Source organism: Amaranthus tricolor, chromosome 7 (assembly GCF_026212465.1).
Source record: "Amaranthus tricolor cultivar Red isolate AtriRed21 chromosome 7, ASM2621246v1, whole genome shotgun sequence".
NCBI classification, from domain to species: domain Eukaryota; kingdom Viridiplantae; phylum Streptophyta; class Magnoliopsida; order Caryophyllales; family Amaranthaceae; genus Amaranthus; species Amaranthus tricolor.
The window spans coordinates 14784255-14856343 of record NC_080053.1 but is presented as its reverse complement, the minus strand read 5'-3'; the positions used below and the strand labels follow the sequence as shown (position 1 = coordinate 14856343).

The 72089-nt window shown below is 36.0% G+C and overlaps 3 protein-coding genes across 7 annotated transcripts; all 3 read left to right on the top strand.

The window, feature by feature from the left end:
- Nucleotides 1-44351: 44351 nt before the first annotated feature.
- LOC130817976 (auxilin-related protein 2-like) lies at nt 44352-59237 on the top strand. 5 transcript variants are annotated; one of them, XM_057683977.1, is made up of 8 exons: nt 44352-45304; nt 48180-49803; nt 49893-50025; nt 50147-50244; nt 52472-52537; nt 54405-54494; nt 57235-57411; nt 58403-59237. In XM_057683977.1, exons 1-8 carry the CDS (start codon nt 44667-44669, stop codon nt 58439-58441), a joined length of 2865 nt encoding a protein of 954 aa, XP_057539960.1. In that variant the 5' UTR covers nt 44352-44666; the 3' UTR covers nt 58442-59237. The 5 variants fall into 5 exon arrangements, with proteins under 5 accessions (XP_057539960.1, XP_057539961.1, XP_057539962.1 ...); XM_057683978.1 differs by having other exon boundaries at nt 44353-45304; nt 48318-49803; nt 58403-59236; XM_057683979.1 differs by having other exon boundaries at nt 44354-44805; nt 48242-49803; nt 58403-59234.
- A 4408-nt stretch (nt 59238-63645) lies between these two features.
- On the top strand, nt 63646-64669 carry LOC130818535 (uncharacterized). The gene is made up of 3 exons (XM_057684701.1): nt 63646-63750; nt 64149-64299; nt 64341-64669. Exons 1-3 carry the CDS (start codon nt 63646-63648, stop codon nt 64667-64669), a joined length of 585 nt encoding a protein of 194 aa, XP_057540684.1.
- A 3633-nt stretch (nt 64670-68302) lies between these two features.
- Nucleotides 68303-69323, top strand: LOC130818534 (uncharacterized). The gene is made up of 3 exons (XM_057684700.1): nt 68303-68698; nt 68777-68981; nt 69193-69323. The coding sequence occupies exons 1-3, from the start codon at nt 68303-68305 to the stop codon at nt 69321-69323; spliced, it is 732 nt and encodes a 243-aa protein (XP_057540683.1).
- Nucleotides 69324-72089: the final 2766 nt, after the last annotated feature.

Sequence of the window (72089 nt, the reverse complement as noted above, 5' to 3'; positions counted from 1 at the left end):
CGAGAAATGTTTTCCATAAAGCTGAAAAGGTCACTTTATGGACTAAAACAATCTGGAAGAATGTGGTATAACCGTCTTAGTGAATATCTCCTGAAAGAAGGATTCAAAAATGACCAAATCTGTCCTTGTGTATTTATTAAACGGACTCAATCAGGATTTTCTATAATTGCAGTTTATGTTGATGATTTAAATATCATTGGAACTCCCAAAGAGCTTGAACAAACTGTAAAATATTTGATGAAAAATTTGAAATGAAAGATCTTGGGAAAACAAAGTTTTGCCTTGGATTACAAATGGAGCACCTAAGGGGTGGAATCTTTGTGCACTAATCCAACTATACAGAAAAAGTCCTAAAAAGATTTCATATGGAAAAAGCTAATCCGCTGAGCTCTCCAATGATAGTGCGATCATTAAAGCCAAAAGATGATCCATTTCGACCTTGTGAAGAAGACGAGGAGATTCTTGGCCCTAAAGTGCCATATTTAAGCGCAATTGGAGCTCTGATGTATCTAGCTAATACAAGACCTGATATTGTTTTCGCTGTTAATTTATTAGCTAGATATAGTAATTCACCAACAAAGAGACATTGGAGCGGAATAAAACATTTGTTGCGCTACCTTCGAGGAACTAAAAATCTTGGACTATTTTATAGATCAAACCAAGATGCTACTCTTGTTGGATATGCAGATGTTGGATACTTATCAGATCCCCATAAGGCTAAATCACAAAATGTATATGTATTCACATATGGAGGTACCGCAATATCTTGGAGATCCACGAAACAAACACTGACAGCTACATCATCAAACCACGCAGAATTGATCACCCTTTATGAAACAAGTAGAGAATGTGTTTGGTTAAGGTCAGTAATTGGTCACATTCAAGAAGAATGTGGGATAAACTCGATAATAAATTCTCCAACTATAATTTTTGAAGATAATACCGGTTGCATTGAACAAGTTAGTGAAGGCTTCATAAAAGGAGATAAAACCAAACACATAACATCAAAACTCTTCTTTGCACATGACCTCCAGAAGTACAAAATAGTAAAAGTCAAACAAATTCAATCAAGTGAAAATCTTGCAGATCTATTCACAAAGTCCCTTCCATCAAAGAGATTCGAGCAACTTGTATATAAAATTGGAATGTGTCATCTACGAGATATCTGTTGAACTCAGGGGGAGAATCATATATACTGCACTCTTTTTCCCTTCGTTCAGGTTTTTATCCCATTGGGTTTTTCCTGACAAGGTTTTTAACGGGGCAGTATTAAATAGAAATATTGTAATAATATATATTTTTTTACATAATTAGAATGCATTCAAGGGGGAGTGTTGTAATATAGTGTGAAAGGTAATTAATGAATATAGTGTGAAAGGTAATTAATGAATATAGTGTGAAAGATAATTAATGAATTTACCCTAATGTGAATGCATTCAATGTAATTGTGGATGAACTTGCCTATAAATATGGAAGTTTACCATTGTAAAAACTACACCAATGAGTAAAACATCTCTATCTTCTAACTTTTACTCATTCTACTTCCTCCTTATATCTCTAAGTTTTAACACCTTTGAAATACTTTGTACTCCTATCACTCCTTCCCATTAATTTTGATTCTTTTCCTCTTCACAATGCAATATTACTACATTTATGATTATATTATAGCAATGTACTTTTTATTCACACAAACATTTAGTATTATAGATACTACCATTTAGCATTATTATTATGAGGTACAACATTAAATGATTATGCCACTATAAATATATATTCATTACATGATACTAATAGATACCACTTAAAGTATTGCTCAAATCACAACTAAAAATTAAAATGCTATTTGTTGATGCAAAAATCACTTTACTATTGAGATTAAAGAATCAAATTGTTTGTTTGAAATTAAGGCTAAATTCATATATACATGGAAAGCAATGAAAGATATGGGTAAGGGACAAGGTAAATGAACTAAGTTACACATGATCATGATGGATGATGAGGTAAAGTATTTTATTATTTAACAAAATGAATTATGTAATTTATCAACAAATTAACAAGGTTTACTCTTACTAATTAATGCTACAATATTGTGTTTGTTTCGATATAGAAACGAGGAAGTGCAAGAGACACATAGAGTACCTGAAAATGAAGTGTTATAGAGGTCAATAGTCAACGATCTCGAAGTATGACGTAATCCTTCCGTAGTTGTAATTGTAATTCCTTCACCACTCCGACGCTCAAGTCAGTTGCGGAGACAGAAATCAATGAATGATAATATGATGAATACAATATTAACGATTGTTTAGTGGTATGGAGATGGTAGTAGTACGTAAATGATTGAGTTGGGTGTGTATAACTGCAGAGTAATGGTAGGTGAATAAAAAATCTTAGCCTTCAAATGCATTCAATAGAAGGTATTCATAGGAGCTGATGGAGGGATCATATAGGGATAACTTTTAGTGGGGGATTATGGGTAACATGGAGTATAATTAAGGAAAATGGTGTGTAACACGTGTAGTGGGTGGTCGTTGTAGGTTTCAGAAGGTTACTTTCTTGGTGGTCAAACAAGGTAAATGAAAAGTCGTAAAGACCTTTGATCGTGAGTGAAGGTCATCAAAGGGTCAAGGTCAACGAAATTGTAAGTCAACAGGGTATAAAAGTAATTTTATGATAAATAAATAAATAAATAAATATTAACATAATATTTATCCCCACGCATGAAGAATGATGTAAAAAGAGAGCCCCAACGAAGTGATTCATCTTCCTTTATGCAAAAATAATACTATTCATATTAGAATAAACCAAGAAGCATCGGTCTTGGAAGAGTTTACTCGAATGCCCATGGAAATCAACATACCCACAATTTGGGGGATATTCTGATGAAATGTTAAATTGAGCTCGATAGCTTCGAATCGAGTATTCACACGTAGTATTTGAAATTGTAACGAAAAAGTTATGACATCCCAAAATGATTATGTGAGCAACTGAGACAACCATTTCTTTGCTAGCACTATGACATGCGCAACGAATTAACAAAATGTCACTTCCAGGTTTAGAACCCCCCTACCAGATGCACAATGAGAAGAGTACTCTGACCAACTGAGACAACAATTTCCCTGTTAGCACTCTGACATGCGCAGACTCTTATTTAATGACACGGAAGACTATAACTTAGACAATTTTTGACATTTGTTAACGCCATAGTTGAGTCCGACTTTGTTATTACCCACAGTATAAAAAACTTGGCATAATTTTCTTTCACTTGAGGGTCCTTATATTGGGGTCCGACTTAGTCTATTATTTGGCACCATTATTAACTCAAAGCCTGACTAATATAAATACCAAGATTTTTATTAAAGATCTTCCAGTGAATGATTTGCAAACCTCAAGGTTTGAATATCATTCAACATCTTTTGATTTAAACCATCATCTAATTCGAGCAACTCGAGCATGGAGACCAGTTATTTTTGTTCGGATCAACGGGATTTTAGTATATTGTTGTCATAAGTTTCATCGTGACTCAGCTGTTTGAAGGATAATATTCAACAGGTTTGATACTTAGAAAAATTTATAAATGGGACTCCTACTTTTAGAGTCCGACTTTAATTTGACGGAATAAATTCCTCATATTTCGGCAGGTCCGAACTGTTATGATGAATTGACGGGTTCGAATTTTACAATAACTCGGCTGAATTGTAATAGACTCGGCTGAATACCATAACAAAAGTCCCCATATTTATGGATCCTGATTCACAGTACCTTGGCGACCCGAGCTGCGTGATAATTCGGCTTATCCGTGTTCAGTAATATAGCTTGCCAATGTTCGAATCTATGAATATCACTGAAATTATCAATGAAAACTCTCCTTATGGGGTCTGATTTATACCAACTCAGCGGACTTAATATTACCTTACATAACTCTGTAATAATTCGGCAGATCCGGTGCGACTATGATGCATGATTGGGTTGAATGAAGTAGTTGGAGTTGATACCTACATATTAGAGTGTCTCCCTCACCTTGTGTAACAGACTCAATTTCGTAATCCCAATTATTATCCAATTAGTTATCACTAATCTCGAATTAAAATTTCTTAATTACCCAATTACAAAAATCAAACCGCCAAAATTCCTAAAACCTTATTATCATTTTCAAATAGCCCAAAAAGCTTAGTTATTATTTATATTAAGAGGTATCTTGGATACCTCCCCTTCAAATATAGTTTATTATATTGAATTTAACAATTACAAGTATAATAAACCTGTCCTTATCTTGAGAACAATCCTCTCAAGATCACAAATACTAGAGTAAAGTAAGAATACTCTCAAGTTTCTAACAATACAATAGCCTACTTTCGATAAGTGTGTTTTTGGTGAATGTGTTCTATGATGAATCCTATTTATAGATAAAGTATTTATCACTCTTAGAATTCCCTCATAAATCAAATAACAATTAAACATCACAATTAACATACCAATTAAACATCAATAATAAGTATGAACATTAAGCATAGCAATAAATAGAAATAAACAACCCTTCAATGCATAAGAAACCCACAAAATTGTCCAAAAGGGAATCTAAGGCATTTGCTCGAACGAGCATCCACTTAGCTGGAACGAGTAGACCACAAAACAACCTTTTGACCTACTGCACATACTACTTAAACGAGCAACTCTGACATGGGCATTCTTTTTTGCTCTTCTACGTTGCTTTGAGCGATCACCTTGCTTTCCATGCCTTGACTCGTTCAAGGCATGGTTCCTCACATCAATGGAATCTCAAATGCTCCATGCTATACATCTCATATATCATTCCAAACCTTAATCCACTCGCACTCAACCCATCTTCACCATCTTCCTTCAATGTACATGATAAAGCATGTTCGATAATATGATTAAAGTAAACGTCATTGTCACAAATATTGACACTTGCTTTAAAAACTATCTTTCCCAAGATGGATTCCTTTAAGAAATAACATGTTGAAAGTTAAGGATGAGTCTTGTACTCAAGTGGAGTTGTGGAAGGAAAATAGGTTGATAAGAAATTCAATAGGTAATCAAAGTTGCAGGATTCGTGTGCTAGGTTGAACTTTGATAATTATACAACTACTTTTGTGCATTAATATATATGACCTCTGATGTGTAATGTTTTTTCACCTTTCTTTCTTTAGTGAGCATACATACGATTATATTGTCTTTTTTGGATATTGAATAACACGTCCATAATAGTTCAAGTTGGTGTGTAAGATTTTAAGAGCTAAGACTCAACTTGGTAGATCGCTGCGTTTTATCACAATTGTTTCTTTAGATTTTTATGAACTTATGTGTTATAGATTTCAAAGCTTCTCGAGATGTAATAAGATTGTAGAACTTTGATTTTTTCTGTTAAATCGTTCTTTTGTTTTTAGTTGATTTTTTTCTATCAGTAGAATACAATCCATAGTAATTGAAACTTTAATATATTTTTAATTTTTCTTTTATTCCGTTTTGATTTTTAATGGTTTGTGATAACACCTGGATCATGCCATATGACATTTGTATTTGGGTTGATTTTATGTGGACTGTTACATAAAATATTGATTGAAGTGGGTGAATGGCAAAAATGAGTTTCTTGAACATATGTTTCCCAGTGAATATAGAGTGCATTTGGAAGATGCTTATCAAGCGTGGTGGAGGGGTGAATAAGAGATGTCGGTTTTGAATGAAGATGGTACATTAAGAGTCAAGGATACTTATAAATTGGCTATGTGATGCAATTTGGGATGGTTCAATAATGACTCACATGAGCAATATGGATGAAGAGCTAAACCAAGAGTCATACTCAAGCAATGTTACTGATTCAGCAACAAAAGAAGGAGATACAAGGCCAAAAACAACAGCACAGCAGAGTCCATCGATAACTAGCAGACAGATGACCTTGCAGCCCTTGTCTAGACCAACTGGGAGAGTTATAAAGACCATGGAAGATGGATTTGGAATCTTGTTACTTGGAACATCATATCTTGGTCCAAGGACATTACTTCACATCATTGAAACCCCATGGAAATCAAGGGTGAAGGTAGCCCAGTCAGCAGCTAGTTCATAGTTGGCCAATGACCAGCAGACCTTGGTGATCTGTGCCAAAGCAAGCTTGGACTCCTTGGGATACTCAAGGGGTGGGAATGGAATCTTCACACTTGGAACTACCTGCCATGAAACAAGGATCCCCTTATTAGCCATTGGAAGATCCCAAAATGAAAGGATAAATGTAGCCCAGTCAGCAGCTAGTTCACAACAGAACAGGGCTGATCTTATGACCAACTGACTTTGTGAGACATGGCTAGATCGTGTCTTCCAATAATTTGGGCCTCCAAGGGTAGAAATGGAATCTTTGCACTAGGAACTTACTACCTCGACTAATCATGGCCATCATCAACCATTAAAGAGCACAAGAAGATACGTAGAAGGTCACCTGTTCAGCAGCCTTTTGTCAGAATATCCAAATGTTCTGTTTAGCTTGTTTCTTTTGTTTTTAATGTGCACATGTTTTGCACGTGTCTTTTAATGACCGTTATAGTTAGTTGTACGTGTCCTTAGCATTGTCTTTGTATTTCCCCGTTCCTCAAGTCTATATATAGACGTCCCTAGCCTTGTAAAACACAAGTTTAAGTTTGAAAATTTCAGAAATCAGAATTCATTGGATTTTTGATCCTTTGTTTCTTCCTTGAATGTGTATGAACATTCAACGATCTTGAGTAGTGCAAGATCATCACCTTTTGCAACTGAGAGTAGTCCTTGGTTGTACTTAGGGAATTGTTGGCCTTGGAGGATTAAAACTCCTAGTCTTTCAATTCAAGATTCACCTTACAAACATTGTTCTGTTTGTGTGAATCATATAACTGTTTCGTGTGTGTTTTAGGCTTGTTTGGTTGTTACATTGCGTGGATTTGAAGGCTGGTTTGCATCTTCACATTATATTGAAGAATTCCAACCCAAACACGCATCAATTTGGTATCAGAGCTATTGGTTACGGTGGCCGGAAAATCAAGAAAAGCCTTGTTCATCCTGTTTGTGATTTTGCAATCTGTCTGGTGAGAATTTTATGCATATCTTTTTGTAGACGTAGAATTTCATCAAATCCTTTTATAGTAATCAAGGTTAGTGTCTTAACTTTGATTTCTTGAAAGAAAAATTGGATTTCACGTTGTGTGCAAAATTTGGCGCAAGTGTTTGCACAGACTGCAGAAACAGCATCTTGAAAATTCAAGATTCTGATATGTGGTTTATAAATGGTATTTCTGATCTTTTCTTCATCTCTTAACGTTTTGATCAGTTGGAATAAAGGTTTTCTATAACAACTCACTTTATATAACGTGCAAATTGATTTTTTGTTAGGGCTATGTATTGCATTGTAATCACAAAAGTCAAAATCCTTAGAAACTGATTTTCTGTGATCAAGTGATTTTGCTGTTCATAGTAGTTATTCCTTTTCTTTCTTATTTGCTGTCTTAAATAATCAGATAAAATAAGGATTTACATTAGTATTTCGTTTAATTCTAAGTGCAAGTGGATTTTTGCTGTTTTGTGCACAAAGAACAGATTCTTTAAAATCTGATTTCCTGTGATCAGAAGGTATTGTTGCATATCTTCCTACATTCTGTTCTTCTTGTACATTTGCATGTGTTTTTTTTCTTTATTAGAGCATCATGAACGAGGAGGATAAGAGATTGTTCATTCAGGAAGCATTAGCTGCCATAGACCATAAGTTTGCTGAATTTACCTTAATGAACCAAGATAGGACTCCTCAAAACAGAACACAAGAGGATATGAGTTTGAGGGTAGATGTAGCTGAGTTTAGTGGCCAATCCTTAAAACCTAAAGACTATATTAATTGGGAGACCAGCCTTGATAACTTCTTTGAGTTCAGGGACACACCCTTAGACAAGCAATTCAAAATGGCTAAAGTAAAACTCACAAAACTAGCTGCCACATGGTTGGAGAAAGCTCAAAGGCAGAGGTTGAGGGAAGGGAAAGAGAAGCTGAAATCTTGGGAAAAACTTAAGAAAAAGATGAGGAGGAAGTATGTGCCTAGCAATTACACACAGAAAATCTCTATGCAATGGAACACACTCACCCAAGATAGTGAACATGCACTGTTGTTAGAGCAATATTCCAAGAAAAGAGCTACACAAATTAATGAACCATCTGTGCATAGTAGCAATCAGCAGCACTTGAACACTAGTTCCTCCACCAAGACCAGTAGCATTGAGTCTAAGAATAAGAGTGTCACACCAATCAAAGATGTTGTTTGTTTTAAGTGTCATGGTCATGGTCACTTCAAGAATAATTGCCCTAACAATACAGCTTTCACCCTAGCTGAGTGGGATGAAATTAGGAGCAAGGAGAGGCCTAAGACCATCCTTGTTAGCATCAATGGAAGGGAGGAAGAGAGGGGAACCATTACTAATGATGATGACCCTAATGGCACCAACATTCAGAGGGATTCAGGGGTTGTTACACCTTATGTTTCTGATTTAGAATCAGAAGGAGAACTTACATACTGTAACAGGCTCAAATTTCTTAATCTTAATCTTCCGATTAATTATTCCGAAATTTCTTTTCGAATTCCTAATCCTTTGGTTATCTAATTCAAATCACCTTTAATTCCTAAACCTTATTCCGATTTTTGTAATTTCTTCCAAATATTAAACTTAAAAAAATATATATATTCTTAAATTTCTTTATAAGCACTAAAATATTATTTTATTATTTTATACTACGAAAAGTAAAATTTTAATATTATATTTACGGCTTTATTAAAACATTACGTTTCAATTTCGTTTCCTTAAACTAACTTTACTACTTATCATTTTAACTTTACAACTTTGATTTAATTATTTTATACCTAAAAATTAACTATATTTTTCTTATTAACTTTAAGTATAGTTTTAACTCAAATTTTCTAAGTAAACTATCATATTTTCATAATCAAACCTTAATCATACTTTCCCATTAATATAAAACATTTCACTAGCATAAACTAGAACAAAAATTTGATGAATCAAAATCCTTTCTACATCAATCCATAATGTTCATCACTTACACAAGCTATCACCATTTCCTTACACAAGTTAACCTTCTTCTACACTCCAAACTCTTACACATCCACTTACACACTCCAACTCTTACACATTCACTTACACACTCTAAATCACTTACACAAGTTAACCTTCTTTTTCATACAATCTTATGAACTAAAAAGTTGCCCAAAACTCATTATAAATACCCCTCCTTAGCCATGAGATCACTTGCACCCCCATCATCAAATCTTTCTACCATTCTTTCTTATATCTTCACTTCATTAACATCTTACTAACTTTATACCCTTTTTTATTTGTTGAAGAATCAAATGAAGATGGAGCTTGATCTTGTCACTTCTTAAGCCAATAATCATCAACTTTTAAAAAGTCAAGAATTATCTTTTGGAGCTTGGATATCATTTTCTTTTGGGTAATTGAAGATCTACTTCTTTGAAGCTTGGAACCTTGAAGACTTTCTTTTGGAGCTTATTTCTTTAAAGTTCTTATTTTCCTATTATTATTCTCTTACTTGGTTTAGCACCACCTTCGAAGGAAAATGGTACACATTTTCGTAACTCTCCCGTTATGTGATATTTATTTATGGTTACTCGATAATATAAAAGCATGATCAACGTGATTTTATTTTAGTCAATTAAACTTTATATGGTAATATTAAAGTCATATCCAGTTTAGTGATATTTTCGTCAAAACAATAATACTTTTGGGACACTCGAAAAAAAGTCATATATATGGAAATTTTTGATTAATATGATAATATAAATATATATGAATTTTACTAGTTAAATAAACTTATGTGTTTAAAATGATTCCATATCATCTTGGTGTTTTGATAAATTTTTAATCGGTTTATTGGTAAAATAGTCAAACAAATTTGTTAAAATGCTTAGCATTGTTTTTCTTGAAAACTCATTTCATATAGATTTTGGACCCTTAATAATTTGTCGGATTATGTTATTTTTATAGTGATGATAGATCCATTTTACTATTTTACTGGTTATTTGATAAAATATGTTATTAAGTACTTAGAAATATTACCCTTGACTGTTATGATTATTTATGACACAATAATGACTTAGTTTAGCCTCAAGAATCTTAGTATAGCTACGAAAATTTGTTATTTAATTAATATTAATTTATTAGATACTAGTAATTTGTTTCTATTAAAAGGGTAGAATTGTCAAAATTTTGACTAGTGGAAGTTTGACTTATAAGAATGTAAACTATTTTGGTTTACAGTCTTGTTTGATATTGCATGAAATTGATTGTATGACTTTGATAGTAAGGTAACGTCGAACCATGGACCGGCATGTAAAATCCCGGCGTCCGTGTTAGCCGGCACGTAAAATGCGGTGTCAGACAGGGGGTCCGAGAAAAACCCATCCTGTGAAGTCTCGAGCATAACAGTATTGAGAGGAGTGACGACTCCCACCACAGTTAGGGTTTAGGACTACGGTCCTCACCTAACCAGATCCTTACATATATCAGTTGTCATTATTGTTGTGATCTTGTGATGTGCTATGATGGTAAAGCTATGAGGCTTAATTGAACTTGATTAAATAAGCATTAAGGTTACCAAGTATTTAGTAGCAGTAATGAACTTCTGCAAGTATTGAGAATGTAACTTAATGGCTTAGTAAAGGTCAATAATGAGTAATAACCTTCTATATTGTGCTTGATGATTATTTTGTAAGCATTATTTAACTATCGCATCATAAGCTTGTTGAGAAGATTGTACTCGGCTTTATCGCTGACCGATTTAATCGGCTGTCATCCATATTATGGATGACAGTATTTTGCAGGAAAATTTAGCTCAGGTTTCGATCCAGGCCGCAACTTTAATTATTCTATCGAGGACTTAGCTTCAATGATTTTACTTGATGACTATATTGTACTTATGTTTTTTTATCGTATTTAAGTAAACCTTATTTTATATTTTCTCAGTTGTAAGATATATTTTTTTTTTACTTATGTTTTGAACAATTTTAGTTTAAATGGTTTTTAGCAGTTCAGCGTTTTACACTTCCGCATTATTTATCTTAAGTATATGTAGGAATGCTAATGGATGATCGAATGCAACAAGAGGGGGGGTGAATTTTTGTGTAGTAGGTTTAAGATTTTTGCCTCTAATTTTTGCGGAATTGTATCAAGTAAAGAACAAAACTTAAACTCAAAAACGAAAAGAAAAATAATAAAGGAGACAAAGATTTTACGTGGAAACCTTCTTGGCCTAATAAGAAGGAAAAACCACGACCCCCGGGATTTCAAAATTCTCACTATGTTAAGGCAATCAATTAAAATTACACAAAACAATGTTTGCTTCACTTGAAGCTTCTCAATTCTCTAAATGCTTCACTCAAAGCTTCTCTACTTAGGCCTACTTCTCTTCTCTTCTCTTTCTCTCCTTCTCTTTCTCTTCTCTCGATTCTATTCTTTATTCCCTTAGACTTCCCATAAGTCTAATTACAACAAAACACTCAATTACCCTTTACAAGGCCAATTCTCATGAAGATTAAAATTAATTAGTTGCTCAAGAAAAATATAATGAATTAATTGGCATTCAAAAACAGAAAATATTTTTCTTTGAATGATCTCCCTTAAATGGACACTCTCTATTCATATCCGCTTAACCGTAGCTTCCCTCTTTTATAAAGGGAACAGCCGTCAGTGCACTCAGCCCACGTTCTCCATGAGATGCACTTACCCCACGACTTCCATAAACTTACTTGCTCCCAAAGAAAGTGGGAAGTTAGTTGAAAGTAGGAGTGGAACATAACTGCTGTACGGTTAATATTACATGGGTTAAAGGAAGATCCTAAAATGTAGGAGACTAATTCAAAGTAGAGAACAAGTCTCTTGGATGTCCGAGTTTATAGGAGATAAACAAGGAATTAGTCTTCTCCATGTTTTTAGGCGTATTAAAAATATTTTGCCAATTAATAAATAAATTTAATTAAGCAACTAATTAAATTTTAACCTTTTACATTAACTAAAACAAAAAACGTAATTTTCGTAACTTCCAGTCAATGTCTTCTTCAGACCTGTATCGTGGGGAACAACGCACTGTCTCCATCTACAACTTTCGTCAGGACTTCAACTCTAGGAACAGTAAACTGACTTCTAAAGCAATTGCCCAACTTCTTGGATATTTGAGACATGTACAACTTCCACGAATCAAGTCATAGGCTTTATCAACGATTCAAATTAAACCGGATATATACCTACAAAACAATCTCTAAAAATATGTTTGTTTATTTAAAAGTGAAGTCATCATCAAAACCTTAAGAGGCCAACAAATTCCCCCTTTTTGATGATGGCAAACTTTATAAACAAACTTAAGTAAAATAGAGTAAAACAAATTTCTTAGAGCATACTAGAGATTAAAGCAACTCTAAATAACTTAGCAAATCAACTCGTTACAATATAATTTACCAAGCATTCACAATAAAACAGTTTACTCCATAATATCAAATATTTTTCAAAACTTTCAAAATTAATTAACCTAAAACTTAAATAAAATAAACTAAGTTAAACTAAAATAAACTGACATAATAACTAACATAATTAAACTAACACACATTAACTAACAAAATTAAACTAACACACATTGACTAACAAAATTAAACTAACACACATTGACTAACAAAATTAAACTAACACACATTGTTAAATAATTTCAATCAGAAACATTTTGAGAACAGATGCACAAGAAAAATAAATATCCTCAAAAACTTAGCAACACAACAGATGATCACTAAAAATCACTAAACATAGCATACACATTATCAATCAATAAGAATCAATATAAATCAACCAAGATATGTAACTGTGTATTCACTTCTCCTCTTAAGTTTGTGCATAATCTTCCCCCTTTTGTCATCAATCAAAAAGAATTGGGAGTTATCAAAACTCAGCACAAACCAAATAGATTTGTTAGTGATGAAAACAAGAAACAATAATGAAAGCAAGCACCATAAAAGTAATCAAACCTGCAAATAGTCAATTGTCACAGACCATGAAAATAAAAACAAAGAAAGAAAAGTAGCAATTGTTCAAAGGTACATCAACAATGTACCGCAGATGGTACAAAAATAGAAAAAGAAATTGTTTGATAAGTGTCACAACCAACAAATCATTAAAATTATGAGGAGAGGGATCAAGGGTCGGTCTCTTCTTCATCAATGTACTCAGTCTGCACTTCCACTGTGTCCAGCTTGGCACCAAGACATTGTTCCATTTGGTTTAGCTGATCCACAATTGAAGCAAGCGAGACACGAGTTTCATCTTGAAAGGCAGTGAATTGAGACTGTAGATCAAGGAGCTTGGAGAGAATGGTATGTAAGGAAACTGCAGGAATAGAGTCAAAGTTAGTACAGCCAATATTAGGTGAAGTGTGTGATTGTGGTGGTGGTGTAAACTGTATTGGTGATGGAGGTGGTGATGGAATTTGATGTGGTGGTGAATTGGCTGGCTTGGGAGAGGAAGGTTCAATAGGTGTCGGCTCAGGTATGTTGTCAGATGGTGTTTCATCAACCACAGTAGCCTTGCGCTTTGAGGCCAACCTCCTACTCTTCCTTTGCATTGACTTAGCCTTTTTCCTCATAGCCAACACAATCTCTTCATCATTGGAATCACTGCAGAGATTGTGAGGAACATTTTCATCCAAGGCCTCCTTTTGCTTTTCCTTTTCCCCCTTACTTTCAGCTCCATCCTGTTCCTCTTTCTTAGATGTTTCAATATTTTCAGAGGGAACAGGATCTTGTTCCTTTTCTTCCTTATCCTCCTTGTCCTCCTTGTCCTCCTTTTCCTCTTCAACTTCTTCAGCCCCATCTTCTTCAGATTCAACTTCTACAACCTCCTCATGCATCAAAACTCCCTCATCATTCAAGTTCAAACGCAAATTTTGTAAACATTTAGCACCAATTTTCATGTTGGGACCCATTGGGAACTCCAACCCTTCCAATGGAACCTCAAATTTTCTAAATATCCAGGTTAGCAACCCTCCATAACCAATGAAACTTTTCTTTTCAATGCAGTCTGATAAATGAGAGATCATCAATGAAGGAAAATTTATTTTAATGTGTTTTTCCATGCAGTAAATTAAAGTGGCGTCACGCAAACTCACTTGACTACGTTTTGAGTTTCGTGGTAAAATGAATCTGCGAGCAACATTGTACAACAACTTATGCATAGGAAAAAGAACATTGTGACTAATTTTCCCTTTTTGATCAACTCCTAAAAATTTTAGAATTGTTCGTTCATTGATACCAGAAAATGAAATCTTCGACCCAATATAATATGTATCAAAACCAACATTGGGAACATTAAACCATTCCCCTAATAAAGCACTGTTAAATTCAATTTTAACAGTTTTAACAACACTAGAACACATTCCACCATCATTTGAGAAATTTAAAATAAATTCTCTCATTAGGTTTGGAAAAATTGAATTGCAACTGAAATTTGACATTAATGATTCCCATTCTTGAAAACTCAAAATGTCATGCAATCTTGGAAAGTTAGTAGAATCATACCAATATTTATCCAACCCGAATCCTACTGTCATCTCCTTTGAAACCTCTTCAGCACTGTTTGGATCAACATGCTTTGAGCGCTTAACTACTCTGGAAGATGAACCACCTGTTGAAATCTTTCTTTTGGTACTTGTGGGTTCAGTGGAGTGTTTTGGTGATTCTTGTGTTGTTTCAGTTGGTGTGGGTGGTGCATCCTGCAGTAATGGTGGTGGAAGAACTACTCTTAGTGGTTTTGGTTGGTCGGGTATACAGGATTTGGTAGTTTTCTTGCCTGATTTAGATGATTTGGGGGTTTTCATTTTTTGAATTTTTGAAGGTTTTGAGAGAAGGAAGAAGGACGGTTTCTTGAGTGAGAAATTGAGAGAAGGTTTGGGAAGGTAGAGTGTAATGACGTAAAGGAGGGGTTTTTAAATGATTGAAGTGACGGTTACTCCTCCAAGTCCCATCACTTTATTTCCCTTTGCATTGCTTGTGTGAAGAAAACCGTTCTCCCAAAAATTTTAGTTTAAGTTGGCCGAAAAGAAAAAAAATAAAAAATGACATATGAATAAATTATGAAATATGAGTATTAAAATAAAATAAGAAGAAAAAAAGGATAGGAAAATGATGAATTAAAAAAAATAAGGAAAATAATGAACATATTGCATTGGTCTGATCAAATTAACAACATGCAAATAAGAAAACATTCATAGTACAAACTTTATTACGTGTTTACCTGATCCATGCAATAATTGATTTTCAATCAAGATATTGAGATTGATTCCTGACCTTTTCATTCTCATGATGCTTCAATGGGAAATATATGCAACTAACTTTAGTGGAGCTTGATCATATCAAGTTCCAATCTCATCTTTTCATATTGTTCCCTAGGAAGTGGTTTGGTCAGAATATCTGCAACTTGTTCATTTGTGTTAACATGCCTTAATATAATATTTTTGTGTTCTACGTTATCCTTAAGAAAATGATGTCTAATATGTATATGTTTAGCACGAGAATGATGCACTGGATCTTTGGATATACATATGGCACTAGTATTATCACAATAAATAGGAATGCATTCAACTTTAATACCAAAATCTCTTAGTTGCTGTTTTATCCAAAGCATTTGGGAACAGCAAGCTGCTGCTGCTACGTATTCAGCTTCGGCAGTGGATAATGCAACAGTATTTTGCTTCTTGGAACTCCATGAAACTAAACATGAGCCAAGAAATTGTACCATACCTGATGTACTTTTTCTATTTACAAGATCACCTGCATAATCTGCATCACTAAAACCTTTTAAATCATAAACATCACTTTTAGGATAAAATAAGGACAAGTCGTCTGTTCCCTTCAAATATCTTAAAATTCGTTTGACTGCCGTGAGATGTGATTCTTTAGGATTTGATTGAAATCTAGCACATAAACCAACACTAAAGGAAATATCAGGTCTACTTGCAGTTAGCTATAATAAAGAACCTATCATGCCTCGATACATTGTTTGATCTACGTTAGTTCCTTTTAGGTCTTCATCTAATCTAACATTTGTAGCCATGGGTGTATGGTTGGTTTTAGCATTTGTTAGACCATATTTCTTTAGAAGTTCTTTTATATATTTTTGTTGATGAATGAAGATACCATTTTCGGTTTGTTTAATTTGTAACCCAAGGAAGAAATAAAGTTCTCCCATCATGCTCATTTCAAATTCTGTGCCCATTAGGTTAGCAAATTCTTTACATAATAAATCATTAGTGGCATCAAAAATAATATCATCAACATAAATTTGAACAACCAAAATATTAGAACCTTTATTCTTAAAGAACAAGGTTTTGTCGATTTTTCCTCTTACAAAGTTATTTTGAATCAAAAACTTTGAAAGTCTTTCACACCATTGCCTAGGAGCTTGCTTCAAGCCATATAGGGCTTTATCAAGCTTGTAGACATGATCAGGACAAGAGGTATTTTCAAAACCTGGGGGTTGTTCAACAAAAACTTCTTCATCAAGAAAGCCATTTAAAAATGCACATTTCACATCCATTTGATATAATTTAAAATTCATGAATGCAGCAAAAGAAATTAAAATTCTAATAGCCTCTAACCTTGCTACCGGAGCAAATGTCTCAGTATAATCAATACCTTCTTGTTGATTGTACCCTTTGACCACGAGTCTTGCTTTGTTTCTTACAATTATTCCATGCTCATCTAGCTTATTCCGAAATACCCATTTCAAACCAATTACTTTCTTGCCTTTTGGTTTGGGTTCTAAGTGCCACACTTTATTTCTTTCAAATTCATTTAATTCATCTTGCATGGCTACTATCCATTCGGAATCCTTTAGAGCTTCTTCGTGATTTTTGAGTTCAAGTGATGATAGGAACGCAAAGTGTGCACAAAAGTTTCTCAGTTGGGATCTGGTTTGTGTTCCTTTATTCATATCACTTATAATCAGATCAAGAGGATGATAACTTTGGTATTTCCAAGGTTTAGGCACAAATTCTCTGGAGGGAACAGTAGCATATTCTGTTTCAGCATCTGGATTTGCATTTTGTTCAGCTACTGGATCATCTTGGTCAGCTGCGGGAACAGCTGGATTGGGAACAGTCTGCTGGTCCTGTTGTTCTGGCAGTTCTTGGATTTGGTCAGTTTCTTCTGCCTCTTCTTGTGTAGACTGTTCACTTGCTGTTCCATGATCTTGCACTTTAATTCCTTCATCATCATCTTCCAAGTTTGCAAGACCTATTTTAATATTACTTGTTTCCTGTTCACTTGTTGAAAAGTTAGTTTCATCAAAAATCATGTGAACAGATTCCTCTACACACATTGTTCTCTTATTATAAACTCTGTAAGCTTTGCTATGTGATGAATAACCAAGGAATACTGCTTCATCACTTCTTTCATCAAACTTACCTATATTTCGTTTACCATTCACATGAACAAAACATTTGCATCCAAACACACGAAAATAGAAAATATTTGGTTTAACACCTTTGATTAATTCATAGGGTGTCTTAGAAGTGATTGGCCTTATTAGTACACGATTCAAAATATAGCATGCAGTATTGACGGCCTCGGCCCAAAAATTCCTAGGTAGACCACTAGCAATCAACATGGTCCTAGCCATTTCTTCTAAGGTCCTATTTTTCCTTTCTACCACTCCATTTTGTTGTGGTGTTCTACGTGCGGAAAAATTGTGATTTATGCCATGTTCATTGCAATAATTCATGAAGTTTGAATTTTCAAATTCTTTCCCATGATCAGACCTTATGTGAACGATTTGATTATTGGTAGATTTTTGTATTTTATTAGCAAAAGAAACAAACTCATCAAAAGCTTCATCTTTGCTTACCAAAAATAAGGTCCAAGTAAATCTACTAAAATCATCAACTATGACAAACACATATCTTTTGCCACTACGACTTTGAGTTCTCATAGGTCCACATAAATCCATATGAATTAATTCTAATGGTCTAGTGGTAGTCACAACGTTCTTTGATTTAAAGGATGACCGCACTTGTTTTCCTTTAGCACAAGGATCACAAACTTCATTTTTAAGGAATTTTATTGCAGGTAATCCTCTTACTAGGTCTTTTGATCTTAATGTGTTAATCAATGAATAACTAGCATGACCTAGACGTTTGTGCCAAAGAAGTGGGTCTTCTTCAATAACACTTAAACACGTTAGACTGTTTCTGGGAACAGTGTCCAGGTCCACCACATAGGTGTTCTCTTTTCTGATTCCCTCCAGCACAGGGTCTCCTGTACTGTTCCTAGAAATTATGCATCGTTCAGAAGTAAACTTAACAGAGTTACCTTTGTCGCAAAATTGAGAAATACTTAACAAATTGTGTTTTAAATTCTCGACTAAAAATACGTTATCGATGGCATGGGAACTAGACCTTCCAACCTTTCCTTTGGCAATTATCTCACCCTTCATGTTGTCACCGAAGGTTACTGTTCCCCCATCATAGGCTTCAAGTGAGAGAAATTTAGATTTGTCACCCGTCATATGCTTGGAACACCCACTGTCGAGATACCATGAGTTGTTCCCCCTCACTTGAACCTGCAAAGCAAACTAATGGTTAGGTACAGGAACCCATTCATCCTTGGGTTCCTTGTCGACAATACTTGAATCACATTTCTTAATCCATATTCGTTCGACATAATTTTTATTTGCTTTGATATGCTGTTCCTTCTTTATACATTGATGTTTCAGGTGTCCACTTTTACCACAGAAGGAACATATTTTGCTACTAGGGAGATCTACATAGACCTTTTTCTTTTTATCATTCTTCATATAGCCTAGTCCTTCTTTACTTTTGATTTTAGCATTTAGAATCCATTTGGGAATTTCATTGAATTTCCCTTTTCCTCTTAAGTTTATTTTATTTTTCAAATTTTCATTTTCAATTTCGTAGGATTCTAATTTTGATTTCAACTTTTGAAATTCAGTGTTAACCATGTGAGTAGATATATTGTTTGCATCTTTACTTAATCCTAACAATCTGTTTTGATTCATTTCGATACTAAGGAAAATAAATTCTTGTTTCAATTTCTCAATTGTCTCTTTCAAAACAACATTCTGATCTAGCAAATTAAAAAATTTGCTTTGTACATCTATTCTAAATGAATTTAGATAGGATACATGATCCTTGTTTGAGTTGAGGTCTTTCTCGATTTGGAGACACTTGGTATTCTGTTTTTCTAATTTCTCTTGTGTCTCCAAGAGCAACTTAATTAATTTATTCTTACTGAGTTTAGACAGTTGTTTAAGAGATGGACTAGAAGACATTACCTCTTTTTCTTTAGACTCTTCATGAGATGCCATAAGACACAGGTTTGCTATTTCTTCTTCCACTGGAGTTTCTGTCTCAGCCTCGCTCTCCGTATCTCCCCAAGCTGCAATCATTGCTTTTCTAAAATCAGTTTTGAAGTTTCCCTTCTTATATTGTCTTCCAAATTCTCTTGCTTTTCCCATGCCCTTCTCATTTTTCCATTGAGGGCAATCCTTGATGAAGTGTTCAGTGCTCCCGCATTTGTGGCATTTAAAATTTGTCTTCAAGTTAGTAGTTCCCTTTTCTTTATTATTTCTTTGATTTTCATATCTTCTGTTCCTGAAGAATTTTTTGAATTTACGTGCCAACAAAGCTGCTTCCTCTTCACCATCTTCTGATTCTTCACTATCATCTGCTGCCAGAGCCAATCCTTTGTTTCGGGAACTGTCAGCGGTTCCCAAATGCAATTCATGGGTCATTAGAGAACCAGCCAGCTCTTCCAAATTAAACTTGGTGAAATCTTTGGACTCCTGGATGGCAGTGACCTTTGCTCTCCAGCGTTCGTCTTGAGGAAGACTCCTAAGTACTTTCCTAACTTGTTCATCAACGGGAATGATTCTACCAAGAGAGAATAATTCATTCGTAATATTTGTGAACCTAGTGAACATCTCTTGAATGTTTTCCCTCGGTTCCATGACGAATCTTTCATATTTGGACATTAGCAAGTCAATCTTGGATCTCTTTACTTCACTAGTACCTTCATGAGTAACTTCTAGCAGGTCCCAAATCTGCTTGGCAGTTTTGCAACCCATAATACGATTGTGTTCATTGGGTCCAAGACCACAGTGAAGCAATTTGATAGCAAGAGCGTTCATCTCCATCTTTTGAAAATCTTCTTTTTCATATTCAGTGATTGGTTTTGGAACAGCTTCATTGTTGGAGTTGATGGTCGTCACCTCAAAGTCTCCAATTTTAATGACTCTCCAAACTTGATAGTTTTCGGCTTTTATGAAGATTTTCATTCTATTTTTCCAGTAAGTATAGAATTTCCCATCGAACATGGGTGGCCTTTGTGTGGAGTACCCCTCTTCCATACGCTCGTTCATCTTCAACATCTTTCCAGGGAACAGGATACTGCTCTCAGGGTTTCCTGATTAAATGAGGAACAGGGCTCTGATACCAATTGTAGGAATGCTAATGGATGATCGAATGCAACAAGAGGGGAGGTGAATTGTTGTGTAGTAGGTTTAAGATTTTTGCCTCTAATTTTTGCGGAATTGTATCAAGTAAAGAACAAAACTTAAACTCAAAAACGAAAAGAAAAATAATAAAGGAGACAAAGATTTTACGTGGAAACCTTCTTGGCCTAATAAGAAGGAAAAACCACGACCCCCGGGATTTCAAAATTCTCACTATGTTAAGGCAATCAATTACAATTACACAAAACAATGTTTGCTTCACTTGAAGCTTCTCAATTCTCTAAATGCTTCACTCAAAGCTTCTCTACTTAGGCCTACTTCTCTTCTCTTCTCTTTCTCTCCTTCTCTTTCTCTTCTCTCGATTCTATTCTTTATTCCCTTAGACTTCCCATAAGTCTAATTACAACAAAACACTCAATTACCCTTTACAAGGCCAATTCTCATGAAGATTAAAATTAATTAGTTGCTCAAGAAAAATATAATGAATTAATTGGCATTCAAAAACAGAAAATATTTTTCTTTGAATGATCTCCCTTAAATGGACACTCTCTATTCATATCCGCTTAACCGTAGCTTCCCTCTTTTATAAAGGGAACAGCCGTCAGTGCACTCAGCCCACGTTCTCCATGAGATGCACTTACCCCACGACTTCCATAAACTTACTTGCTCCCAAAGAAAGTGGGAAGTTAGTTGAAAGTAGGAGTGGAACATAACTGCTGTACGGTTAATATTACATGGGTTAAAGGAAGATCCTAAAATGTAGGAGACTAATTCAAAGTAGAGAACAAGTCTCTTGGATGTCCGAGTTTATAGGAGATAAACAAGGAATTAGTCTTCTCCATGTTTTTAGGCGTATTAAAAATATTTTGCCAATTAATAAATAAATTTAATTAAGCAACTAATTAAATTTTAACCTTTTACATTAACTAAAACAAAAAACGTAATTTTCGTAACTTCCAGTCAATGTCTTCTTCAGACCTGTATCGTGGGGAACAACGCACTGTCTCCATCTACAACTTTCGTCAGGACTTCAACTCTAGGAACAGTAAACTGACTTCTAAAGCAATTGCCCAACTTCTTGGATATTTGAGACATGTACAACTTCCACGAATCAAGTCATAGGCTTTATCAACGATTCAAATTAAACCGGATATATACCTACAAAACAATCTCTAAAAATATGTTTGTTTATTTAAAAATGAAGTCATCATCAAAACCTTAAGAGGCCAACAGTATAGTTATTAATGTTAATTATGTATCGAGAGTGCCGCTCCTGCTACACGTGGTATCAGAGCTAAAGTTACTCGAATCTTGGAATTTTAGTTCCATGTGAAAGGCTCGATAGATGACTAAAAAAAAATTAAAAAAAAAGAAAAAAGAAAAGAATTTCAAATGATTTTCAAAACAAGTCTTCCTAAAAATTCTATTTGTTTTCTATGTGCTTATGTGACTATGTGTAAAATTACGTGCCAGATTAATTAAGTTAATGTGAAAGTCAATCACATGTTTAAAAAATTTTTTTTTAGGTAAGAAATGGCGTAACTTCTAGGGCTGCACACGGTCCGGTCTGGTCTGGTTTGACAGAAAAATCAGACCAGACCAGAAATTCCGGTCTGGAAATTTTTCAGACCAGACCAGACCAGTCAAAAGACCAGACCAGACCGGTCTGGTCTGGTCTGGTCTACGATTTTTTTTCAGTTGCTATATCATGTTCAATACATGAGATTATTTCATTTAACATTCAATACTGCAAATTCGTCCAATACTGCAAATTCGTCCAATACTGCAAATTCGTTCAATACATTCTCAATTTAGAACCCTAATTCGTCCAATACTGCAAATTCCATTACTACAAATTTCAATTAACATGAAATTTAATACATGAGATTATTTCATTTAACATTCAATAAATCAATACTGCAAATTCGTCCAATACTGCAAATTCGTTCAATACATTCTCAATTTAGAACCCTAATTCGTCCAATACTGCAAATTCCAATTAACATGAAATTTAATACATGAGATTATTTCATTTAACATTCAACTGAAATCAACCAAAAGCTGTATATTTAAAACCCTAATTCGAATTGAAAACTGAAATCAACTGAAATCAACTGAAACAAAATTGAAAACTGTATATTTAGAACCCTAATTCGAATTTACTGATAAAAAGAACCCTAAAAAATCAAAAAATCAACCAATATACTTACATTACGAGATTCTACACTTGATTCCGTGGTGAATGGTGAGATTGGAGGAGGAGCGTCGAAGAACCACAGAAGCAGAGCGTCGTCGATGGGTTGAAGCTTGTAGAGTTGAAGGAAGCGAGGAAGAAGAAAAGTCGATGGCGTCTCAGACCTGGGCTGCTGGGCGCTGGGAAGGAAGCGAGGAAGAAGAAGATTCGATGGCGTGGCGTCTCAGACCTGGGCAGGATGCGAGGAAGAAGAAGAGAGGATGCTGGATTGCTGGGCCTGGGAAGCTTTTCTAATTTACGGGCGGCAGCAGGAATGCAGGATGGGTTGAACCGTTGAAGCTTATCTAATGTTTGCCCTAATCAGTAATCCCTAATATTAGAGTCTATTACGGTTTATTGGTCCGGTTTGGTCTACAAATTTAAAAACCGGGACCGGACCGTAAACCGTTTAAAAGAAAAAAAAAACCGGACCAGACCATTCAGACCGTAGACCAGAACAAATACTTAAATTACGGTTTGGTCCGGTTTGGTTTACGGTTTAGACCAAACCCTGTTCAGCCCTAGTAACTTCATCTGATCACGAAGCTAGAGTTCAAGAGCTAGAAGCACAACTAGCTCGGATGGAAAGGACAAATGAGCGACTGATCACCCTCATGGAGAATCAGGCTCAAGAGGCCAATGACGACGGGAAATACTTTAAGAATATGGCATATCATCGTCCGCCGCAATACGACGGAGAAGTTGATCCGGCTCGCTTCGAGAATTGGCTCGCAGAGATGGAGAATCTTTTAGAGGTCATTAATTGTCCAGCGCACCTAAAAGTAAAGCTGGCTTCCTTCTACCTATCTGGTCCAGCAGAGTTATGGTGGCGTTCTATCAAGGCCACTATGACTGATACCTTTTGGGATGATTTCCTTATAACTCTTCGTCAACAATTCTATCCGCCATCACTCCAACGGAAAAAGGAGAATGAGTTCTTACATCTTCGTCAGGGTCTTATGACCGTGATTGAGTACAGTTGTAAGTTCAATGAGCTGTCTCGATTTGCTTCTGACATTGTAAGCAAAGAAAGTGTTCGTGCATCCCGCTTCTTCGAGGGTCTTAATCTTAAGATCCAAAAGGGGATTGGGAAGAATTCTGACTTCCGAGATCTCTACGATCGAGCGCTTGAGTATGAGAGGATCCTTGACAAGGAGGACAACACCAACAAAAGAAAATGTGGTGGAGGCAACAACAACAGGAACAAGAAGCCAACCAATTGGGATCGCAAGCCGTTCCAACCAACAACTTCAACAAGAGTCACAGTTTGGAAGTGTCGCTTATGTGGTAAGGATCACCGAGGTCGTTCATGCACTGGGAAGATCATTTGCTTCAAATGCAAAAAGGAGGGTCATGTTTCCACTAAATGCCGAGAAGGGATCCAGTTGGGAGCTAGTAGTACTGGTAATTATGGAGCTCCTAGTTCTTCAGGAAATGTTCAGAGTATTGTAGCTAGGAGGACTGCCGGTTTGCACGCTATTAGCAACCATGTAGACAATCTTCATCAGGCGTTTGAGGGTAAGGTCATTTCTGGTCACTTTGTCGTAGGAGACTCTTTGGCTCATATTCTTTTTGATTCAGGAGCTGACCGATCTTTTATCTCTTCTTCTTTCCTTCATAAATCCTCTATCTCTCTTGAACCTCAAAAATTTAATCTCCAAATTCTATTACCTGACGGTTCACCATTCCTATGTGACCCTATCTTTCCTAATTTCCCTCTTAAGATTTCGGACAACCATCTAACTGCCGATTTAATAGTGTTTGAGTTGGGTACATATGATATTATTTTGGGGATGGACTGGTTGGGACGTCATCATGCGGAGATTTTTTGTAAAGAGAAGATCGTTCGGGTTAAGGCTCCAGGTGGAGAATGTTTGATTAGGAAGAATTCTGTGTTTCCCATTCAAACCATTTCTGCAGTTCAAGCCATTGAGATGATTAAACATGGAGATAAGGGATATTTGTGTTTTATTGCTAGTAGTGAGGAGAAAATCAAGTTATGTCTTGAGGAAACCCCAATTGTTTGTGATTACCCTGATGTTTTCCCTGAGGATCTACCTGGTTTACCTCCAATGAGAGAGGTTGACTTTCATATAGATCTAATTCCTGATGCCACCCCTATCTCTAGGACTCCGTATCGTTTTACTCCAGCTGAGTTAGCCGAATTGAAAAAGCAATTAGATGAGTTATTGGAGAAAGGTTTTATCCGACCTAGTGTGTCACCCTAGGGAGCCCCTGTTCTGTTTGTGAAGAAGAAGGATGGAACGATGAGATTGTGTATTGATTATAGGGAGATTAATAAGATCACCATTAAGAACCGTTACCCTTTGCCCAGGATAGATGATTTGTTTGATCAGCTAAGAGGCGCTCAGGTGTTCTCGAAGATTGATTTAAGGTCTGGATATCATCAATTGAGGATAGCCAAGGAGGATGTTTCTAAAACAGCATTTCGGACCCGATATGGACATTATGAGTTTTTGGTGATGCCATTTGGGTTAACAAATGCACCTGCAGCATTTATGGATTTGATGCAGAGGTATCTTCGTCCTTATTTGGATAAATTCGTGATTGTTTTTATCGATGATATTTTGGTATATTCAAGGAGTAGGGAAGAACATGAAGAACACTTGAGAATGATTCTAGAGCTTTTGAGAAAAGAGAAATTGTATGGGAAGTTTAGTAAGTGTGAGTTTAGGCTTGAGGAAATTTCTTTTCTAGGTCATATGGTGTCTAAGGGTGGAATTTCTGTAGATCCTGAGAAGATTAAAGCAATAACGGACTGGCCGATTCCTAGAAATGTGACTGAAGTTCGGAGCTTTTTAGGATTAGCTGGGTACTATAGGAAATATGTTGAAAACTTTTCTAAGGTTGCTCGTCCCATGTTTAAGCTGTTGAAGAAAGGGATACGATTTCAGTGGAATGAGAGGCACACAATTGCTTTCGAGGAATTAAAGAAAAGACTTACTACCGCCCCTGTTTTAGCAATGCCTGATTGTAACAAGCCATTCGAGGTCTATTGTGATGCTTCATTCGAAGGTTTAGGTTGTGTACTTATGCAAGAAAGAAAGGTCATAGCTTATGCATCGAGGCAGTTAAGGCCACATGAGGTGAATTACCCCGTGCATGACATTGAACTTGCTGCAGTGATCTTTGCTTTGAAGTTGTGGAGACATTATTTGTATGGGTTACCGTGTAAGATCTACACTGATCATCAAAATTTGAGGTATGTCTTCAACCAAAAAGAATTGAACATGCGCCAAAGGCGGTGGCTTGAGGTTATTAAGGATTATGATCTTGAAATTGTGTACCACCCTGGAAAAGCGAATAAGGTAACTGATGCCTTGAGTAAGAGACCGAGAGTGTCTGTGAATGCCATTATGTCTGTACCATGGGAGTTGTATCGTGAGATGCAGAGTTTGGGATTAGAGATTTGTAGTCGACACGAGGTTGGTCAGTATTTGGGAGCAATGACTATACAACCTACTTTGTTTGATCGTATAATTGAGGCACAACTTGAGGATCCAGAGATTGTTGAGTTGATCCATAGAGTTGAGAAAAATGAGACTGATGCTTTTGAGTTAGGAGAAAGAGGAGAGTTGAGGATGAACGGTAGATTGTGTGTTCCAAATCAATTTGAATTGAAGAATGAGATTCTGAAGGAAGGTCATCAAAGTTTATTTCATTTGCATCCAGGTCGAGATAAGATGATTGAGGAGATAAGAGAGATATTTTGGTGGAAAGGTCTAAGGAAAGATGTCCCTGATTTTGTGTCTAAGTGCCTAGTCTGCCAGAGGGTAAAGTTCGAGAGACAAAAGCGTTCAGGGTTGCTTCAACCGTTGCCTGTCCCAGATTGGAAGTGGGACTCGATTTCTATGGACTTTGTGGTAGGGCTGCCAAGGACCCAGCGAGGGAATGATGTTATTTGGGTCATTGTTGATAGATTGACCAAGGTCGCTAGATTTGTGCCAATGAAGAATACTTGGGGGGCCAAGCAATTAGCAGATGCCTATGTCCGAGAGATTGTCAGACTTCATGGTGTTCCGAGGACTATTGTTTCGGATAGGGATCCGAAGTTTTTATCGAGGTTTTGGGAAAAGTTGCAGGAAGCTTTTGGGAGTAAGTTGTGCTTGAGTACTACTTTTCATCCTGCGACTGATGGTCAGACTGAGAGAACTATTCAGACTTTAGAGGATCTTTTGAGATGTTGTGTGTTGGACTTTGAGGGTTCTTGGGAAGATAAATTGCCGATGGTGGAGTTCGCCTACAACAACAGTTTCCAATCTAGTATTAGGATGGCACCGTATGAAGCTCTTTATGGAAGGAAGTGTCGAGTACCTTTGTGTTGGGATTTGATGGATAGGACCATTCCCGAAGGTCCAGATGTGATTCAGGAATCCATTGATGCTCTAAAGATTGTTCAACAGAACATGAGAGCAGCACAGAGCCGACAAAAGAGTTATGCTGATAATCGTCGAAAGATGTTGCAATTTGAGGTTGGCGACAAGGTTTTCCTAAAGGTTTCACCTACAAGGGGTGTCCAGCGTTTTGGAGTTCGAGGAAAGTTGAGTCCAAAATTTATTGGATCTTTTGAGATCCTAAGGAGAGTCGGGGAAGTTTCTTATGAGTTGGCTTTACCTCCAAGTTTAGCAAAAGTTCATAATGTGTTCCATGTTTCACAGTTGAGGAAGTATGTTCATGATCCGTCTCATGTTCTAGCTCACGAGCCGCTTTTGATTGAGGAGTCTTTGGTGTATGAGGAACGACCAATCAGGATCTTAGATACCCGAGTAAAAGAGTTGAGAAATTCGAGGATTCCATTGGTCAAGGTTTTGTGGTCAAACCACGGGGTTGAAGAGGCAACTTGGGAAAAAGAGGTCGACATGAGAGAGCGTTATCCTAACCTTTTTGGTAAGTCCTAGTTTCGGGACGAAACTATCTAAAGGGGGAAAGAGTTGTAACAGGCTCAAATTTCTTAATCTTAATCTTCCGATTAATTATTCCGAAATTTCTTTTCGAATTCCTAATCCTTTGGTTATCTAATTCAAATCACCTTTAATTCCTAAACCTTATTCCGATTTTTGTAATTTCTTCCAAATATTAAACTTAAAAGAATATATATATTCTTAAATTTCTTTATAAGCACTAAAATATTATTTTATTATTTTATACTACGAAAAGTAAAATTTTAATATTATATTTACGGCTTTATTAAAACGTTACGTTTCAATTTCGTTTCCTTAAACTAACTTTACTACTTATCATTTTAACTTTACAACTTTGATTTAATTATTTTATACCTAAAAATTAACTATATTTTTCTTATTAACTTTAAGTATAGTTTTAACTCAAATTTTCTAAGTAAACTATCATATTTTCATAATCAAACCTTAATCATACTTTCCCATTAATATAAAACATTTCACTAGCATAAACTAGAACAAAAATTTGATGAATCAAAATCCTTTCTACATCAATCCATAATGTTCATCACTTACACAAGCTATCACCATTTCCTTACACAAGTTAACCTTCTTCTACACTCCAAACTCTTACACATCCACTTACACACTCCAACTCTTACACATTCACTTACACACTCTAAATCACTTACACAAGTTAACCTTCTTTTTCATACAATCTTATGAACTAAAAAGTTGCCCAAAACTCATTATAAATACCCCTCCTTAGCCATGAGATCACTTGCACCCCCATCATCAAATCTTTCTACCATTCTTTCTTATATCTTCACTTCATTAACATCTTACTAACTTTATACCCTTTTTTATTTGTTGAAGAATCAAATGAAGATGGAGCTTGATCTTGTCACTTCTTAAGCCAATAATCATCAACTTTTAAAAAGTCAAGAATTATCTTTTGGAGCTTGGATATCATTTTCTTTTGGGTAATTGAAGATCTACTTCTTTGAAGCTTGGAACCTTGAAGACTTTCTTTTGGAGCTTATTTCTTTAAAGTTCTTATTTTCCTATTATTATTCTCTTACTTGGTTTAGCACCACCTTCGAAGGAAAATGGTACACATTTTCGTAACTCTCCCGTTATGTGATATTTATTTATGGTTACTCGATAATATAAAAGCATGATCAACGTGATTTTATTTTAGTCATTTAAACTTTATATGGTAATATTAAAGTCATATCCAGTTTAGTGATATTTTCGTCAAAACAATAATACTTTTGGGACACTCGAAAAAAAGTCATATATATGGAAATTTTTGATTAATATGATAATATAAATATATATGAATTTTACTAGTTAAATAAACTTATGTGTTTAAAATGATTCCATATCATCTTGGTGTTTTGATAAATTTTTAATCGGTTTATTGGTAAAATAGTCAAACAAATTTGTTAAAATGCTTAGCATTGTTTTTCTTGAAAACTCATTTCATATAGATTTTGGACCCTTAATAATTTGTCGGATTATGTTATTTTTATAGTGATGATAGATCCATTTTACTATTTTACTGGTTATTTGATAAAATATGTTATTAAGTACTTAGAAATATTACCCTTGACTGTTATGATTATTTATGACACAATAATGACTTAGTTTAGCCTCAGGAATCTTAGTATAGCTACGAAAATTTGTTATTTAATTAATATTAATTTATTAGATACTAGTAATTTGTTTCTATTAAAAGGGTAGAATTGTCAAAAATTTGACTAGTGGAAGTTTGACTTATAAGAATGTAAACTATTTCGGTTTAGAGTCTTGTTTGATATTGCATGATATTGATTGTATGACTCTGATACTAAGGTAACGTTGAACCATGGACCGGCATGTAAAATCCCGACGTCCGTGTTAGCCGGCACGTAAAATGCGGTGTCAGACAGGGGGTCCGAGAAAAACCCATCCTGTGAAGTCTCGAGCATAACAGTATTGAGAGGAGTGACGACTCCCACCACAGTTAGGGTTTAGGACTACGGTCCTCACCTAACCAGATCCTTACATATATCAGTTGTCATTATTGTTGTGATCTTGTGATGTGCTATGATGGTAAAGCTATGAGGCTTAATTGAACTTGATTAAATAAGCATTAAGGTTACCAAGTATTTAGTAGCAGTAATGAACTTCTGCAAGTATTGAGAATGTAACTTAATGGCTTAGTAAAGGTCAATAATGAGTAATAACCTTCTATATTGTGCTTGATGATTATTCTGTAAGCATGATTTAACTATCGCATCATAAGCTTGTTGAGAAGATTGTACTCGGCTTTATCGCTGACCGATTTAATCGGCTGTCATCCATATTATGGATGACAGTATTTTGCAGGAAAATTTAGCTCAGGTTTCGATCCAGGCCGCAACTTTAATTATTCTATCGAGGACTTAGCTTCAATGATTTTACTTGATGACTATATTGTATTTATGTTTTTTTTATCGTATTTAAGTAAACCTTATTTTATATTTTCTCAGTTGTAAGATATATTTTTTTTTACTTATGTTTTGAACAATTTTAGTTTAAATGGTTTTTAGCAGTTCGGCGTTTTACACTTCCGCATTATTTATCTTAAGTATAGTTATTAATGTTAATTATGTATAGAGAGTGCCGCTCCTGCTACACATACCCTGAAGAGGAAGAAAGGCATGAGGGTAAGATGAAAGAATTAATTCCTTTACCCCCTCCCAAAGCTATACCTCCACCCAAGACCAAACAACCTGTACACTTAGTAAGTAAGAAGAGCCATGAAAAAGAGGTGAAAGTGGCAGGTCACTCTTGGTCTGAACAGTCCAAGAAAGCTAAGCCTAGAGGCTTTCAATTGTTGTTTCTGATTCTTTACTAATTGCTCTTCATGTCTTGTACAGATATAACACTAATGTTCATAAGCATGCTGAGTATCTCCAGAATGGCCACAAACAAGTGCATGAGAAGATGAAGAAAACAAAAGCAAGATACAAACATAGAACAAACAGAGGAGTAAAGCAGAGCAAACTAATGCAACTTGGTGAATTTGCATGGATCCTGCTCAAGCAAAGAAGGTTTCCTCACTTTAGGAGGAATAAGTTAATACCCAAGGCTATTGGACCACTTCAGATAATTATTAAATATGTAGACAACTCAATAAAATTGAAAATAACGGAAGGATTTGACAAATCTCCTACCTTCAAAGCAAGGGACTTAGCTCCTTACTTAGAGGATGCTGAATTGAGGACAATTCCTCCTAAAGAAGGGGGGAATGATGCAATTTGGGATGGTTCAATAATGACTCACATGAGCAATATGGATGAAGAGCTAAACCAAGAGTCATACTCAAGCAATGTTACTGATTCAGCAACAAAAGAAGGAGATACAAGGCCAAAAACAACAGCACAGCAGAGTCCATCGATAACTAGCAAACAGATGACCTTGCAGCCCTTGTCTAGACCAACTGGGAGAGTTATAGAGACCATGGAAGATGGATTTGGAATCTTGTTACTTGGAACATCATATCTTGGTCCAAGGACATTACTTCACATCATTGAAACCCCATGGAAATCAAGGGTGAAGGTAGCCCAGTCAGCAGCTAGTTCACAGTTGGCCAATGACCAGCAGACCTTAGTGATCTGTGCCAAAGCAAGCTTGGACTCCTTGGGATACTCAAGGGGTGGGAATGGAATCTTCACACTTGGAACTACCTGCCATGAAACAAGGATCCCCTTATTAGCCATTGGAAGATCCCAAAATGAAAGGATAAAGGTAGCCCAATCAGCAGCTAGTTCACAACAGAACAGGGCTGATCTTATGACCAGCTGACTTTGTGAGACATGGCTAGATCGTGTCTTCCAATAATTTGGGCCTCCAAGGGTAGAAATGGAATCTTTGCACTAGGAACTTACTACCTCGACTAATCATGGCCATCATCAACCATTAAAGAGCACAAGAAGATACGTAGAAGGTCACCTGTTCAGCAGCCTTTTGTCAGAATATCAGAATGTTCTGTTTAGCTTGTTTCTTTTGTTTTTAATGTGCACATGTTTTGCACGTGTTTTTTAATGACCGTTATAGTTAGTTGTACGTGTCCTTAGCATTGTCTTTGTATTTCCGCATTCTTCAAGTCTATATATAGACGTCCCTAGCCTTGTAAAACACAAGTTTAAGTTTGAAAATTTCAGAAAATCAGAATTCATTGGATTTTTGATCCTTTGTTTCTTCCTTGAATGTGTATGAACATTCAACGATCTTGAGTAGTGCAAGATCATCACCTTTTGCAACTGAGAGTAGTCCTTGTGTAACACCCCGTAATTTATCGGGTTTAAAAATAAATAATATATAATAAAATAAAATATAACAAAATAAAATAAATAAGTGATATTAAATTATATTATTTTACATAATTAATTATAAGTAACAAAGTAGGTTAATTTTAACGGTAACGAGTTTTATCGCATGATGTTTTGTTTCAATTGTGATAATAACACAATAATTACTCAATTAATTAAATGATTAATTTAAAAAAAAATATTAAGGGGGAAATTGGAAGGGGCAGCCGGTTTGTGTGGAATGGGAGGAGTTTTTGTAACTCCTCTCATAATTAGGAATTAGTGCACACTTATGCTTTGATTTAAGTTTGCCATACCTTACATAATCACTCCATTCCAATTTCATTTCTCCACAAAAATTTCTGAAAAAAAATTCTCTTTGTTCCTTATTTGTTTCGGCAGATTCAAAGGAAAAAAAAAATTTTCTTTTGGCTTGTTCAATTCAATCTTTTGTTCAAGGGGTAAGTTTATTTAAATTGTTATTATAAATTTTATTCAAAAAGATTTCTAAGGTGAAGTATATTTTTATGTATGATGATATCCTATGATTTTTAGGAGGATTGAATATACATTCTTTTATATATAATTTTCTCTACTAATCCTTTAATAAACTTCAATTTTGTTAAAAGGATTGGGTTATGTTTTCTTTTGATTTAAATTCTTTAACAAAGTTTAATTTGTTAAAAGAATTAAGTTAATATTGATATTTAAATAAATTTCTTTTATGGTTCACATATCTCTAACTAAAATACAATTTGTTAGTAGGAATTTTAAATGTATGAATTAAGTAAGGTAGGTATCCATGAGTTTATAAATCCTTTAACAAAATTTGATTTGTTTAAAGGATTGTCCTTATATATATATATGTTTTGGTTCTAAAATGATGATGTATGATTCTCTACAAAATTTTAATTTGATAAGAGAATCAAGTATATAATTTAATTATCATGGTTTATGAAACTTTAATTGCTCTTGAAGGATCTTGTGGATGAGTATGTCTTAAGTTGCTAGTTTTATGATTTTGATGATGGTTTAGATTGTTGATGGGATTTTATGTATTGTTACATGTGTGGAAATATCAAGTGGATTGTGTGGTAGGAGATTTGGTTTTATTTGTTTTATTTTAGTAAAATGTAAATTTGGTTTTTGGTTAGGAGTATTTTGGGGTGGAGATTTAAAAAGGTTTAAAATAATTTAAATAGGAAAAAAATAATAATAATAATAATAATATATAAAATAAAAAAAAAAATAGTTTAAGTAGAAGGATTTTCGGACAGCAGCTGCTGCCTCGGTAGTGGCGCCCCGATCCGAGTGTTGGGTATGTTGCGTTGTTGTTTTATTTAACCAATGCGTTTTAAAACTCGTTAAAACGCTTAAAATAATTAAAAATAGTAATTGGATGCTAGAAATTATGAAATTTGGTACCCAAGGTAATTGATACGTTCCGGACGCAGCGGTGTAGTCGGATTTTTAATTTGAATTTTCTAAACTGTCCGAAATGGCCATAAAAGTTTCTGGTCAGAATGTAAAATTTGGAACTATTAGGAGTTTGATGAAAACATTTGAAATTATCAAGTCTTAGTGATATCTTAATGGTATTGAGTGGATTAAATGTGTAAACACGGTCTAATACGTGATCGTTATGTGTTATTTTAGGACCTCGTTTCATAAGAGGGCGAAATTTTAATTGTGCTTGAACAACGTGTGTTTGCAACGTTCAAAGGTACACGCTTAGACCATACTGTTTATATGGTTGTGCAAGTAATGTTGTTTTATTCCTAATCAAGGCATTGTAATCACATAAGGATTAGACACCTCAAATAATATGAAATAATTATGTGGAAATTGAGAATTTATGGATATGTTACCCAAAAGGGTTAACAAATAAATTGGAAAACTATCAACTATTTTTCCCATGGCATTCAGGGATCTTTATGGTCACCATGGGGGTATGCATACTTAGCCTTTGGCGACCCGAACAAGACGGGCAACGTCTTAGGTAGGTGATTGCCTTGGGATTTGCTCTCCCAAGTGTATTCCACCAAACAAATTTGAAATATGACTTGTACGACCCGAACAGGACGGGCAACGTTACAAGGTTGGAAATAATGAATAAAGATTACATAATAGAGCCTTTGCATGCTAGGGTAAACACAATGCTTGTATTCAACCTGTTTTGTATATGTATGAAGTCTCTAACGTGTATTGGTTGTTCTTTGGAACCTGCTACGTGTTATCATACGACGTGCAGCAGGTTAACTGCAGGAGGGGGCTGGAGTAAGGATTCAGCTTAGAACCCGTAACTATCAAGTCTAGACTTACTTTGTAATGAGTCTAAATACCTCAGTTTATGTAACCAAAGTTTATGATGTTTTCTTCTTATCTCGTACAACTTTTAGCTAGTCTAGAGGCCGGTGGGCTCTCGAGTTGTATGTAAAGACTTCCGCTGTTTTGTTTGGTTTTGTTTTGTTTGGCGCTGTATTCTTTGTTGACCATATTCCTTTACCGTTGGAACGTTGACGATCCGAGTAAGGATGAGTTTCCTTGCGTCCGTTTGTGAGCCGGATTCATGTTTTCACATGATTTTTTCCGGGTCACTTAAACCGGGCCGTTACAATTGCTATCAGAGCCAACGTTCCCTAGGAGCTAAAGGAATATCAGACCTTAGGAATGAGAGACGGGGAATGGTCGAATGTGAAAAAAAAAAAAAAAAAAACATTGAATGTGTTTGTTGTGATGTAGCTGGCTTTGGACCATTAGGGTTATAAAGTGTCTAGGTGTCCTTAGTTAACAATTTTCTTACTTGATTCCTTTTCGTTATGTGTATGTGTTCAGGAATATGTATACGGGAAAGACACCTATGGACCCATACACCCCCAGTGAATCGAGAGAGGTACCGATGTTTGATCCTGAAACTGTCTGGAGGGAAGTCTCCAACGCTGACATATGGAAAATAAGGAGTAGTGAAAGTATCCAAGATTATAGGGAGAGAATGCTTATGGTTAAGAAAAAAGCCGATAGAGTATGTTACGATTTAGATTTGGACCTGAATCGGTTACACCGTTTGTCTGAATCTAGGAAGAGTGTAACACCTGAGAGGAAGGGCGAGCCTCCAATATCGGGCGGCACCGATGTGACCATGGAACCATTAAGGGAGCGGGTCCTTCCTGATTCCCCACCGGTGGAAACCGAGGTTCAGACAGAGAGTGATATTGAGATGTGGGAGCCTAGTCGTGAACCGCCTGCTTATATAGAAATTTCCAGCGATGAAGAGAGAGAGAATTGGGGATCGCATTACGACTTATACGGCTTTGAGGTTGGGTTTGATAGGGGGTGGTCTGATGAGGAAGATCCTGAAGAGGAGGTAGAGGATTTACAATTAAGCAGCCCCGGGGATAGTGGTAGTGAATCAGAAGAATCGTATTCGGATTCCAGCTCTGATTCTGGAGAGGACGGGGATGATGAGGACTTCGATATAGCAAGTTACGATGAGGGTGCTGACGCTTGGGATGCTTGGCGCTAGATGTTCTTTTTGTTTTCGCAACTTTCCTTGAGTTTTTTTTTTTTTTTTTTTTTTTTTTTTTTTTTTTTTTAGTTGTATCTTTTTAATCAAATAAGCAATAAAGTAATAATGTAACTCTTGCATGAGGCAACTTTTGATGTATCAAAAGATATATATAAAATATTGAAGTGTGTTTGCTGTTTCTTTTGGTGTTGTAAGTTTGTGCATTACGTACGTAATTTCCTTTTGTAAGCGTATATATATATATATATATATATATATATATATATATATATATATATATATATATATATATATATATATATATATATATATATATATATATATATATATATATATATATATATATATATATATATATATATATATATATATATATATATATATATAATAATAATAATAATAATAATAATAATAATAACAATAATAGTAAAATAACGTTAATAATGATAATAATAATACTTATATATATATGTATATATATTTAGGGATATAAACAAACAAGTAAACGACTGTTAGGTTTACCCAGCAAAACCTTGTTCTTTCTCCAAAGGTTACGAATCTTAGGAATTTCTTTTGATTTGTACCTTTCTCTCGTTTGCAGAAGATGCCTCCAATTTCTAGGAAGAGACTGTCTCGAAGTGATGCTAACCGTACGATAAGAAATCTGGTGAAAGCGTTAACAAATGTAAGTGCACCCCGAGAGAAGTCTTTGTCGGAGTTAGCCTCTGAAATGAGCAAAAGGATTAGCCAAAGCAAACCCTCGACCTTCGATGGTAAGGGGGAACCGTCAGAACTGGAACTTTGGTTAAGAGAATTTGACAAACTTTTCGATGTGGTAGAGTGCCCAGAAGAATTAAAAGTCAATCAAGCTGCCTTTTATTTGGTGGGGGAAGCCGACTACTGGTGGGCAAACAGTAGATCGGGGTTATTAGAGCAAGCTGAGGGAGACTTTGGTTGGGATTTGTTCAAAAGGGGTATGCGAGAGAAATTTTATCCGCTGCATGTTAGAAAGGATAAATCGAACGAGTTTGCGCGATTGGAAATGGGTAGTATGACGGTGGATGAATATTATCACAAATTTATGGAATATCTCAAATATTGTCCTGATGATGTACCCACTGAGGAGAAAAAGATGCAACGTTTCGAGCTAGGTTTATCTTTTGATATTCAAAAGCATATTGAGAGTGACCGATATAACACAATGGAGCAGATGTATAAGCGAGCGTCACAAATAGGGAATATTTTGAGGAAAGAAAAGGAAAAAGAGAAGGGTAATGTCCCTGAAAAAAGGAAAGAAGTTTCTGGCCAGGCATTGGAGAATGTGTCGGGCTTCTATTAGAAAAAAGCAAGGAATTTTGGAAATTTTCAGGGAGGCGGGTCTAATTCGAATTCAGGAATTAGGAACAACGTGAAGCTTACTAAGCCATTATTGGACAGAGATGGCAATGAGAGGAAGTATTTTTGTAAGAGGTGCAAGAAAAATCATCCGGCAAAAGATTGCGAAGGAAATCTGATCGAATGTAACTTTTGCCACAAAAGAGGGCATAGAGAGTTTGAATGCTACATAAAGAAATGGGGGAGAAGTCAACATCCGAGTGGTCAAAACCGGCAACAAAATTTAAACAACGCTGGTAGTCAAGCCAGTCAACAGCACGGGAATGGAAATCGTGGTAATGCTGATCAGAGATTCCAGCGACCTTTTTATGGCGGGCAAGGCCGGGTAGATGGAAATCGAGTAGAAGGGTCAGAAATGCAGCGCGGGGGAAATCACGTGGGAGGAAATAATGTACAGCCGGCGAGCGGAAGGGTATCTGCGGTCAGTGCAAGAGAAGCTGACCAGGCAGCAGATGTGGTTACAGGTACGTTCGCCATTCATTCTATAGCTGTGAATGTATTGTTTGATTCGGGAGCTACATGCTCATTTCTTGCAAAGAGTAAGGTGAACGAGTTGAATTTGGAGACCTTTGAAAAAGTTTCTTATACGGTGGCTGTACCATCGGGAAAATTGTACAGTTGTGAAAAACTGTATAGGGAGGTACCCTTAAGGATAGGAAAGGTTGTCTTTCCTAGCGACTTATATGTGTTAGATATGGAAGGTTTAGAAGTAATTTTGGGAATGGATTGGCTGGGAAGGTATAAGGCCACTATTGAATGCAGAGAGCAGAGAGTTTTGTTGGAAGGACCAAGAGGTGAAAGCGTTAGATACAGGAAGTTTCCCAAGGGACCCAGGACGAATTTGGTGTCGACCTTAGAGTTGCAAAGGCTTGTGAGGCAAGGACACCCTTTGTATTTATGTCATATCAGCCAGGGGGATAAGAAAGAGGGGAATCCCCAGGATATTGCTGTGGTGAATGAATTTTTGGATGTTTTTCCTGACGAGATTCCCGGAATGCCACCACAACGGGAGATTGATTTCACGATCGACTTGGTACCGGGGACTGGACCGATTTCTAAGGCCCCTTATCGTATGGCTCCAAAGGAGATGGAGGAATTGAAGTCTCAACTTGAAGAATTGTTGGATAAAGGTTATATTCGACCTAGTGTTTCACCTTGGGGCGCTCCAGTTCTGTTTGTGAGAAAGAAAGATGGTAGTTTAAGGTTATGCATTGATTACAGAGAGTTAAACAAGGTAACAGTTAAGAATAAATACCCGTTGCCCCGGATAGATGACTTGTTTGATCAATTGAGAGGAGCCGGGATCTTTTCGAAGATTGACTTAAGATCGGGTTATCATCAGCTAAGAATAGCTGAAGGGGATATACATAAAACCGCTTTCAGAACACGTTATGGGCATTATGAGTTCACAGTGATGCCGTTTGGGTTGACAAATGCTCCAGCCGCGTTCATGTGCTTAATGAACCAAGTGTTTAGTGCGTACTTGGATAAATTCGTCGTTATCTTTATCGATGACATATTGGTCTATTCGGAGGACCGAGAAGAACATCAGGAACATCTACGATTCGTCCTGCAAACCCTGCGAGAAAATAAGTTGTACGCGAAGTTGTCAAAGTGTGAATTTTGGTTGGATAAGGTATCGTTTTTGGGTCATTTTGTCTCTAAGGAAGGTATTTCGGTGGATCCGGTAAAGGTGGAGGCAGTTCGAAGTTGGCCGTCACCTAAGAACGTCACCGAGGTACGAAGTTTCCTAGGTTTGGCCGGGTATTACCGTCGTTTTGTTAAGGATTTCTCGCGTATTGCTCGGCCCATGACCTCGTTAATGAAGAAAGAGAAGAAGTTCGAATGGACGGATGAATGTGAACAGGCCTTCATGACTTTGAAGGAAAGGTTAACTACGGCCCCTGTTCTTACTCTACCTGACCCTAAGTTGGATTATACTGTTTACAGTGACGCATCAAAGAAAGGGTTGGGTTGTGTTCTGATGCAGGACCGTAAGGTGATTGCTTCTGCATCACGACAACTGAAGGTACATGAAGTTAATTATCCGACCCATGATCTGGAATTAGCCGCTATAGTTTTCGCTCTCAAGATATGGCGGCATTACTTGTATGGCGTTAAGTGTAGGATTTACACTGATCATCAGAGTCTGAAATATCTCTATACACAACCTGACTTAAACATGCGACAACGTCGATGGTTAGAGTTGATGACAGATTATGATCTGGAGTTCGTATATCATGAGGGGCGGGCGAATTTGGTGGCCGATGCTTTAAGTAGGAAGTCTAGTCACTCGCTGTCTGCCTTGGACGGAGTAGAAGAGTTGCATCGGGATTTTGCTAGGCTGAACTTGGAAGTAGTACGTAAAGGCGAACTACAGGGATGTTTGAATGCCTTGGCTATACGACCTTCGTTCTTTGAGGAAATTTTGAATTCTCAGGATAAAGACCCGAAACTCTTGAAATTAAAGGACCACGCACGGGAAGGAACAACAGAGGGATTCCTTGTCCATGAAGATGGAAGCTTGAGGTTCAAGGGTCGTTGGTGTTTACCGACAGGGGAGGAATCTTTGAAGGAACGTATCCTGGATGAAGCTCATTGTACGAAATTTTCAGTCCATCCGGGTGGTGACAAGATGTATCAAGATCTCAAGTTAATGTTTTGGTGGTCTGGGATGAAGAGGGATATTGCAGAATATGTCTCACGCTGTCTGACATGTCAGAAGGTTAAAAGTGAGCACAAGAGACCAGGAGGGTTATTACAACCGTTAGAGATACCAGTGTGGAAGTGGGATGATATCTCTATGGATTTCGTTGTGGGTTTACCTCGAACGAAAGCAGGTAATGATGCACTATGGGTTATAGTTGATCGTTTAACTAAGTCGGCACGTTTCATCCCTATGAACTGTCGCTGGGAAATGGAACAATTGGCACGAGCCTACATTAAGTATGTCGTACGATTCCACGGTGTACCCCGTACTATTGTGTCAGATAGAGACACACGATATCTGTCACAGTTTTGGCAAACCTTGCAACAGGCAATGGGTACAACGTTGTTATATAGTACGTCGTTTCATCCGCAGACGGATGGACAGACAGAACGGACGAATCAGGTATTGGAAGATATGTTACGTGCTATTGCCATGGAGTGGCAAGGGTCGTGGGATGAACATTTGGATCTAGTTGAGTTTTCTTATAACAACAGTTATCAAGCTTCTATACAGATGGCCCCATTCGAGGCTTTGTATGGGCGTCGTTGTCGTAGCCCGGTTTATTGGGACGATTTCACTGAAGCGGTGACCTTAGGACCTGAATTGTTGTTTCAGATGAATGAGAAGGTACGATTGATAAGGGATCGGTTGAAAGCGGCAAAGGATCGCCAAAAGTCGTATGCTGATTTGAAACGACGACCAGAGGAGTTCACCGTGGGAGAACAGGTATTACTTCGCGTATCACCCATGCGCAGAGTAGTACGTTTTGGTGCTCGGGGAAAGTTGAGCCCTCGGTTCATTGGGCCATATGAAGTTTTGGAACGTGTGGGTAAAGTGGCTTATCGGTTAGCTCTTCCAAACTCTTTAGAAAAGGTACATGATGTATTTCATGTGTCTCAATTAAAGCGGTATCATGCCGCAGCCACTCATGTATTAGATCCTGAACCTTTAGATTTGGATGCATCTTTGTCGTACCCTGAGCAACCGGTTCGAATCTTGGATAAAAAGGTCCGTAGCACTCGACGGAAGGATATAATTATGGTAAAAGTCCTGTGGTCAAATCACGAGCGTGAAGCGGCTACTTGGGAAACAGAAGACGCTATGCGAGAAAAGTACCCTCACCTTTTTCAGGTCAGTAGAGTTACGGGGACGTAACTTCTTAAGGGGGGTAGAGGGCGATAGGAATTTCGCACAAGGAATGTTAAATCTTTGTTTTGGTAGTTGTGTTTTTCTCATGAGTCATGATGTGCATGTGTGTTCTATGTTTTCCGTTGCCACATAAGTTACGAGAACGTAACTTCTTTTAAGGGGGGTAGTCTGTAACACCCCGTAATTTATCGGGTTTAAAAATAAATAATATATAATAAAATAAAATATAACAAAATAAAATAAATAAGTGATATTAAATTATATTATTTTACATAATTAATTATAAGTAACAAAGTAGGTTAATTTTAACGGTAACGAGTTTTATCGCATGATGTTTTGTTTCAATTGTGATAATAACACAATAATTACTCAATTAATTAAATGATTAATTTAAAAAAAAAATATTAAGGGGGAAATTGGAAGGGGCAGCCGGTTTGTGTGGAATGGGAGGAGTTTTTGTAACTCCTCTCATAATTAGGAATTAGTGCACACTTATGCTTTGATTTAAGTTTGCCATACCTTACATAATCACTCCATTCCAATTTCATTTCTCCACAAAAATTTCTGAAAAAAAATTCTCTTTGTTCCTTATTTGTTTCGGCAGCTTCAAAGGAAAAAAAAAATTTTCTTTTGGCTTGTTCAATTCAATCTTTTGTTCAAGGGGTAAGTTTATTTAAATTGTTATTATAAATTTTATTCAAAAAGATTTCTAAGGTGAAGTATATTTTTATGTATGATGATATCCTATGATTTTTAGGAGGATTGAATATACATTCTTTTATATATAATTTTCTCTACTAATCCTTTAATAAACTTCAATTTTGTTAAAAGGATTGGGTTATGTTTTCTTTTGATTTAAATTCTTTAACAAAGTTTAATTTGTTAAAAGAATTAAGTTAATATTGATATTTAAATAAATTTCTTTTATGGTTCACATATCTCTAACTAAAATACAATTTGTTAGTAGGAATTTTAAATGTATGAATTAAGTAAGGTAGGTATCCATGAGTTTATAAATCCTTTAACAAAATTTGATTTGTTTAAAGGATTGTCCTTATATATATATATGTTTTGGTTCTAAAATGATGATGTATGATTCTCTACAAAATTTTAATTTGATAAGAGAATCAAGTATATAATTTAATTATCATGGTTTATGAAACTTTAATTGCTCTTGAAGGATCTTGTGGATGAGTATGTCTTAAGTTGCTAGTTTTATGATTTTGATGATGGTTTAGATTGTTGATGGGATTTTATGTATTGTTACATGTGTGGAAATATCAAGTGGATTGTGTGGTAGGAGATTTGGTTTTAATTGTTTTATTTTAGTAAAATGTAAATTTGGTTTTTGGTTAGGAGTATTTTGGTGTGGAGATTTAAAAAGGTTTAAAATAATTTAAATAGGAAAAAAAATAATAATAATAATAATAATATATAAAATTAAAAAAAAAAAAAAAAGTTTAAGTAGAAGGATTTTCGGACAGCAGCTGCTGCCTCGGTAGTGGCGCCCCGATCCGAGTGTTGGGTATGTTGCGTTGTTGTTTTATTTAACCGATGCGTTTTAAAACTCGTTAAAACGCTTAAAATAATTAAAAATAGTAATTGGATGCTAGAAATTATGAAATTTGGTACCCAAGGTAATTGATGCGTTCCGGACGCAGCGGTGTAGTCGGATTTTTAATTTGAATTTTCTAAACTGTCCGAAATGGCCATAAAAGTTTCTGGTCAGAATGTAAAATTTGGAACTATTAGGAGTTTGATGAAAACATTTGAAATTATCAAGTCTTAGTGATATCTTAATGGTATTGAGTGGATTAAATGTGTAAACACGGTCTAATACGTGATCGTTCTGTGTTATTTAGGACCTCGTTTCATAAGAGGGCGAAATTTTAATTGTGCTTGAACAACGTGTGTTTGCAACGTTCAAAGGTACACGCTTAGACCATACTGTTTATATGGTTGTGCAAGTAATGTTGTTTTATTCCTAATCAAGGCATTGTAATCACATAAGGATTAGACACCTCAAATAATATGAAATAATTATGTGGAAATTGAGAATTTATGGATATGTTACCCAAAAGGGTTAACAAATAAATTGGAAAACTATCAACTATTTTTCCCATGGCATTCAGGGATCTTTATGGTCACCATGGGGGTATGCATACTTAGCCTTTGGCGACCCGAACAAGACGGGCAACGTCTTAGGTAGGTGATTGCCTTGGGATTTGCTCTCCCAAGTGTATTCCACCAAACAAATTTGAAATATGACTTGTACGACCCGAACAGGACGGGCAACGTTACAAGGTTGGAAATAATGAATAAAGATTACATAATAGAGCCTTTGCATGCTAGGGTAAACACAATGCTTGTATTCAACCTGTTTTGTATATGTATGAAGTCTCTGACGTGTATTGGTTGTTCTTTGGAACCTGCTACGTGTTATCATACGACGTGCAGCAGGTTAACTGCAGGAGGGGGCTGGAGTGAGGATTCAGCTTAGAACCCGTAACTATCAAGTCTAGACTTACTTTGTAATGAGTCTAAATACCTCAGTTTATGTAACCAAAGTTTATGATGTTTTCTTCTTATCTCGTACAACTTTTAGCTAGTCTAGAGGCCGGTGGGCTCTCGAGTTGTATGTAAAGACTTCCGCTGTTTTGTTTGGTTTTGTTTTGTTTGGCGCTGTATTCTTTGTTGACCATATTCCTTTACCGTTGGAACGTTGACGATCCGAGTAAGGATGAGTTTCCTTGCGTCCGTTTGTGAGCCGGATTCATGTTTTCACATGATTTTTTCCGGGTCACTTAAACCGGGCCGTTACACCTTGGTTGTACTTAGGGAATTGTTGGCCTTGGAGGATTAAAACTCCTAGTCTTTCAATTCAAGATTCACCTTACAAACATTGTTCTGTTTGTGTGAATCATATCACCGTTTCGTGTGTGTTTTGGGCTTGTTTGGTTGTTACATTGCGTGGATTTGAAGGCTGGTTTGCATCTTCACATTATATTGAAGAATTCCAACCCAAACACGCATCACTATGGCAAATAAAGAGTTTGCCTCTTGTTCACATTCATGGTTCAGACCTAGAGTGGAGAAAAATATATTTGTTGAAAATTCTACCTAAAATCAAAAAATTTCCATGGAGAGCATGTTAGGACATCCTCCGAACTATACACTTAGCAAGAAAGGCATTAAGGTTACACAATAGTGTTTAAATGTGGTTGTGGGGAAAAGTTTGCTCATGTGCTATGATATTGCTATTGAACAAAGAAAGTGTGGTATGTTATCTTATTCATAATAATATCCATACACCTCCTAATATGTGTTATAGATGTAATACTGTTGCAACTTCTATGTGCAATATGGTGTGGCTTCATAGTAGTCATTATTGAATCAATAATATTATTTTTATCCATAATTCAAGTAAAAAACTCATTCATCAAATTTTTTAATTTTAAATTAAATACTTTTTAATTCATTATATATTATCATAAACACAAATCCTATCCTGTTAAAATATAAAAAAAACCACTAGATTTTCTACTTGTTCAATTAATTTTCCTCATTGTTCTTTCAAACTCAAACCTTGTTTTTAACTTGTTTTTGTTTCCTTAAAATTTTTTAATTTTATTATTTTCTGATTATTCTTCGCCATCTTTCTTCAATGCAACTTGGATCTAATAATAATAATTTTTTTCCCCCTTTCATGCAAAAAAAACTCCATGATCGTCACCTTCTTTTTCAAATCAATACCCTAGCCCAAAAATTTCCCCAATTTTCGTCTTCTTCATCTTTCTTTCATTGTCCTCAGATCGAGAGGGAACAACAACAACAAGATGAACGATTTTCAAGGTTTATTGTCCAGCGATTATGGCTTTAAACCTCAAGGTAAAGCTGCTCCAATGGCATCTTCTAAATCGACTTCTATTTCTTCAAATTCAAAGTCAAATTCAACATTTAATTTCGAGATCGGAGGTACCAAATCGTCTTCTTCTTCTTCTTCTTCTTCTTTTATCGATGATCATGAAACCCCATTTCGTTCTAATCGCAAAACGAATTCAAATGATTTTGCCGATTTAGGTGATGTTTTTTTTAGTAAAAAGGTTGATAATAATAATAATTCTTCAAAGGTTAATAATTCGGTGAATTTTGACTCCATTTTTGGTGGTGATGGAGGTGGTGGTGGAGGAGGTGATTCTGGGCCGAGGTTTTCGTCATTGCCTGTTTTTGATAAGCCGGTTTGTGATGATGATATTTCGAGCTCCATGACGTATGATGATATATTTTCCTCTTCCACTACAAGGAAGGGGGATGCATTTGATGATCTTTTAGGAGGGTTAGGGAATAAGGAGCAGCAGTCGTTGAGGTCAGTAGGGACAGGTTCGGTGTCGAAGGGGAATGAAAAGGGTAATATTCCTAGTTTTGATGATTTGTTGCCAGGCTTTGGTAGTGGAAGTGCCACTTCTTCTAGCAGGTAGAATAATGCTGAGGTTTTGATTGCTCTTTTTGAGTTTAAGTTGATTATTTTCGGTTAGAGTTTGCTTAATTAAATGTTTTTTTTGCTGTCGTTGATAGTACTTAATTGGAATTAAGTGTTAGAAGCGAACTGTGTCAGCATTGAGGGTTGATTGTGCTATTGTATAGTATTATCGTTGGGTAAGTGTTCAAAAGTTTAATCTGGTTTTGTGCGAAATTGAGTGTTGTAAGCTGATTTTGTTGGATTCGTTTTGCACTTAGTCCTTACATTTCCTCAGCCTACCTTTAATATAAAATTAGGGAAATTCCTGTGGTAACCTTGAACTTTCGGCTTTTCCACGTGGTAGTCAAAATTTTTTAATCCACATGGTGACCTTCCAATTTTTCCACGTGGTAGGCAAAAAGAAAGTTGTTTTGTTAATTTTACGCTTTTCTACCCAACGTAATGATATTTTTTTAAAAAACAAACATCATGATCACCTTAATTGCCACATATTTCGAAATTCAGTTGAAATAAATACTTAATTCAATCAAAAACTTAACATTTTATCTACCATATGGAAAAGCTGAAATTTCAAGGTCACCACATAGATTTAAAAAACATTTGTGAAAAAGCCAAAAATTCAAGATTACCACGTGGAATTTCCCTAAAAATTATTTCTGAGTTGTTCTTAAATGTCTTAATGTGATTAACTGATTGTCAATGCAGTATTTTGTGGTACGTTCTTTTACAATGTGGATTCAAGTTTTTTAAGCCAAAGTAGATTTTGTAGATAATCAGTATGAAGATGGCCATGAGTACTTTGATTATGGAAATGAGTCAATATTTTGTTTAGTCGTGTGTAATGATGGACAATGATCTTGAGAAGGCATGTTTATGTGGCTGATAGTGAAAAGGGGGTTTAATAGGAATGTAGAAGGTTAAGAACTCTTAAGCAATAAACTTAGCTACTTGCCTACACCCACCCCTTGAATAGGTGTTTGGATTTGTTTTCATACTGTCTTGAGTTTTCTTTTTCCCCGCAGTGATTAAAATGAAGTGTGATACTGACAGATTTGAGTAATGATGTTCAGCACGTCTGCTGATGTTTATCACTTGCTTGCATATTAGCATTGTGATTATCATTCTGTAGAAATACACAAGAACTAGCTAGTCGATCTTTGCTTTTGTAGTGGTATGAGTATTCTCCAATAGTTATGATCATTGATTCATTGCTTTGGTTGTGGTTAGTTTCTTAAGGTACAGTGATGCAATAACTTGGATGCGTTAAAATTGCTGTCTTGGAGGGTGCTCTCTGTAGAAGGATCCTAGTTCTTAAGCAGTTTCTACTAGTTTCCTCTCCCTTATCATGCATATGTGGGAAGTCTGACTTGGGTATTTATAGATCTTGTGCTCGATGAGGGTTAAATTTTTTGTCTTAGAAGGGCAATTTTTGTAGGTAGATCTTGTCTGTTAGCAGTTTGTTCTAGTGGATTTTGTGGCAGCTTATTATTGTTAAATTGGTACCTTTTTTTTGGGGATCGGTGGTTATTGGGCTGTTCGGTGTGGCATCTTGGTTATGTTTCTGTTTAGAAACTCCAGGAAATAGGTCTCTCTTAAATGACGCCTTGGCAGTTGAAACATTTGATAATGAAATGACAAAATCTTCCGTACAAGAAGACTTCTAAACATGCGTGTTGCTCACAGTTGCTTGTTTTTTCTTGGAAACATCAAAAAATGTGTGGAGAAAATTAAAATTTAATGGGAAATAAAAATTCATGATCTCTTTTGTCTGTAGTCATACATTGTGATGAGAACTTTCAATGGAGCTTATTATTGTTAAATTTGTAATAGAGAAATAAAGAAATTTTGTGAGGTAGAGGAAGCAAATGCCGAAGATGAAGAAAAATTTAGTCAAAATACAAAGAAAATAAAATCTCCAGAAGAGGGAACATCCAAATAAAGAAGATAAGAGAGGCAATAAAGAAAACCAAAGGAGAGTGGGGTCTTTTGACCTATACTTTTGGTGCACCTTTCAAAGGGAGGAAATGGACAACCCATTTTTATATGGGAAGTTGGGTACATTATATAGTGCAAAATATTGATGGTATCAGTGCATTTTTGCTGTATTTTAAAATTTTTTGAGGATATTGCAACCGTAATATAGGTCATGATGATCGCAAAACCTATCGTGAAAGTTGTTTGGCGACTATTACAGACTTTGCACTATATGAAGGGAAAGAGAAGCCGGGATTTTAGAGAAACACTAATAGGCAATGTGATCTAATACTTTATTGTATGGAATGCTATTGCAATTTTAGTTTTGTTTTTGAATTAGGAAAGTTTCCGTACACACTTCCCTTGCATTCAACGTAGATTAGGTATCAACAAAAATTGTAGACTTTATCTTTGATGCAAACCTTTTAGATCTAGTTACGAGTCATTTTGTCATTGTCATAGGTTTTGTTGTTGCTGTAATTGTTTATGTTCATTCTCTATGGAGTCCGATTCATAGTTTTTGGCTTTGGTATTATAATAGGCTATACTAAAATTATCATTTAATCTTTTGTGCTTCTCATTTATGTGAAATTGTTTGTGATGTTGGCAATAAAAAGTCAATCGAAAATAACTTTTTGTTACTAGGCGGGAGCCAAGTGTGGGTAATGGCATGTTATTGTTTTTAGGCGGGCTTTAGAGGGACCGGAATAATGGATTTAGACAATTCTGAGTATTTTTTGATTCACTGTAGATGGACGTCATGTATTCATCTATGTCCCCCTTTTCCTTTTCTTGCTTCTGCCACAGTCTTGTGCTTGATCTATGGTAAGTAAGAGTTGAGTTTTCATTTCTTTTAGGATTATGTTTGAAAATTATGTGGTATCCTTTCTAATAGGATTTCATCAGATGCTAGTAGAATGGCTTCAAGTGTAATAGATGATCCTTTTGTTGTCCTAGACTCAAGTTCAACTTCGGTGTCATCTACCTCTGGGACCTTTGTTGATCCTTTTGAGGAGTTTGGTAATTTTAACAGGTCTGGGAGAAAAACAGCTGAAAATTCAAGTAGGGGAGTCTTTGATGATTTGGATCCCCTTGGTGGCTTTGGAAATTCTGGGCCTACATTTTCAGCTGAGACCAAGGTGGAAGAAAAGAATACAAATGCTTTTGGGACAGAATCCACAGTTTATGGAAGAAAAACTTCAGTTGGTGATGATGCAAGCCAAAAGTCTTCTGTAAGAAGCCCTGAAATAGGTTTTGAGAAAAAGATGCCGGCTGAGAATCAAGCAGAACCCAGTATCTTTGAGATGCCTTCAGTGCGTGCAGAAACTAGTTGGTCTACACCACATGTTTCGTTCCCTGTTCATAGCAATGCTAGCTTTATGGAGTCAAACTCTCATGGGTATGTCTCTCCTAGTTCTGAGGAAAATGTGGGATCATCCGAGGATATATGGCTCACTGTATCAGAAGTTCCTCTCTTTACACAACCTGCAGCTACTCCACCTCCTTCAAGACCACCACCTCCAAGACCAGCTCGTTTTTCTAGAGGGGAATCTGGTTCTTTTCCTGCTTCAAATGTGCACAAAAAAGTTAATGAGTATTCTACATATCCTGGTTCTGTATCAAATATCCAGTCTCCAAAATCAACTCCTTCTGGGGCAAAAGGATCTTTTGCTTCTCCCATTGATGAGCTGGAGGAATTTGCTATGGGAGTGAAGCAAAGTGATGTGGATGCAAGCTCAAATGTCCGATCCAGTGAAGATTATGCCTCCAGTTCTGTCGCAGCTGCATCTGCTGCAGCCATGAAGCAAGCCATGGAAAGAGCCGAAGCTAAATTTAGGCATGCAAAGGGAGTAAGAGAGAGAGAAAATGCAAAGGCCTCTAGGAGCAGGGAATCTATGCATGTTGAAAAGGAGGAGACTCCTGCATTCAAGGCTTCTGAGAGAGAATTTAAGGAAAATCAAGAACGGCTAGAACGTGAACGGAAACAAAAGGAAAGGGAAGAGGAAGAAAGAAGACAAAGGGAGGAAGAGGAGAAAAGGCGTGTTGCGAAAGAGTCGGAGGAAAAAGAGAGAGAGAAGAGGAGAATTGAGAGGGAAAGGGAGCTCGCCAGGCAGGCTGTTGAAAGGGTTGCAAAGGAAGCACGTGAAAGAGCAGCTATTGAAGCTCGTAGCAGGGCTGAAAGGGTCGCTGTTCAGCGAGCACAAGCTGAAGCCCGAGAACGTGCTGAAAAGGCTGCAGTACAGAGGGCACAGGCTGAGGCACGAGAGAGGGCGGCTGCTGGGGCTAAGGAAAGAGCTGAAAAGGCTGCTTCTGAAGCAAGGGAAAAGGCGAAAGCTGAAGCGCGTGAGAGGGAAGCCAGGGAGAAAGAAGCACGTGAGAGAGAAGCCCGGGAGAAAGAAGCTCGTGAGAGAGCTGCCTCTGCGGTGAGATTAAATCAACAGAACAATGAAAATGATCTTGAATCATCCTTTAACATGGGCCGAGCCAGCAGTGCACCAAGGCCTAGGGCTGCTTCATCGGTGTGTACCAATTAAGTTATATTCTAGGCTTGAGTTTGAAGTTTGAAATTTGACAGATTTTTTGTATACATCTTAAATGTAATTTTCAGGATCCATTTGAAACTCAGTTTCAGAGTAAACCAGCTCCTCAAACAACCAGAACCTCTGTTAATTCCTCCTCCAGCATGAGAAAAGCATCTTCTTCAACAAATATTGTAGACGATCTAAGTTCAATATTTGGAGGTAATAGAATCAGCATGATGAATTACATGTTAGCATTTTCATTTTTCCTCGTCTTTTTATCTACTGTATGAGGTTCCCTACTTAGAAAGCTTATGCCTCATCTTTGTCTTCCTTGTAAAAGGTCCCTCATCACCAAGTGATTTTCAAGAAGTTGAAGGGGAAACCGAAGAAAGACGCCGTGCTCGAATGGAACGACACCAAAGGACCCAAGAACGTGCTGTATGTGTCGTTGTTTCACATCTTGTTTATATGCTACTTTTGATCATGTACATTCCATAGAAACTGAATGTTACAAGACACAAAAAAATAAATAACTTGATGTCTTTGCCTTTAATCAATCAAGCTGTAGCTCAATAATGTTGCAAATTATTGCTATTGTAGTCTCACTTTTCTTGATTACCGGATATTTGGAACATTAGTCTCGATGCATTATATTTTTAGGGAGTAACATGAAAATGATGACAAAGCCTTAGTCGTAACATATGGAGGTATGTTTTGAGAAAAACCGGTAATAATACTCTCACATCTTCTGATCATCTTCATAAACAATCATACTTATCATTTACTCCCTCCCTCCCTTTGATTTTGTCCTACCTGCTATTTAGTTCGTCTAACTGAGCTTGCCACATTACTAGTTTTGAATATTACTCTAGCTATAGTACCCCACTAAAGCCTCTAATTTTTTTTTTCTCTTTTCTACATTAAAGTTTATAATTACCTCACTAAAATATATGACCCCCTTCAATATCCTACTAAAATACCCATTTACCCATTTTTCTTAATCTTTGTACCATCTCCTGAGGAGCAATCTCAGGGGGAGAGAGGAGTATCTTGAAATGATCCCACATTTATGATACCTCTGCTTTTATTAGGGCCTACTAACATGTTGATCCACTTTGTATCTTGTTGTTGGTCTTCCAATCTATTTTTTACTTGTGTTGTTTCACTAATCGAATTCCATGTTTAAAAGCACACAACCCACATTTTTAATCTTAATTAACTAAGTTGACAACAACAATTAGCGAACAACCCTTCACTAAGCTGCTACTAAATCCACGAACAACAATCAACATCACCTAGTCTCAACTTCACTCTTTTCTTCAGGAAATGGAGTGACCAACAAAAACCGCTTGATATCATGAACAATGGATTTTACATATTAATGGGAACAACCATTCTTTCTCAAGCTCAAATTTATGTCAAAAAGAATGTCATATTTCCATATGATTTTTAATATCTGATTGTAGTACATGATTGTTTTGGGCCTAGGGAATGATATTCTTTACGGAACCCTTTTTTCCAATATAGGTTGATAGATCACAATAGGAATTAGGTAAAGTACATTTAAGAGTGAAGACCTATGTGGATTGAATCTCCTGGTTTGTGGACTTCTTTTGTAGACATACTTGATTTAAAAATTATTTTTACATTTTTCGCCAAATGATTATGCTTCCGTAGACATGCTTTGTTTAGGGATGGACATGGGTCTTGAACTCATGGGTCTAGACCCGAATTTGTCCTTAATTTAAGGATATAGATCCTCCCATTTTGGAACGTATGGGTTCGGGTTAGATTGGGACTGGGTCCAAGATTTGTAGACTTAGGTCCGATCCTTAGATCCTAAATTACAATAAAAAATGTAACTCATATCAAATTGAACACATGTCTTGATCACTTGATACTAATTTCATTACACTACTTGCTACTAAATACCAATTAGTGATTAGTTTCCATAAATGTAGGTCTATTGGTGGAAGTACATAATTCTTTACTGAATTTTTATTTAATATATTAAATATTTAATATTTGTTATATGTTTAATGTCCATCCATTGACTTGATAACTTTTTTGTTCATGCGCTAAATTTTTGTTTGTTTACTTTGGTACATATTTGTTTAATTTGAAACATGATAATCTAATTTATAGTTTCGTTTGTTGGGCTGTTTATTTTGTAACTAGTTTTGTTTTATAATGTGAAAGTATTACTTATAATATGTTTTTCATTTTCAAAAACAATCAAATGGTTGGATGAGTTTGATATTGTTTATAACATGAAATTTGGAAGACATGATGGAATCGAATATTACATCAACATTAGTTTAGTCTCATTAATGAAAAAATGATTTGATGACTTTTTACATGAATTTATCTTATTTGATTTTATATTTATTAATGCAAAATTAAATAAAATGTGTTGGACCCATATATGTATCCTAGGCCCACCACACCTTATGAGTCTGGGTCAGAGTCCTATTTTTTCCAAATTCATGCCTTATCGATTTAGGTCAGGATCTGGATCCAAAAAAGAATAGGATTTGAATTTGGATTTGGCTGGACCCTCCCCATGTCAATCCCTAATTCGGTTTGGTGACTTTTGGATGTCCTCTTATTTAATTCATCAAAATGGCTATGAAAAAAGTTCATTATATGTGTGTTTGCCTTTCAGCAAAAGGCTTTGGCTGAGAAGAATGCTCGAGATCTTGAAGCTCAAAGGGAACAATCCGAGAGACATGTAAGTAGAGATACTTTAATCAAATATCCATATATCATCCATCCTTCTGTTTCTGAAATAAGCAAAGATACATCCTTGAAAATGATGCCCACTATATTTGGTTTGTTTGTCGTAAATGTTTCACCATTGATCAGTATATATTGTTTGGCTTCTATAAATACTTACTAATTACTTATCACCATTCGTTTGCTAAGTGCACTGCATTATTGATCCCTAGGAGAACAATTTGAGTTAAAGCGCAAACTTGATTTGAGCGACTCATCATTTGTTTGCTAAGCGCGCTGCAGTATTGTTCCTTCCTATGTGACACATGATGAGAGTTTCCCCGTTGAATTTTTAGTTTTCTTGCTTTGAAGGCTAAGATAATTGGACTCGCTTGTGTTGGATATAGTCATATAGAAGTGTGTTTCAAGTGTTCTTCACCACGCTATGTAACGTTTCCTTGATTTTGTAAAAGGCACAAATTTATGTAAGTTCTGAACCCATGTCAGAGTCAACTTAGGTATATTTCGTGAAATCTTAATTTTGTAAAGTGTGCCTAGTTGCGCCTAAGGCGTGAAGCGTAGGCGTTTTGATAGGGTCAGGCAGGTAAATTCTTAAGGCAAGTGTCTTAGATCACCTTTTGGTCTTAGCCTCAAAAGAAGCTCATTTGCTTTTTTGCTTCAGGCACCAATACGTAGGTTTTCTTTTATCTTTATATCTCTTATGGGTTTTTTCACGGGGTTTTCATTAATTTCTTACGGGGTTTTGGGGGGGGTCTCTCACCCAAAGGGTTGCTCTTTCGCTTGGCCTTTAGGCTATAGGGACCTTTTGCGCCTTAGGGTGCCTTCTAAAACTAACAGTGAAATGAGGAGTTATGTGTAATAGTTTGAAGGTGCCCTCACGGGTTAGCCTGATAGGATGTATTATTGTTTCCATATCGACCACCCTACTTATAACTATCTTTGTTTCAGATTATGAGAAACAAGCGACTCAGTCTTTTGGGATAAAGATTTTGGATAACAGTAATAACTTCATTTTATCAGTAATTTATCTAGTGCTTATTGACTGACGTAGATGCTCAATTCTCAGGTGCATGTACAAACCCTTGATAGGCCGATTTTGTAGCCTCTTGCTGTCTCCGACTTGTTGAATGTTATATGAAATTATGTCTGCAGTGGTGGATCACAATTATTGTAGGGTGACCAACTTAAAAGAAAAGTTGAATAAGAATTTTAAATAAAAATTAATTTAAGGGGCTTCGCCCCGGTGGGCCATAGAGAAGGTCAGCCATTGTATGATAATCATCATCATCATACCCAATATCCCGCTCGAGAGCAGGGTCTGGGTGAGGAAAGGTGACGGACAATCCATACCCGTACTCCCTTTACAAGGAGAACTAGAGGAAAGCGGTCGATTTTACCCCAAACAGAAGAAGCCCTGCATAAGAGGATATGAGTAGCAACGTTGCCTCAAGATAACACCTGCTTGCAGAGAAAGACTAGGTCTACATAAAATAACATAAAAATAAAGTACAAACGAAAGATAAAAATAGATAAAATAAAACCACGATGAGAGAAAAAAAAAGAAACAAAAACGGAGTGGGTAAGAAGCAACTAGACACTAGGTCATGAAGGCAGCTAACGAGACTGATAGTAGTCTAAGATACGGATCTGACGTCTCTAACCATTCCTATCCCTAGTGAGGTCCGCAGAGAGGCTCTACTCACTCAAGTCGTTCTTTATTTGCTCAACCCTAAGTTTTCTTAGGTCTTCCTCAATTTCTCTTTCCCTCCACTTGGTATGATAGAATTAGTAAAATGAAAATATTAGAATCACTTGAATTTATATCTTATGACTCATTTGTTTTGTTGTTTGACTAATTCTAGAGGATTGCTGAAACACTTGATGCTGAGATTAAACGTTGGGCAGCGGGGAAAGAAGGAAACTTGCGTGCTCTCCTGTCAACACTGCAATACGTAAGTATACATTAATAACATTATATTACTGTTACAATATTTATGGTTGTGAAAATGGCGAATCAAGATGAGGGTCTATTTAGCTTGATTTTAAGTTTTTGGTTTTGTAACAACCGAAAACTGATTTTAGTTTCATTTCTCAGTTTTTTCCAAACTAAAGGAAAAATGTACTCACGTTTTTTATTTAAGAGGCTGGTCCATACAGTGTTACTTCAACAACACAAGTTTATAGTGTATGATAGCAAAAAGTGGTTATGATCAACTAGAGGGACACATCATTCCTAAGGGATCTTGTTTTAGCTTTAGTAGAAATTTTAATCTAATTCTCTCGTTGTCCTCATGATTTTGCATCCTTTTCCATTTTAGTTTGTCCCACCTGCGCTGGTCTTTTCTTTATTTGGATATGGTCCCCACATTTTTCAATTAATCTCATCCACATATTTATTCTCTCTTCTAATTGCATCTATAATCCACCTATTTATTCCACTCACTTGTTTTTTTGTCTTATTCACCAACTACAAACTAATAGTAAACTTTTGAAAAGGAGTGATACCTCAAAAGGACAGAGGTGATAAGGTAAATTTTCCCATAGCCATTTATAACAAATGATGCGAAAGCATCTGAATATAATTTTGGCAAATACCATCTTTTGATCACAATAAATTTTTTCTTTATCAAAAATAAAAATAAAAGTGGCTAATACCATATGTTGAGCACAAAATGGCAAATCTCCAATATGTCTATTCCTCACCCACTTAATAAAAAAAATATGTGAGTGCATTCTAATGACGTAAAGAAACGCTCCGTTTGAGAAAAGGAAAAACACTCTTTCTCTTTATGGTGACGTACAAACATGAAGATACCTCTGCTTGAGTGAATCAAAACTAGAATGGTATTGGGTTAAAATAAATGTTGACGCCACGATGCTACAGGAGCTATAAGAGGTTTAGGCGTGGTGATTCGTGACAATAGTGGTGATCTGCTTGCTGCTGGGGTTAGGAGGATGCGAGCTTTGTGGCCTCCTGATATAAGTGAACTCGCAGTTGCTATCTTCGGTGTCGAATTGGCCATTCGCTTGGGTTTCTCCAATATTCAACTTGAAGGAGACAATGTGAATGTCATGATGGGTCACACAAACAAATCTAAGGGCTGCTCTCCTTTTTTCTTCTTCTTGATAGTATCAGTCCCGGATTTTAACTATGTCGGGTTTTCGGAGTAGTGTAGTGCACCGAAGTGGTAACACTGTAGCACATTTGGTGGCTTGATGGAACTCGGACTCTGTAGAAGAGACTATCTATATGCATCCCTTCCCTCATCAACTTGTATCTTTGGCTACTATTTATATATATAAGCTTTGCAGGTTTTATTTCAAAAAAAAAAAAACAAAACATGAAGATACCCCTGCTTGAGTAAATCAAAACTAGAATAGTATTGTCTTCTATTCATGTTAAAATATTTCTAAAGAAACTCGGAACATGTTCTTTTATTATTTTTGATGAGACTATGTTGCAAATGATATACTGTGACAACCTTCTGGATGAGCTAATCCTAAAATGGCATTTCAACCGTTTATGCATACATGAAAAAAAAAAAGAAGCATTTTCAACAACTTTAATCTTGTTAAACCTTGCATATCTCTGATGAAAGAAGCTATTCATTGGAGATTCTCCAACTATTTAATGAGCTCGTACAAGACAAGGGATAGAACATAACTCTGTCGCTTACAATTTACTAGAAAACGCACACTTCAGCACCTTCTCAAAGAAGAAAAGATTTTTGCTAATGTTCTAATGCATTTCACTGAATGTTGATCAATTTTGTGTTTTAATTCCACTGATAGATCGTATCATTGAAAGGCTCAGTAAGCAGGTCTATTGATTCCGAAGTTTTCCTAGTTTTTTAGGCATTGCATCAGTTACTATCATATTATCCATGTGAAATTAACAAGAATTATCTGACCTGAAGCAATGAACATGCTAAATACGGCTTTGTATACGTGGATGACTCTTAAATTTTTAGCTCTTCACAATCTTTATTATTTTGAGTATTGCTCATAAATCATCATCAACCTATTTTAAACTGAATCTTTAACAAAGGTTGAGCTACAGTTGCATATGATTATTGCTAATTTTCTGTTTTGCAATCTAGAAGGATTTTTGTTTATAAGATTCTATACACTTGTAAAGATCGCAAAACATGCTGCATAGTTTCCAACTATTTTCCTATTTTTGACAAATGTGTAATTTTTTTTGAGACAGTATGTGTTAATGTTCGTTTACGTGGTGGTGGTGGTGTTGAACTTCACTGGTTGATAAGCCGGACCTTGTATTGTTTTCCATCTCCCCCACACATCTAGATTTGTAGTATCAGAAACTTTTCACATTTGTAGGCATTGTTTACAACTTTGTCCTATATTCTGTCTTGAATGGTGATGAAATTTATTTTTAACAAAGAGATAATCTTTTAATCTTCGATGGGTTTGTGTTGGGTGTGATTGGCTGATGACATGATGTGGTGATGGTTATCATGTTTATTTGCAACTTTAGCTCTTTTCTATTTCTCTTTGCTAATTCAAGAAGCTATCACTTATCAGGTGGTTGGGTATATCTTTGTGCCCCATTCACTTGTTATGATCATGATTGTGCCTTGGAAAAATTTACTTTTTAACTTCATGTGTATAGAGGTTTTGTCTAATGTCCCGCAGCAGCTGATTGCTTTTGTTTTTCTCAATGGTGACTAGGTTTTATGGTCAGAGTGTGGCTGGCAGCCTGTTTCTTTGACCGACTTAATTACTGGTGCAGCGGTCAAAAAGGTTTACAGAAAGGCTACATTGTGCATTCATCCAGACAAAGTGCAGCAGAAGGGTGCCACTTTGCAGCAGAAATATGTTGCGGAGAAGGTGTTTGATCTGTTGAAGGTATTAAAAAACACAATATAAGGCTCTTGAGCATCGCCGCTAATTCGCCTTTTGAATTCGGAATTCACTCAAAATTGTTGAAAAATAGCCCAAAACCGACCATAATTTCATTTTTTCGATTTGCGATTTGCGATTCATGGGAAGATTAGCGAATCATGCGACACAACTCTTAAGTCTTAATCGAGATTACATCTTGACATTTTTCGATTTTCCTCTTGGTGCTTCATTCTCCTTGAATTATTTCTGAATAGGAAGTTTTTTATGGTGTGGTTGTTTGTGCATTAGAATGAACAGAAAAATCTGTTCGTGTTTTGTTAAATTTAATTTATTCTAGTATAATTGGATTTCCACTTATTTTGATGGGGCCAAAGCTTGACGTTTGCTACCAAGGGTCAAAAGAAAGCACTTTTTTGTTTGTTTTATCATCAAGAAGGGTATCATTAATAAGGTTAAGATTGCGTACACCCGACCCTTCCAAACCCTACACTAGGTGATGCCACTTAATGACATTGGGGTAATGGAATGTTGTTGTACTATAATTAGATGATTAATGATTTTGGGGATCTAAAGGGTCGTTTCAATGGTTTACTTTTGGGCCTTTTGAGAAAATTGACCTTTGCCTAAAGGTGGCTTCACTTAATAATCCTTTTGATAATTGAACTTCGACAGTGTGTATAACTTATGATTTCCTTGCCTTTATCTTGGCCTGGTAAAGCTCTTTGGGAATTTCATGGTTACTTTAATGTCCATGTCTTATTTGTAGACACTATCGAATACTCCTTTTGATTGAAACAAAGTACCACTTTCGATTTCATTTACACTGTAGTTTGTTTTTTCTTAGTCAAGTGTTTATAGGACATTCTTTATTACTTTTTTGTACTCCACAGAAAGACATTTAGTTTAATGGTTTACTGTTGAGGCCAATAAAAGTTATTGATTATTGCACGGATAACTGTGTTAATTAAAAGTTCTGATTTTGGTTATAAAATAGGAAGCTTGGAACAAGTTGAATTCAGAAGAGCTTTTTTAAGTTGGGTTTCTGGTTTGGCATATATGTTCACTCCTTTTTGCAAGCTTGAGCTATCGGGAAACCATTGTCCTTTTTCAATCTGGTTCAAGTTGCTGCTCAGTTGGCTTGGGTTTTTCAATGTCCACGGTTAGTGACATGGTTGATATTTGGCAAACGCCCTTGAGTCCAGCTGAGTTAATTGATGATTATTCAGGAGTAGTTCATGAAGTGCAGGTAGATGATCTAGAATATCATTTGTCTTGGTCATCTTTGTCAATTTTCATATTTATAAGCAGATGCCATCCTTTTGTGTTGGAGCGTTTGTATTGTATCCATTCTTTTTACACTTTTGATAGTATATATACGAGCCAATCTCTTTGATGCTGTATTTAATGGTATTTGGGTAATGATATGGTATTTGATGAAGGTATTCAATGTATGATTACAAATAATCATGATTTTTTTGAGGATTGTGAAATTTGATTGACTATGTGAAGAAAGAGAACCATGTGTTGTTACTTATGTAATTCCAGCTTGGGAAATTGTTGTAGCACCATCTTGTATCATAATTTTGTCTTGTGATTGGTTCCTTTAATTCGTTTCAGATGATTTTAATAATGATTCAGTTCATTATTTTGCTTCATGAGTTGAGTTATTTTATTAAGCTTGATTTTGTGTTTGTACTTGCGAATTCCTACATATTCATTTTGGAGAATGTTATGTTTTGATACAATCCATTAATATTTACATTAGTGAAAGAAACGAAGATCTAATGCCAGAATAACTGGCGATAAACAAAGTAAATGATGGGAAAGTTTTGAAAATTTGATTAAATGCTACTAACATTCTATTATCCTAATGTCATCATGTAAGGGTTTAAAGAATATATATATATATATATATATATATATATATATATATATATATATATATATATATATATCCTTGTGATAATATACTTTACACAATTGAAGTATAATATTTTTTAGGGAAATTTGCAAAAAAACACCTTTTAAAACCCCTTTTTTGCAAAGAAACACCTTTTATAATTTTTTTTTGTAAAAAAACACCTTTTAAGAGACTTTTTTTAAAAAAAAAACACCTTAAATCAGTTTCCGGTGACTTTGGTCAACTTTCCGGCGTTGACTATGCCAGTCAATGCCGGAAAGTTGACCAAAGTCACCGGAAACTGATTTAAGGTGTTTTTTTTAAAAAAAAAGTCTCTTAAAAGGTGTTTTTTTACAAAAAAAATTATAAAAGGTGTTTCTTTATAAAAAAGGGTTTTAAAAGGTGTTTCTTTGCAAATTTCCCTTATTATTATTATTATTAATTTTCTTAAAATTTTTTTTATTTTTTTTTATATAATAATAAAAATAAATTTTTTTTTAAAAAAAATAATATTAATAATAAAAACAAAAATAAAAATAAAAACAAAAATTTTAAAAAAAGTTAAAAAAAATTTAAAAGATTTAATAATAATAAAAAAAATAAAAAGTATAAAAAAAATATAAAATAACAATAATAATAATTAAAAAAAATAATAATAATAATAAAATTAAAAATAAAAATTAAATTAAAAAAAAAAATTTTTTTTTAAAAATAAGAATAATAATATTTATTATTATTATTATTATTATTAATTTTTTTAAATTTTTTTTAACTTTTTTTAAAATTTTTGTTTTTATTTTTATTTTTATTATTAATATTATTTTTTTTAAAAAAATTTTTTTAAAAAATTAATAATAATAATAATTAGGGAAATTTGCAAAGAAACACATTTTAAAACCCTTTTTTGTAAAGAAACACCTTTTATAATTTTTTTTGTAAAAAAACACCTTTTAAGAGACTTTTTTAAAAAAAAAACACCTTAAATCAGTTTCCGGTGACTTTGGTCAACTTTCCGGCGTTGACTGGCATAGTCAACGCCGGAAAGTTGACAAAAGTCACCGGAAACTGATTTAAGGTGTTTTTTTTAAAAAAAAGTCTCTTAAAAGGTGTTTTTTTACAAAAAAAATTATAAAAGGTGTTTCTTTACAAAAAAGTGGTTTTAAAAGGTGTTTCTTTGCAAATTTCCCTATTTTTTATTGACCTTTATTAGAAAAAGTCTCGCAGGAGGCCGTGTCACATTAAATTTAGTAATAAATTAAAGAAAATATGAAATTGAAGAGGTTTGTTAAACGTGCTATACAAGAAAACTATTTCATTTTCCAATTTTCTTATATTATGTTTATTTTCATATTGAAAAGAAGCACTCTTAAGTTATTCACCTACAAATTGATGCACTAAAACATCAAAATTTAATCAATTCATCAAGCACTCTTAGATCAGAATGGAAGATTTAATGCATGCATTTGATAATTTTACTTCAAAACTTCAATGCGAAAAGAACACAAATGAAATCAAAGGTATGTGTAAATTGATTCTTTCAATTAAATCTAATTGATTGATAAGAACTCGATTTTGATATTCAAAATAACAACTAAATTTGTTTAGCTATTAAACAAATGGTTATAATGTCTAGTTACTGTATCATTCATTCAAATTGATATTGTAATTGTTTTATGAAGGTTTATCAATTGAAGAAATAATGATAGAGTTTGTTGAAGAGAATAGGAATGTTAAAGAAGACAACAATATAATTTGGTTGTATGAAAGTTTAAAAAAAAAAAAATATCCACAATAATTTAACCTTTTACTGATTTTCCGACAATAATTTTAACTTTTGATTAAACATGAATAATTCCAACTGTAAGGGGAGTTTGCTAAAAATGTTCTACTAAGGTAACCTCTTACCTATTTAACAGCTCATTTTGCATTAAAAAAAATAAAAAAAATATACAAAATTAAATTATAAAAAACTTGAAAAATTTAAAAAAAAATAAAAAGAGCGATCAAGTAAGTTTATTTTTTTGATTTAAATTTTAACTTTTAATATTTTAAATTTTCAATTCTTTTTTAGTAATTAACCTGTAAAAATCAATCATCATTTGGACAATAATGTTTTTAGATAAGTGACCATAAAATTGAGATTATTCGTGGTTAATCAAAAGTTGGGATTATTGTAGAAAACCAATAAAAGATTGGATTATTTTAGGTAATTTTTCCTAAAACAAACCTATTGAAGTTGATGATATAACCTATTGAAGTTGGTATTTTAACCTGTTAAAGTAGTTATTTTTATCTATTAAAGTTGGAATTTAATGCATTGAAGTTGGTATTTTAACCTATTAAAGTTGATATTTATTCTATTGAATTTGGTGTTATAACCTATTTAAGTTGATATTTTAACCCATTAAAGTTATATTTTAACTTAAGTTGATATTTTAACCCATTAAATTTATATTTTAACCTATTTAAGTTGGTGTTTTAACCTGTTGAAGTACTTAAACATGTTGAAGTTGAAACCTCTTTAAGTTGAAGTTTTATGCTGATTAAGTTTGTATTTAAACATATTGAAGTTGGTGTTTTAGCCTATTTAAGTGTGTATTTTAACCTTCAAAGTTGGTATTTTAACATGTTTAAGTTAGTGTTATAAGATGCTTAAGTTAGTATTTTAACCTACTAAATTTTATGTTTTTAACCTCAGTATTTTAAGCTGTTGAAGTTGATGTGTTATGCTGCTGAAGTTGGTATTTTAAAATCAAAATACATAATTACTTCACCATTTTTAATCATATAAAAGATTTTAGCTTGAATAATACAAACTAATATACAAACTATGAACTATAGGTTTACTGAAATAACATGAGATCAAGATGACCATTTGTTGAACAATGATATTGATGATAAAGCTTGCTTTTAGCATAAAACTAACTACTAAAAAGTGACAGAATTTGGAAGATGTAAAAACTGACTATTAAAAATTGACATTTTTGGGTCCCTTGAAGGAGTTACATCTCGAAATATTAAAGACCCTAAACAATTATAACTCTCACATCCAAGAGGAACTAGTTTTAGCATAAAAAAATTGACTTAAAGAACAAGTAAAAACAAAGTCATTAAAAATAAAAATTATGAAAGTTGAGATTAAGATAGAACGTAATTCAATTAGTGATTAGTCAATTAGCATCCAGAAAAGGAACAATTAATATCTCCGCCTAAAACTCAGATGATATAATTAACATTGATCCTAAACCTCTAATCCTATGCATGTTAGTGTAGATTACCATATTCCTAGGCCTTTTTTTCATGTGAATCAAGTAATATTTACATTATTGCAATAGTAGCTTACTTAGAATCATGACAACTCGGTTCCCTAAAAATGATTAATTAACTAAATTATATTAGCACAGTCTCCTTGTGATTTGACCCGTAATCGTATGATAACACCCATACACTTGTAGTATTAAAAATAAGACCCTAACAAATTTTTGGCGCCATTGCCCGGAAGACGATATAGATAGTTAATTTAGTTTGATTAACTGCTTGATTCCTCAATTTTAGTTTCTTTCTTTTTCTATGTTCTTTTTACACTTAGTTTGTTGTTTGTGAATGCAATGGAGATCTCAAGGGCAATTTGCTCTTCAATTCTATTTAAACTTACGAGCGTTAAAGTGAAGAAGGAAAACTGAAATTCTGGGAGTCTATACTCCTGATCTGTCACCCCCAAACTCACCAACGAGTACATTATCTGAAAATTTGTTCCTATCTCACAAACAAATACCAATATTTCACCACCTTTTGGCCACATGGGGAGACCTTCACTACATCATATATTGTCAAACCTGTTGTAAACTGATAACTTTGAACTTCGCTCACACCTCATCCAACTAATAGAGAGAAGCTAATTGGGTGGGCAACCTTTAAAAATCCCTCATGATCATCTCTCAGAATTTCTTGATAAGTGTGATACCATCAATATGAAAAATGTCACTGAAGATGCATGCCATCCGCTTGAGACTCTTCCCTTCATTTATAGAGACAAAGCCAAAACTTGGCTCAAGTCCGAACCACCGAACAAATACTCAACCTGGGAGGAGTCAACAACTGAGTTTTACTACAAAGCATGAAAAGGATCAAAGATCTTCGTCAATGCCCTCATTACGCAATACCAAAGTGTATACTTATCTAATCATTTCTACTTAGGTATTCATGATGAGCATAGATTTATTATTGATGCGTGATGTGGAGGTGATATGAGTTCCAAGACTGAGGATCAACTGCTAACTTTGTTTTAAATTATTGCTCAAAATTACTCATCATGTTGTAATGAACGAGAATCAATTATGCAATCCTCTACAAAAGCAGATAGGGATGTGATGAAGGCCATCAGTATGTTGACAACGAGGGTGGAAAAGCTCAGTACCAACTTCCAAAAGGCAAAAGATAAGGTAAAAGCTTTGTATAATACTCCCTCCTATTCGTAGAGAATGGGATATTTGGGTTTTGCACCAAAACCAAGGAGGAGGTGGGACCACTTAAAAGTGGGTGGAAAACTCTCTTTTTCCATAAAGGGTATTGATATTTATGTGTTATTGTGTTGTTGTAGTAAGGGTAAAAGGGTAGAAACAAATGACAAAAATAGAAATGAGACATTTTCAGTGAATTAGTCCAATAAGAAAATGTCTCGTTCTCTATGAATAGGAGGGAGTAATTCATACACCCCCAAGAAAAGCTCTTTCCTAGTCAACCTGAACCCAATAATCCACCAAAGAAAATGAATGTGGTTGTTAGAAGGAGTGGTGCATTGCTACATAATACCCCTTCTAACATGGTTTAAGTTCCTCAGAGCAACTTACAAGAAACAAAGGATGAAAAGATTCCATCTAAGCCTGCAAATGATTCAACTCTACCAACCATTTTACCTTACATTACACATGCACCATTCCCACAGAGGTTGGCTAAGGCAAGGTTGGAGAACAATATGGGAAGGTCCTTTAGTTGGTGAAAGATATACAGCTAAAAATCCATTGCCTTCCAGTTGTGACAGAAGTCCCCTCCTTTGCTCGATTCTTGAAGGATCTCACTACTAATAGAAACAAGACTGAAGGAGTTGTGAATCTATTTGAGCAATGCATTGCGATAATCCTAAAGCAACTTCTTCCTAAGCTCGAGGACCTTAGTAATTTCTCAATCCCTATTTCTATTGATAGTCTAGTTGTTTATAATGCTCTATATGATTTAGGAGCTAGTGTTAGTCTTATGCCTTTTCTGTTTACAAAAAACTACAAAAATGAGGGAAGCCTACTTCAGACTAGCATGACCTTGCAGCTAGTGATCGAAGTATTAGGCATCCCAAGGGTATTGTAAAAGATGTTCATATGCTGATTACTCCTTGTTCATTTTTAGTTGTGCGCCAACAACTAAATGTTCTTGTTTATATCAACGACTTAATTATTTCTAGTAATGGCTTTTCCGCTACGTCATCCTTTAAGCAATAGTAGAGCACTTATTTCCATATGAAAGACTTAAGGCTTCTGAAATACTTCCTTTGTATCGATACGGCCCGAAATAGTGATGGCATCTTCTTATGTCAACAAAAATATGCTCTTGACATTAATTTTGAGAAAGGTCACTTAGGCTCAAAGCCTATTGCTTTTCTTATTGACTAAATCTATCAGCTCACATTATCCACCAATGCCTTAATTGATGAATAGGAGCGTTATCGTTGTCTTGTGGGTCGTCTCATCTATTTGTCCTTTACTCGTCCCTATTTGCCTTATGTAGTAGATATTTTGGTTAGTTTATTCATACTCCTCGTCAAGATCATTAGGATGCTTCCATTCGTGTTGTTCGTTATTTAAATATGTTCTTCAGGTCAAGGGATCTTGATTTGCAGAGATAGTGCTTTGCACTTTTCTAGTTGGTGTGACTCCGATAGAATTAGTTGTCCTTTGACTCGAAGTTCTCCTTCATGATGAAATGTTTTTCTTTGTGCCTTTCTAGTATTCTGGAATGTTAGGAAACAACACACTATTCCTCGCCCTTTGGCTGAAGCAGAATATAAGGCTATGGTCGTAGTCACTTGTGAGCTAAAATGGCTTAAGGCTCTCCTTAAACTTAGGTATCACTACTGGAAAAAATGTTGCGGTTTTTTAGCCACCATATGTTGCGGTTTTGACCCCAAGCATTAGTGATAGCAATAGATGGTTTATTTTAAATGCTGCGGTTTTAAACCGCAGCACAAAAATACATTATATGATGCGGTTCTAAGAGAACCGCAACATATAGTGTGTTTTTTTTAATTTAAAAAAAACACTATATGTTGTGATTCCCCTAGAACCGCAGCATATAATGATTATTTTTTTTTGGTTTTTTTCGTTTTATTAATAATCCAATGCATATATTCATTTCTAATGTACACAATTGCAATCAGCAAATAATCACCATAAATTCGTCATTAATATACACTCGATCATTGTAATAAACACACACACACACACACACGCACACACACAGATATATATATATATATATATATATATATATATATATATATATATATCATAAATAATACATTTATATATACAATGGCAAAAGTATATGTATATTAAAATCTAACAATAATTTAATTATATAAATACATATACAAAATTCCAAAATCTAAACTAATTACACTACCAAACACATAAATTAGAAAGATACACGGCCACCTTGTCTTTCAATTCGCGCATTTCCCCTTCTATCAAAGTGCGCGTTTCCCTTGGAGTATCGTATAAAACCTAAATATGATATGAAATAATTAAAAAATTTTATATAATACATATACATTAGCTTTTACCAATATTTAATATATAATATTATAACTTATGAAACGTAACATATACATACTGCATCTATATTTTCGACTCCAATGTTATTCACGGCTTGTAAGAGATCGTCCATATATTTGAGAGTGTAGTAGTCGCAATCAATACCATTATATTGTCGAAAGCATTAAGAGAAAATAGATGTTAGTGCCAAAACACTTAAAAAACCTTTAAAAAAAAGCAACTTAGCCCATAGTATCAAGCATATGACTATTGTTTTCGATTCTAATTATTTCAACACAAAAATATATACCAAATAGTATTGTGTGCCAAGTTTTGTGCCAAACAAACCAAGCTAGACTATATGCTGCGGTTTTGAGGAGAACCGCAGCATATACTCTATTATTTTTTAAACTCATTTCTTCTTTCCACCATTTTATGCTGCGTTTTTGATGAACCGCAACATTTTTTGCGCAGCATATGAACTTTTTTCCACTAGTGTATTAATTATCCTCACACCATGTCCTAATTCTAAGATAGTGAGTTTTCTCTTCATTGCTCATAATCCTGTGTTTCATCAACGTATCAAACATATTAAGGTTGATTGTCATTATATTCGTGATGTTGTTCAGGATAGCACAATTGTACCTAGTTATGTTTCCACAAATGATCAACTTGTGGACCCTTAGAAAGATAATGTAACAAACTCGAAAATCCTAATCTTAATGGTTCGATTAATTATTTTTGATTAGTTCTTAATTCATTCAATTTAATTCCTAATTATTGGACTCCAACTATGTTTAATATTAATTTTGACATCTATTGTTTATCTTGACTATTGCTGACATCAATTGTTTATCGAGTAAAATTCTAATGTCGACATCAGTCGTGTCATGGTATTGTTTATCTAACTTATTTATTTGTTTAAAATTATTAATGTCATTTTACCTTAATGACCTTTGACTCTCCATATTGACTTTGACCTTCATTCAATGGGCCTTTATCTAAATTCCCTCCTCCCTTGAAAGGCCCAAAGACTGTCTACCTCTCAATACCCTAACTTCCTTCCAGCAAAATAACTTCCCACTCTCTCTCATTCTTTGGCTATCCTTTTCCCAAGGCTGGTAACTTCCCATTGCTCCCATGACCTTCAACCTCTCCTTTCTGAAGTAACTTCCCTCCCCACCATTATAAATAGGGACAACCATCAGAGAGGCAAAGGATCATTAAAATAATCCTTCTTAGTATCCTTACTCACTCTCCATTTCATTAGCTCACCAAAATTCCAGCAATATCAATCTCGATGTTTACTTGCATTCAGTTTACAATCCTCTACTCAATCTTCCATTAACGTTCCAACTTGAGCGTCGGAGGGGTTTTCCGGGAGATCACCCCCCGGACAAGATTAACGTGTTGTTTTGCAGGAACTCAATTCGCTTCCTTCCACGAATCGCCGCTCTTGATAACGCTTCTATTAACGGTATTTTAAGTGTATCTCACTTCCTCGTTTCATTACCGAAACAGTTTGGCGCAGTCTGTGGGGATAGAATAAGAAGTCATGGCTCCTAAGAAAAATCCGACTCAAACCGCCACCGTGCATAGCACAGATACAGACACTTCTGCAGGTCACGCTAATAATCAAGCCGTGACTCGCCGTGATCTGGACATGCTAGCACGAAACCTCACTGCCGCTTTTTCTGAACAACTCCGCACCGTCATAAATAATACTCCTACTCAACAACGAGTATTAGAAGACATGGCGGATCAAATAAAAAACTTGCGGGAACGAATCGAACCCCATCAGGAGATACCAAAGTCTCATGAATCTCAAGATGGGAACTCGAGGACTTTCCACTCCAGTAGACGCTATAAGAAGAGGCGAGAGAGATCTAGAACCTACTCGAGTCTCAACAAAACAGATCTGCGAGATGGCGAATCTAAAACCGCCTCTCGAGACGCCCGCACCTTCCTAGAGAGCAAGAAACAAAAGACATCTGAAAGCGTCCAATCATTGGTGGATAAAAGGAGGGAAGAAAGAAAGCAAGCCCAAGCCGCGGAGTCTAGCCGCCGCATCACCATGCCGCGGAATGAGGCCGGCAAAAGTAACCTTTCTGGAAATCTTATACCAATAATCTCTCCACTGGCCCTGGAGATATTAAATACCCCCAGTAACGGGAAAATAAAGATTCCGAACATGGCGGCCTTCGATGGAACGTCCTGCCCGGAGGAACACCTGATGGGCTACAAAAACTTGATGCTGCTGTATACCAATGACCCGTCATTGCGGTGCAAGTTCTTCCCGACTACTCTTACGGGAGTAGCGCTGACATGGTATACCTCCCTTCTAGGAGGAAGTATACACAACTTTGCCCAACTGGAAGAGAAGTTTCTTGGCCACTTTGTAGCTTCCAGAAGGCAGGAGAAATCAAACTTCCATCTACTCAGCATCTCGCAATTGGAAGGGGAGTTCATATCATCCTATCTAAAAAAGTTTCATGAGGCGGTGCTGGAAGTAACCGATTTGGAAGAATCGGTTGCATTAAACGCCCTGATCAAAGGAATGAAGGCCCAACGGTTGAAGTTCCAGTTGGTCGAAAGTCAAGTGAAGACATACACGGAGGCCATGAAGCAATGCCAAAGCTATGTCACGGCCTCCGAAATATGTCAGGCCCATTATCCTAAAAAACGGAGGTCTGATAAGAAGGACCCCACCGCCAATCACCCCTCAAGGAACAGAGAGGAACAGCCATCAAGGAGGGAAAGAAACTACATGCCGCGTCATCCGGAACCCCCGTCAGATATGGGACCCCCACGACCCCGTCACGTATACGTCACTGAAGGGGAGTCCAGGACGCAGAATCTGTTAGATGGAGGCAATGATCCGCTGTTCAACCGGAATAGGAAGGACATATTCTTCGCCATCAGAGATCAATTGCCAACTCCACCTCCTACGGCTACCCCCTCTGATAGGCGCAACTACAATCTGTGGTGTGATTACCACAAAGAACACGGCCACACTTTGGCCCAATGCCGCGAACTCAAACGTATCCTCCATCAATTGGCGGACGAAGGAAAATTGTCCAGGTTCATCAACCGAAAGGACTACGACGCTAGGAATGAAGCAGAAAGAAGGCCATGGAATCCAAGACGCAGATCCCCCAAGAGGGATGAAGCCAGGCGCGAAAGTTCCAACACTCAAGGAACTATTAACATGATTTTCGGAGGATATACGGAAGAATATCCTACCATCCGCGCAGCAAGAGATAGCGTCCACACTCTACTAAAAGGGCCCCCAAAGGCCTCAACAAGTGGGCCGATCATGAAGTTCGATGCCACGACCTCCCAAACACTGCAACAACCCCATACGGACCCTCTGGTGGTCACCCTTAAAATTGGGCAAATGAAAGTCAAAAGGGTACTCGTGAATACCGGAAGCACGACTGATCTCATAACAATGAAATGCTTAAGAAAAATGAAGTTCGAAGAAAAGCACTTGCAACCCCTAGACAAGCCGCTGATTGGGTTTGAGGGAAGTCAAGTTATTCCACTGGGCACGATCATCCTCCCCGTGCGGGTGGGAGAAAGAAATGAAAGCAGAACCATGCCCATACGATTCACGGTGGTGGATCTCACCTTTCCCTACAACGCTATCATGGGGCTTCCGCTGATCAACAAAATCAAAGCCGCGATCTTTCCCCATCAACTCCTGCTACAATTCGAGCGGGATGATGGACAGGTAGGAATCCTCAAAGGGGATCAGGTGACGGCACGCCAATGCCTCATCAACACCTTAAAACGAGGAACTTCCATCACCCCCTCTAAAAGGGAAAGGGAAGAGGAGTCACCTAGCGTCATGAGCGTGTATCTAGAGAGCCCCAAACCGCAAGAAAGGCCTCGCCCCGTAGAACGATACGAGGAGGTGGACATATTCGGAGGAAAGCGCATCAAAATAGGCAAGGATCTCCCTGCCCCGATTAGGCAAGATATCGTTGCCACCCTTACCGAGTTCCGCGACGTCTTCGCTTTTTCCACGGAAGAGATGCCTGGCATCCCTACAAGCGTCATGTGCCATAAACTTGATATAAAACCAGGCTACAAACCCGTGAAGCAAAAGCTGCGACATCAAGGAAAAGAGCGGATAGAGGCTGCTCGAGAGGAAGTGGAGAAATTGCTGAGAGCGGGATTCATCAAAGAATGCAAGTACTCCGACTGGCTCTCAAACGTCGTCCTTGTGAAAAAAGCAAACGACAAGTGGAGGATGTGCGTTGACTTCACGGATCTGAATAAGGCCTGCCCCAAGGAAGATTATCCTCTTCCTAAGATAGATCGTCTGGTTGATTCCACGGCAGGCCACGCTCTACTGAGTTTCATGGATGCAAACGCCGGCTACCATCAGATCCCTTTGGCCATAGAAGACCAGCCACATACGGCCTTCATTACAAATGCCGGAGTATACTGTTACAAGGTTATGCCCTTCGGGCTAAAAAATGCTGGAGCCATCTACCAAAGAATGGTCAATAAGGTCTTCCAATCTCAAATAGGCCGAAATTTGGAAGTATACGTGGACGATATGATCACAAAAAGCAAACAAGCGTCCCAACATGCCACGGACTTACGCGAAACATTCAACACCCTCCGGAAACATCAAATGAGACTCAACCCTGAAAAGTGCGTGTTTGGGGTCACCGGCGGGAAATGCCTTGGTTTCCTCGTTGACGAAAGAGGAATAGAAGCTAACCCTGATAAGATAAAGGCAATCCGGGACATGAAGTCCCCAAGATCTGTGAAAGAAGTTCAAAAGCTAACAGGATGCATAGCTGCCTTGGGAAGGTTTTTGTCCAAATTCGCTGACAGATGTTCACCCTTCTTCAAAACCCTTAAGCAGAGCAAGTTCGAATGGACAAAAGAAGCCGAGAAATCCTTCCAGCAGTTGAAAGAGCATTTGTCTTCTTTGCCGAAACTAGTCTCGCCATACAACGGGGAGAAACTGGTCTTATATGTCTCGGTCTCCGAATACTCCTTGTCAGGAGTATTGATCGCCGAAAGAGAGAGAAAGCAATTCCCCATATACTATGTGAGTCACGCCTTTCGAGGATCTGAGGGAAATTACAGCGAAGTTGAAAAAGTCTTATTTGCAATCGTGATGGCGAGCAGAAAACTGAACCTTACTTCCAATCCCACCAGATCATCGTCAGATCCAGCCAACCCTTGAAAAAGATTCTGGAAAGAAAGAATAAATCCAGCCGCGTCACGGATTGGGCTAATCAACTTGCGGTTTTCGGCATCGAATTCGAACCACGCACGGCGATCAAAGCACAGGCCTTGGCGGATTTCATCGCCGAAAGTACTGTCCCCCAACTTCTTTAGCCTAATCAAGAATGGAAGTTATACTTGGATGGATCCTCGACGCAATCAGCAAGCGGAGCTGGATTGCTGATCTTGTCTTCCGCAGGGGTCCGTATGGAAACAGCGGTCAGATTCGAGTTCACGGCCTCTAATAATGAAGCAGAATACGAAGCATTACTCATGGGGCTCAAAATCTGTCATGAAGCGGGGGCGAAAGTATTATCCACTTTTTCTGACTCCCAGTTAATAGTCGGACAAGTAAATGGAGAATTCGAGGCCAAAGATGAAGGCATGAAGATGTACCTGCAACAAATAAAAGAATTTGTCAAGAAATTCGACAAATTCACATTAGTCCACATCCCAAGATCTCAAAACGCTCAAGCCGATTCCTTGGAAAAACTCGCCAGCTAGCCGAAACAGCCGCGGCTCGCGATATTGTCTGGGAAGTTCTTCCAAACCCCAGTATCAACCTCATGGTTAACACAATTTATAGATCAGATATGTGGATGGAACCGTACATTAAATTTTTGCAGAATCAGACGCTCCCCCATGACGAGAATCAAGCCAAAATGCTTGAAAAGAAGGCCAGATGGTTCGAGCTCCACGAAGGCACGCTCTATAAAAAATCATATACC

Coding starts and splice junctions, on each gene's coding strand:
- LOC130817976 (XM_057683977.1), top strand. CDS start 44,667: ATGAACGATTTTCAAGGTTTATTGTCCAGCGATTATGGCTTTAAACCT. Junction 50,026..50,146: donor TCTAAGTTCAATATTTGGAG/GTAATAGAATCA, acceptor TCCTTGTAAAAG/GTCCCTCATCACCAAGTGAT. Junction 57,412..58,402: donor AGGTGTTTGATCTGTTGAAG/GTATTAAAAAAC, acceptor GTTATAAAATAG/GAAGCTTGGAACAAGTTGAA.
- LOC130818535 (XM_057684701.1), top strand. CDS start 63,646: ATGCAATCCTCTACAAAAGCAGATAGGGATGTGATGAAGGCCATCAGT. Junction 63,751..64,148: donor TCCAAAAGGCAAAAGATAAG/GTAAAAGCTTTG, acceptor TAAGTTCCTCAG/AGCAACTTACAAGAAACAAA. Junction 64,300..64,340: donor CAATATGGGAAGGTCCTTTA/GTTGGTGAAAGA, acceptor ATTGCCTTCCAG/TTGTGACAGAAGTCCCCTCC.
- LOC130818534 (XM_057684700.1), top strand. CDS start 68,303: ATGGCGGCCTTCGATGGAACGTCCTGCCCGGAGGAACACCTGATGGGC. Junction 68,699..68,776: donor AACGGTTGAAGTTCCAGTTG/GTCGAAAGTCAA, acceptor GAAATATGTCAG/GCCCATTATCCTAAAAAACG. Junction 68,982..69,192: donor GCAGAATCTGTTAGATGGAG/GCAATGATCCGC, acceptor AAAATTGTCCAG/GTTCATCAACCGAAAGGACT.